At 45.9% G+C, this 72,089-nt stretch overlaps 1 protein-coding gene across 4 annotated transcripts; it reads left to right on the top strand.

Moving 5' to 3' along the window:
- The first annotated feature begins 21,314 nt into the window (after positions 1–21,314).
- LOC115093112 (zinc finger protein OZF-like) lies at positions 21,315–71,236 on the top strand. Of its 4 annotated transcripts, none has more exons than XM_029604830.1 (6): positions 21,315–21,558; positions 22,584–22,658; positions 46,192–46,533; positions 46,617–46,733; positions 70,509–70,599; positions 70,692–71,236. In XM_029604830.1, the coding sequence occupies exons 2-5, from the start codon at positions 22,643–22,645 to the stop codon at positions 70,565–70,567; spliced, it is 534 nt and encodes a 177-aa protein (XP_029460690.1). In that variant the 5' UTR covers positions 21,315–21,558; positions 22,584–22,642; the 3' UTR covers positions 70,568–70,599; positions 70,692–71,236. The 4 variants fall into 4 exon arrangements, with proteins under 4 accessions (XP_029460690.1, XP_029460680.1, XP_029460706.1 ...); XM_029604820.1 differs by having other exon boundaries at positions 22,554–22,658; positions 70,692–71,235; XM_029604846.1 differs by lacking the exons at positions 70,509–70,599; positions 70,692–71,236 and adding an exon at positions 65,102–65,274 and having other exon boundaries at positions 22,554–22,658.
- Positions 71,237–72,089: the final 853 nt, after the last annotated feature.

Raw genomic sequence — 72,089 nt, 5'->3', positions numbered from 1 at the left:
ACAGGGACGGACAGTAGTTGAAGGAGGAAGGCATCAAACGAAGACGAGACTTGAAGACTGGAGATGTGAGGGCGACACGAAGAAGACGAAGACTCAGGTTAATTGAGGAGACTGAATCGATACTGCCACATCTTGTGCCCTACACAGCCAAGGCAGGGCTGGTTGCGGACCACGCTACTGGTTCCCCACTGAGGTTAGTTGAAGAAGACGAGACGAGACTCAGGCTGGTTGAAGGTGAGACGAGACTCAGGTTGGTTGGAGGAAAAAGGTGGTCTGAGACGGGACTCAGATGGGTTGAAGGAAGAAGGTGGTCTGAGACGGGACTCAGATGGATTGATTGAAGAAGGTGATCTGAGACGGGACTTAGGTTGAAGAAGGTGGTCTGAGATGGGACTCAGACAGGTAAAAAGGAGGACTCCGGAAGATTGAAGAGAAGGTCTGAGAAGACTCAGAATTGGTTGAAAATAGGAGGACTCCAAAAGAGCCACAGTGTCCACAATACTGTGTAGATACTGCCACACCACGCGTCCTACACAGCCAAGCCTGACTGTGTTGCGGACTACGCTGATGGTTCCCACTACAGACTGCTAGAAGATACAGGACGAAGACTCCGGTGAGGCCTACTCCGAGGTGCGCCCTCCACAGCCAATCAAGGCCAGGCGCGGACCAAGCCAACAGAACAGGTTTTAAAGCAGAGTTCATTTGTGAAAACAGAGGCAGGCACAATAGACTCCGAAGATCCAGAGACGGACTCGGAGCCAGAATCACAGAGGCAGGACTCTGTGAAGAAACACTGAGGCGAGACTCGGTGCAAGGAGGATTAAAAGCCGGGAGCTTCAGGAGGTTGTGTTGCCGAGGACATGGAGATCAGGATACATGAAGACAGGATACGTGAAGACCTCTGGAGACCTCTGGAGAAGAAGATTAGGTAAGAAGGCATCAGGAAATAAAGGTCAGGTTATGTGAAGACACCTGGCAATGAAGATCAGGATGTGAAGTCATGAAGAGGTCGGAACATCTGGAACACAGAAGCTTGACAAGACGAGAGACCAAGGAACCAGGAACATTAGATAAAGACAACGGGATCCCACATAGAACGGAAGCCTTGAGAGCTGGAAGACGAGAGTCCTAAGGAGGACTGGCTCCTTGTGAAGGCAAGGTTGAAGTGAAGACTGAAGCTTTTTATACTGCTAGAGAGGCGGCTCCCAGGATGATGTCAGAAATGCACCACTCCCTTGCTGGCCCTTTAAGAAGGGAGAGGAGGTGCGGCCCTCACCCCTTAGGAAGAAGGGGCAGGACCATGGAAAGCGGTGTCCCTGCCACTGAAGGTGAAGCAGGAGCTGGGCCGCGAACCAGGCCCTGATGTCGGAGGCGCTCTCCTGCCTCAGAGGGTGGACCGGAGGCAGCTTCAAGGCACAGGCAAGCCCGGGGATGACAGGCCCTGCCCACGGAGGGCACAAGTTAACTATGGCGGCCTCTGGGCCGCGTGAGAAGCGCGTTGGTGGCCTTCTGGCTGCAAGGGATGTGGCAGCGCGGCACCAGCCGCGTGAGGAGCAGGTCGGCGGCCTCCGGGCCGCGGGAAAAGAAGAAAAAAGGAGATGAGAGGCGGCTCATGGCCCCAGCCACGGGCCGGATCGCCACAGTTTTGTTCTCCATTCCTTTTCAAATAATTCCTAACATTCTGATGCCCTTGCAGAGCCTGGTGGAGTAGAAAAGGGGAGTTGCTGCCATCCCCACCATCGTCAGCGGTAGCATCTTCTGCTGGGCAGCTGGGGCCCACTACATCTGCTGGCAAGTGCATGGTGCGGGCATGCCAGGACTACTCGTGGGCGCTGGCCAGTAACAAATGCCATACCCAGGAAGTAACTGCAATCCCAGTCACTGCTAGTAAAACAAAAAAGAGGGTTGGGAAGGTTCCGTTTGCATAGCAAGAACCAAAACTGGAGAATGCCACCAGGTCAAAGTTTAGCGAGAAAGCTCATGAAACTGTTGAGGGGGATTTTGGAAGGGATCACAATCCGCGATGGCACAGTAATGATTTTGGGAGGGGTGGTGCAGTGAAGTTGTGATAACAAAACTAGATTGCAGTAACTTTAAAATGAACGCGCAGGTGCACATACACGCAGATACGCTAGAATTTTAAATTATATGCACATTTACACGCATATGATTTAAAATACGTACGTATGTGTGCTCCTAATTTTACTTGAGCAAACGTATTTCACATTGCTTCCTTAGGGCTTTGTCAGCTTTAATGCGCACAGGTAAACAGATTTAAAACTTGCTTGTGTGAAGGCCATTCTCAGTTTTACTAATTAGTTTACCAGTTTATCCAGTCAATCTTGAGGTCATCCAGACCCCTCTGGTTCTTCAGCCTGCAGTCCGCCCAGTTGACTCAGACCCCTCACCCGGTCCTTTTAGGCCTAAACAGAGATTTATGAAGACTTGCACCTCATCAGGAACAGAAGTATACATGCGTGACTAACAGCTCATTGAGTGCTATGGCTGCCAGTTTTAAAATATGGATTTATTAGCCGTTAAGCCCGTAACAACGGGCTACATTAACATTTTTTTTTCAGTCCATTTTCTTACCCCTCATTCTTCCCTCCCCTCCCCTCATTCTCCCCCCCCTCCCCCCATTCTCCTCCCTCCCCCCTCCCCCCTCATTCTCCCTCACCCTCTAGTCTCCCTCCCACCTCCCCCTCCCCTCACTCTCTCCATCCCTCTCCCCTCACTCTCTCCTCCCTCCCCCTCCCTCTCTCCTCCCTCCCCCCTCCCCTCAGTCACTCCCTCCTCCCTCAATCCCCTCCCCTCTCAGCTCATTCACATCTCTTTGGATGGCGCAGACCGGAAGATATCTGGGGGAGGTCCCCTCCCTCCCTCGCGCGCGCCACCGCTGCTACTTGCTTCTGCTCCTCGCCGCCGCTACTGCTCCTGCTCCTGCTCCTGCCTCGCCACGCCATTTTTGTTATAGGCAAGCTCTGACCGACGTGCTGTCCGCGCATGCGCTGTAGAGTTGCTCTCTACTGCGCATTTGCGGCACGTCGGTCAAGCTTCATTTATCTAGTAGATATGTATAACTCTTAGCCCCGCCCTGGATTGCCCATGCCAGACCCTAACTTCACCCTTTTATTTTTGCTTGGGTATGCTCATATACACACGTGATTTGTGTCTTTTAAAATATGCATGGCCCAGTTACTTGCATATATGGACCTTTTGTTCTGGAGACTGTCTCCAAAGGGACAGAGACAGGATGGAGGCAGTCCAGAAAAAGGCGACCAAAAAGCTGGAGGGTCTACATAAAATTACTTATAAGGAGAGATTGAAGAACCTAAATATGTACACCCTGGAGGAGAGGAGGAGCAGGAGTGATATGATACAGATTTCAGATACTTGAAAGGTTTAATGATCCATGGTTAACAACAAACCTTTCTGTTGGAAAAAAATCAGTAGAACTAGGGGTCACGATTTGAAACTCCAGGGAGGAATACTTAGAACCAATGTCAGGAAGGGTATTTTCTTCACAGAGAGGGTGTGGATTCCTGGAATGTCCTTCCGGAGGAAGTGGTGAAGACTAAAACTGTGAAGGAATTCAAAAGGGGCATGGGATAAACACTGTGGATCCATAAAGGCTAGAGGATGGGAATGAAGAAGAAGAGCCAAGGGGGGTGGCTTGCTGGAATGGTGATGGCTATTACCTGGTGATTACTACCCTTACTCAATAAGCCTTCACAGACGGTTAATGCAGCTCCAACATTGCTCTCTGCTTCAACGGCAAGGGGAAATGTGGAAAAGAGGATTTGCATTCAGAACAACACCAAGGACTGAACTACATAGTCTGCGTAAACAATAAGTGTGGGGGTAGCTTGCTTATTGCGGCGGTTACTACCCTAAACCAGTTAAGCCTGATACTTCACTTTGAATACATATTAGTATTTCTCTCTGCTTCAACGGCAGGGGGAAATGTGGAAAAGAGGATTTACATTCAGACAACATCCATCAAGGCATTGATCTGTGTCAGTCTGTGTTAACAAGCATCAGGATAACTTGCTTGATGCGGCAGGTTACTACCCTTACCATTAGACCTTATGATTCACCTTTGATGCAGCTCCAACATTACTCTCTGTATCAACGGCAGGGGCTGGCAGGAAATTCGAACAAACAGTTACCAACAAGAGCCCTCAACTTGGTGATCAGTGAAACAGATAAGTATGGGAAATAAGTGTGGGAGCTTGCTGGGCAGACTGGATGGGCCGTTTGGTCTTTTTCTGTTGTCATTTCTATATTTCTATGTTTAGTGTGATCAACGCTTTTAAAATTCACCCCTTAATTGGGGTATAAAAATTACTAAAATTTACTGAAAATATGAAGTGCCTGCCATTAGCAAAAGCTCTTTGGTTTTACTTGTATTCTGACCCTTATTGAGAAGATGATAGACCTAGCCTAGATCACATTATTTACACCATGGACTTTAGTCTTCACCCACCACTGAACTCCAGGAACATACTTGTAATCTACCTCCTATCTCTCTGTCTCCATTACTTAAGTACTCAGTACTGGCTTAAGTACTCCATTACTTAAGTACTCAGTATTAAAGTACTTAGGCCTTTATTTAGGAAATGGTGGAATATCAAGTTCTTATAAAAAAAATAAATTATTAAATAGTTGACTTTTTTAACCACTGCTGCTCACTGAGTTGAGGATTTGAACTTATTGTCCAAGATCCTTTTCCTGTGTGGTGACTCCTAACAGGGAACCTAGCAATGTGTACCTGTAGTTTGGATTATTTTTCTTTATGTGCTGGATGCATCACTTTAGGGATGTGCAGCCAGAAAAAAAAAATTTTCTTTTTTGGTTCTTTTTTTTTTTTTTTTATTCAGTTTGATATTTATTTTTTTGTTTTTGGTTTTACCTGCTAATTTTTGTTCCTGTAATATCACAGATCATTCCAGACTCCTGGTGTTATGCTCGTTGGTCGCAGAAGGGTGCGACCACTAATGCTCACCTCTTTTTATGCAGCCCTGACATCATTGGGGAAAGTGGCGGCCTCCGCCAGCTACCGCCGACTTCCCTGGTGTTCTCGGGACAGCGTGGGCTGCCGCCGCCATCTTGCTCATGGGGTCCACTTAGGCGCGCGCACAGGCCAGTATTAAGCACGTCATGGCGGGAACCTCGGGGGCGTCCTCTCCAGATGACGTCTACACTCTGCTGTGCTTAAGCTGCCTGGTCCTGCCTATCAACGAGTTAGCAAGGAGTTCCCTCACTGCTGATCTGCTTCTCATGTACGGACTTCATGTTCCAGTTCCTGCACTTCGGCATGAGACGCTCTGGTTCCCGCTCCTCGGGGGCCCTTCCTCGTCTCTGGCTATCCGCTCCTCGGAGGGCCTTCTGCCTTGGACTGCAGTCTGTTCCCGTACCCCAGGACCTGTTCTGGAACTATCTCTCTGTGAGTACCTTGACTCCACGGACTACTTCTGAGAAAGCTTTATTGTGAGACCCTCTCCGGTGTACCCCGTACCTCGGGCCACTACCGTGCCAGCACTTGTGAGGAGCCACCTTGGTGTACCCTGCGCTGCAGGTCATTGCCACATCATTGCTACAGGTTCCTCGCTGGTGTACCCGTACCCGGGCCACTACTACATCTTCTCTGAGTGAGGAATCCTTCGGTGTACCCTGCGCTGCAGGCCACTACCGCATCACCACTTCAGAGAGACTACTTCGGTGTACCCCGCTCTGTGGACCATTACCGGATATTCACGTCTGAGGCATTCCCTCTCGGTATACCCCTTTTTCTGCACCTTATCTCCTCCTTCTGCACCCCTCGCTACTTTTATAATAAAGACTCTATTCCACAGCTGTGTCTGACGTCCACTGAGACTGCGCCTCCCGATGGTGAGGCTCACAGTGCTTCTCCCTGTGGGCGGTACCATCTCTCACCTTGGCCCAGGGCCCACACATCTACAAGTCATAACACCTGGGTTTTGCATCCCTGCCAGCAGATGGAGATAGAGAAAGTTGCACTGACACTGTATATAACCTAATGTACCATCTGCCACCCTCGTATTTCCTTCTGTCTCCAGCAGATGGTAGATGGTGTAAAACCTGTAGTCTGGAGAGTTTAAAAAAAAGTATTAGATGGAAAGATGGAAGATTTCCATCCAGAGGATTGTGAGGTCCGGTGGGGGGGCCATCCTCCCTGGTTTTGAGGTGGACAAGCAGGGGATTTATGACCTGTTTTGCTGGCTCACTCCTAAAGTCAGTGGGGTGGACATCTGGTGATCCAGATCCCTCAATCCCCACATGGTAGCCTTGGGACCCGCTAGCAGCTCAACACTGTTAGCCTGGAGGAGCAGGGAAGTATCCCTTTTTTCTTTCATATCTCCAGGGCTAAGTTGCTGTGGTTTGTGTAAAGTTGTTTAAAAAAAAAAAAAAAAAAAAAGAATAAGGCTTTTTCCTACTCAGCGGCTGGGTTCATGGTGATAGTAGCAGCAACTTTCCTGTTTGAGTTTGCATGTGAGGACATGGCTGTTCTCCAGGTTCCCTTGGGTGAGTCAGTGCAACGAGTAGCAACATACATCCCCAGCTACATGGTAATGACACGCAGCAAGGCTTGCCATGCCTGTGGCGGGTCATGTTTGCGCTTGAAAATCGTGTAGGCTTGTGCTCGGGGTGCGTAACAGGTGGAGAAGGCCACTTCAGGGGGGACTTTTTCCTCTGCTCCTACCACTGCTAAATCAGCAAGGGTCTCCTGGGGCTAGACTTGCTGGGCAGGTTCCAGTTAGCAGCACGGGAATAACAGCCATATTTTAGGTGCTCGGCAGAGCCATCTGTGTCAATGGGGGAGGACAGGGAATCACCACGTAGCTATCTCTCGTTGATTGTTCCTGGGAGGATCTGAATTTGAAGATGTTCCCTTGGATAGGGGAGGCTTGGATTTTGTGGATTTTCCCTTGGAGTTTTATTTTGCTCATGCATAAGTCTTATTTAGCAGAAAGAGCAGCTGAGAGGATGCTAGGTTCCAGGTCTTGATCTAGGGGTGACACCCGGTCCGTAAAGAACTCTGTGCAAGTTAAAAGAAAGCATTCGCAGAGTGTTCGCCATGTGCAGGGTCTTCCCTCTCAGGCAGGTGGAATGGAGGTGGATACTGAGGACTCAGATGATCCAGAAGCTTCTATGGTGGATTCCCCAGGTACAGACCAGATGCTGGATGTGGCAGACCCAGCCAAGGAAACAGAGGAGGTTCTGGTTGCTGAGGAGGATAATCTCAAGGTGGTATGCCTTTTCCAAAGAGAGGAACTTTGGCCTTTGATTCTGCCTGTGCTTAAGGAACTGGGGATCAAAGGTCACAGGAGGAGTCTGACCTGGAGAGATCAGATCCTGTGTTTGGATGGTTTGCGGTTCAAAAGTGAAGAATTTGGTAGTTTGGGACTGGGACACTCCACCTGTCCAGCTTAAGGGTTGGCAGAGCGATGTCAAAGCTGTATCTGTTGCCAGAAAAGACAGGAGTTTTCTAAGGTTTCTTACTGACCATTTTGGCAGTCAGTAAGAAGACCACCATTCCGGTAGTGGGGTCAGCTGCTCTGTGGGATATACAGGATCACAAGTTGGAGCTTCATCTAAGAGGATTTTTGAGGTGTCAGCTCTGGGCAAATGAGCCGCGATATACAGCAGTTTCATGCAGAGGGCTTCTCTTGTTGGGTTCACAGCAGTTACAGGAAATGCAAGCTATTTTGGGTCTGGCAGCACAGCAGGCTGAATGCTTAGAGGCAGCAGTGGCATACATAGTGGATGCTCAGTAAGACCTGATCTGGACATCTTCCAGGATTATGATATCTGCAGTGAATGGCTAGGAGACTGTTGTGGTTATGGAATTGGATGGCGGATGTTTGGTCCAAATCTCAGCTGTGAGCTCTTCCTTTTAAGGGAAAACTCTTGTTCGGAGAGGACTTGGAACAGATAATAAAGCATCTGGGTAGTCCAAAAGTTCACAAGCCTAGAGGCAGATGATTTTTTTCCTGCTCAGGCATGTTTTTCGGGATAATAAAAGATTTTGCCAAACTGAAGGTTTCTTTGGGGGCTTTGGGGTGGTCAGAAGCTATCCTGATACAATCTTGGTACGGGAACAGGAGGTGCGAAGTCCTTACAATGAAGCGAGGATGGTCCAGTTCTGGCTGTTGGATGGTGCTTGATGCTCTTTTATGAGGAGTGGACCAACATTACCATGGACCAGTGGGTCCTAAGTGTGATAAAAGAGGGTTATGTGTTAGAATTTGATCATCTGGTTCAAGATGTCTTTATGGTTTCCCCTTGCACTTCTCATACCAAGCGGGAGGTTGTTCAAGGGACAGATGATCGCTTATAGCATCTAGGGGGCTGTACTCCCTGTCCCTTGGAAAGAGCAAAGGATAGGAAGGTATTCCATCTATTTCATAGTTCCTAAAAAGGAAGGGACGTTTCGGGGCGATCTTGGAGTTAAGAAAGTAAATGCAGCTCTCAAGGTTTGTTTCCACATGGAGACTGTGAGGTCAGTCATAATGGCAGTACGCAAAGGGAATTCTTGGTGTCTCTCGACTTGACAAAGGCATATTTGCATATAGCCATCAGGGATTTCTGAGGTTCATTATCCTAGGGGAACATTTTCAATTCGCGGGCCTTTCCCTTCGGATTGGCGGCAGTTCTGTGTACCTTCACCAAGTGATGGTGGTGGTGGCAGCCACTTTATGAAGAGAAGGTGTGTTGGTGCATCCATATCCAGATGACTGGCTCTTTCATGTGAAATCAGAGGACATCTGTTGGCAGTCGGAATGGAAGGTACTGATGCGCTTGAAGTCTCTAGAATGGGTGATGAATCTGCAAAGAGCTATCTAGTCCCCTCTCAGACTCTGGAGTATCTGGGGGCATGGTTCGACACACCTGGCGGGAAGAGTGTTTCTCACAGATGAGAGGGTTGCTGAAATTGCAGGAGCAGGTTTGACATCTGCTTAGGACTCCCGGTGCCAAGGTCTGGGACTATCTACAGGTCTTAGGCTCTAAGGTATCGACATTGGAGTTAATGTATTGGGCATTTGTACATATGAGGCATCTTTAGAGGGCTCTTCTCTCCTGTTGGAATCCATTATCGGAGGAGTTTCTTTTTCCCCTTCTGCTACAGGGGGAAATCAGGGACAGTCTTTCATGGTGGCTTATTTGCGCCAGTCTTGAGCATGGTTTTGGAATTGGAGGATCCGAATTGGGTGATAGTCACCACTGATGCCAGCCTTTCCAGTTGGGGGGTGGTGTGTCAAGATTAGTTGATGCAGGGCCAGTGATCAAAACAGGAAGCCACATGGTTTATCAGTCGGTAGAGACGAGAGCGGTGCATTTCACGTTACTTGCTTTTCTGCTACAGTTTTGTGACCATCCGTGCAAGTTCTATTGGACAATGCAACAACAGTGGCCTACATCAACTAACAGGGCAGAAGCAAGAGTTAGGCAGTAGCTTGAGAGGCCCAGGAGTTGATTCTCTGGGAGGAGCAGCACTTGGAGCGGCTGGCGTCATGTCACATTGCCAGGGTGGACAATGTTCAGGATGATTTTCTCAGTCAGAGAAAACCCTTCCCCAGGGAGTGGGAGCTGGTAGATGCAGCGATGTATCTCACTCACAGAAAATGGGGATATCCACATATGGACAATGGTGACCAGACAGAAGACCAAGGCATCTCAGTTTTAGAGCCACCGAAGAGAACACAGTGCAGAAGGAATCAATGCTCTGGTTCTGCCATGGTCTCAAGTAGTAACTGGGCAACATGATTCTGGTGGCACCAGAGTTTTACAACCGCGGGGCCTTTGAATCCTGTTGAGGACGCGGAGGCGCGGTCGCCTGCTCCTGGGAGATGGTGAGCCCTTGGGCCACAGGGCGGCTCAGGGAGGAGCCCCAAGACACACACCCTGGGGAGGTGAGTGTGTACAGGCATGGGCGGAGCAGGAGCAAGGCTGGACTGGAAACCAGGCAAGGAATGTCAGGAACTGGAACAAGGTAGGCTCAGCCCCTCCACTGGACCTACACGCACCAGTGTAGGTCCAGTGGAGGGCAACGAGGTGCTGGTCTCAGGAGTAGCCCTCCGGCCACTCGGTAGCCCTTCTGGACCCGCTGCTTGGGAACGACGAGTGCGTGAGGCCAGACAGAGGCTGAGCGCAGGAACAAGACAAAACATGGAACTTAGAACTGAAGACTCGGGATACTAGGAAGACTTGGACTGAGGAGTCAGACGAAGACTTAGAAGACTCAGAAGACTCAGGATACTTGGAAGACTCAGGATACTTGGAAGACACGGACACGGCTCAGGATACATGGAGGACTTGGTCTGAGGACTCAGACGAAGACTTGAAGAACTCAGGATACTTAGAGGACTCAGACGAGGACTTGGAAGACTCAGGATACTTGGAGGACTCAGACGAGGACAAGGATTCAGGAGCTTGGAAATCTCAGGCCACAGGATTCAGGAACTTGGAAGTCTTAGGCAAGGATTCAGGATTCAGGCATAGTACTGGGTGGGTGCTGCATTGCAGCGCGCCCTACACAGCCGTCCTTGGCTGGTCACGGACTACGCTGGAAGTGAAGCAGACTCCAGGCGAAGCAGTGGAACTTTAGACCGGGAACATGTCGAAGATTCAGGAGAGGCCTGCACTGAGGCGTGCCCTACACAGCCTCCTGTGGCTGGTCGCAGACCACACTGAAGCGGAGGTAGGATCTGGCAGAGTCTTGAGCATGGAATGGAAGCAGGCACAAGTTACTCCGAAGACCGGGACAGGATTCAAGGCACAGGATTCAAGACCCAGGAACTTGGCATTAAAAACAGGAGCCTTCCAGAGGCCTTGTGCTGCAGACATGAAGGTAGGCCTTGTACCATGAGGCGCCCTTGTACCATGGGCTGGTCACGGACCATGATGGTGGTACGCCCAAAAAGGTAGATAAGCAAGGAACCTGGAAGCAGGACAAAGAGCTGGAGGTGAGGACATCAGGACCAGGACTGGAACATGGAACAGTGGTTAGTGAAGTTAGTGTAGCTGGGTTCAAAAAGGTTTGGATAAGTTCTTGGAGGAGAAGTCCATTAATGGCTATTAATCAATTTTACTTAGGAAATAGCCACTGCTATTAATTGCATCAGTAGCATGGGATCTTCTTAGTGTTTGTGTAATTGCCAGGTTCTTGTGGCCTGGTTTTGGCCTCTGTTGGAAACAGGATGCTAGGCTTGATGGATCCTTGGTCTGACCCAGCATGGCAATTTCTTATGTTCGTAAGATCTTAAAAGCCAATACCACTTTTCATTCCAGCTGTCCTTCCTCAGCTAATAAATTGCTCAGAGTCCCTGTGGCTCCTTGGCAGGAGCACCTGAACTGGTACTGCTAGGGTCGCAGATTCAATACCTGCTGCCCTTGTTAGTTATCTGTTGATATATTGCTGGACCCTTGGTCTGACCCAGCATGGCAATTTCTTATGTTCTTATGTTCTTATCAGGGACGTATGGAACATGGAACAACAGGTTCTTCTGGACCAGGAACATCAGGACTTGGAACATCAGGATTTCTGGATGAGTAACATCAGGACGTCTGGACGAGGAACATCAGGACTTGGAACATCCGGACTTCTGGGCGAAGAATAGGCAACGAAGGAGCTTCGACGAGGGACGAGACCCGGAACATCAGACGGAAGAGACCAGGAACAAGAAGAACATGGAACACGAAGCCATGTGGACAGGAGCAGACCACAGAAGACCTTGACTGGAGAAGAGGAACATGGACGACCATGGAATCCAATTCGAAGGCCCCGAGGAAGTGAAGCTGAGCACTTTTATAGAGCTGGACTGAGGTGAAGACTGATGACATCGTTGGGGCCGCAGGCTTTTCCCACCGCTGGCCCTTTAAATATCCTGAAGAGGCCCAATAGAGGAGCCCGGAGGCTGGAGAGTTGGCAGTGGCACCAGGGCCGTAAAGCGTCTTCCAAGCAAGGTCCCAGCGGTGGCACACAGGCCATATAGGTGGAGGGAGCGGCAGCTTCCTGCCGCTTGGGAGGTCCCGGCGGCGGTGCTCAGGCCGTGAAGAGGAGGACCGATGGCACTAGGGCTGCGAAAATGCATTCCGGCAGCGGCTCCTGCCGCGAAGAGGAATGACAGTGGCCCTTCCTGCCACATTCGGCGGCATCGGGCCGCACGGGAGCAGCAGTGGCGAGCCAGGGCGGCATAGGCCGCAACAGGAGTCCTGCGGTGTCGGGCCGGTGGTCAGGCATCTGGCAGCAGAGACGGCGATGAGTGGAGGGCCTGCTCGTGGGATGGCCTCCACGAGCAGGATTATAACACAGAGTTGCCACGTTAGCCATGGTTTGCGGATCTAATCAACATGGTCATAGATGGGCCACTGAGGTCCAGCCATCTGTTGAATCTTCTCCACCAGGGCCCAATATTTTCGGAACAGGCAGTTCACTTTTGTCATGTTGCCTGGCTTTTGAGAGGAGACAACTGAGATGGAGGGGATATTCTGAAGCAGTTATTACCACCTTATTGCAGGACAGACAGTCTTGGTTTATGTGTGAATTTGGAGGGTCTTTGAGTCTTGATGTCTGTAAACGGAGTGCAGCCTGTTCAGGCTACAGTGATGCATATTTTGGCTTTTCTACAGGAGGGTCTGGTCAAGGGATTGGCCTTTAACTCTCTAAGACTCCAGGTGGCTGTCCTTGGGCTGTCTTCGGGGTAAGGTGCAGATGTATTCTCTGTCTGCATATCCAGATGTCAGTGCTATTCACATAACTTGATTTGGGAAACGAGTTTTCCATTTTGTGGCATCTTCGCTTTCTTCCTGCTCATGGGGGGGGGGGGGGGTGTTTGCATTTAAGTTTCTTAAGTGTTGCTATCATCTTGGGTACAGGTCAGTACTGAGGGACTGCAGGTGGCACATTGGGTTATGTACAGTGTCGATGAAACTTTCTCTGTCTTCATCTGCTGGCAGGGAGGCAAAACCCAGGAGTCTGGAACCCAGGATTCTCTTCAACATTTCCCCTAGAGACAGGAGTACCATAAGGATCCGTTCTTTCAGCAGCTCTGTTTAACATTTACCTTCTCCCACTTTGTCAGTTGCTCTCTACTTTAAGTGTCACCTACCAATTATATGCAAACAATATTTAATTCTTTTTCCCCACGCGTATCAACTGGAATTCTGCTGCACAATTTCTAACCCTTTGTCTTTCTTCAATCAGTGCATGGTTATCTCCTAACAAACTCAGCCTCAACCTTACAAAAACAGAAATGATACTAGGTCACCCACAATTTAGCGACACACCAAATAGTTTTTCCTATGAGAATATAAACATCCAATATCAAACAATATTTGTAATCTTGGTATTATATTAGATCTGAAACTAGACATGCAATCTCACGTTAAAACCATTGTAAAGTCCTCATTTTACAAACTGTGCTTACTAAGACACCTTGATCATATCTCTCCAACACTATTCAGTTTACATTGGCTTCCAATAAAGTGGCGGATAAAATATAAAATATAAAATTTTAACTATCGTACATAATGTTATTCACAACAATAACAATGACTGGCTATCAGCCAGTCTTCACATATATACACCTGCAAGAAACTTAAGATCTAAAAATCAATTATTATTAAATGCCCCTTCATTGAAACCTACAAGACCGGTTATGACAAAAGAAAGGGCTTTTCTCCATCTCAAGACCAATCGCCTGGAATTTAATTCCCTCCAATCTTCGAATTTTATCCGATGAAATAGATTTCAAAAAGGCACTAAAATATTATCTATTTAAACAAGCATTCCCAGAATTATGCAATAATACTTAGGTTTTTCGTACTCATTACTTCATGTCTTTTTTGTATATCTATGTATCTTATTTTATTTCATTTTAATCATTTTAGTTATGTCATTTTACATTCAAATTAGTATGTATGTTCTATTGTAACCCGCCCCAAACCATGAAGGGTTGCGGGATATACATTCCTTTAAATTAAATAAAATAAAATAAATAAATAAATAAATAAATAAATGTGTGATATTGCTGGAATAGAAATTATCAGGTAAGAACCAATTTTTTCTTTTTTTGTTGGTATTGCACACCATTTTGATTTAGTGCATACTGTATCGAAATAGTGCACACTCATTTTTTAGTGAGCACTAAATTAGTGTGCATGAAAAAATGAAAACGTATAAAAATGAATACACATCCCTACTTTGCACTTGTCTGCATTAGGTGCCCAGTTCTCGAGTCTGACAAGGTCCTTTTGAGGTTTCTCATGGTCTACTTGTATTTTAATTACTTTGAATATTTTTGTGTCATCTGTAGACTTGATCAACTCACTCATTGTTCATGTGAGGGAGCCTTCGACGCCGCGCGCCCCTTTGTCTCGCCCCTTCGTATAGCCCCGAGGAAGCCCCGACCCATACCCACGTAAGTGACTTCAGCCATAACAACACTATAGTAACAGACAGTAAAAGTGCTGAAGCCCTACGGAGTTTACTGCCTGCATTACAGCCAAGACCTGTTATAGCCACCGCAGCATCCAGTCCAGCCACTCCAGCTTCCAGCATCCAGTCCAGCATCCAGTCCAGCCACCCTAGCTTCCAGCATCCAGTCCAGCCACCCCAGCTTCCAGCACCCAGTCCAGCATCCAGTCCAGCCACTCCAGCTTCCAGCATCCAGTCCAGCCACCCCAGCACCCAGTCCAGCCACCCTAGCTTCCAGCATCCAGTCCAGCCACCCCAGCTTCCAGCACCCAGTCCAGCATCCAGTCCAGCCACTCCAGCTTCCAGCATCCAGTCCAGCCACCCCAGCTTCCAGCACCCAGTCCAGCCACTCCAGCTTCCAGCATCCAGTCCAGCCACCCTAGCTTCCAGCATCCAGTCCAGCCACCCCAGCTTCCAGCACCCAGTCCAGCATCCAGTCCAGCCACTCCAGCTTCCAGCATCCAGTCCAGCCACCCCAGCACCCAGTCCAGCCACCCTAGCTTCCAGCATCCAGTCCAGCCACCCCAGCTTCCAGCACCCAGTCCAGCATCCAGTCCAGCCACTCCAGCTTCCAGCATCCAGTCCAGCCACCCCAGCTTCCAGCACCCAGTCCAGCCACTCCAGCTTCCAGCATCCAGTCCAGCCACCCTAGCTTCCAGCATCCAGTCCAGCCACCCCAGCTTCCAGCACCCAGTCCAGCATCCAGTCCAGCCACTCCAGCTTCCAGCATCCAGTCCAGCCACCCCAGCACCCAGTCCAGCCACCCTAGCTTCCAGCATCCAGTCCAGCCACCCCAGCTTCCAGCACCCAGTCCAGCATCCAGTCCAGCCACTCCAGCTTCCAGCATCCAGTCCAGCCACCCCAGCTTCCAGCACCCAGTCCAGCCACTCCAGCTTCCAGCATCCAGTCCAGCCACCCCAGCTTCCAGCACCCAGTCCAGCATCCAGTCCAGCCACTCCAGCTTCCAGCATCCAGTCCAGCATCCAGTCCAGCCACCCTAGCTTCCAGCATCCAGTCCAGCCACTCCAGCTTCCAGCATCCAGTCCAGCCACCCTAGCTTCCAGCATCCAGTCCAGCCACTCCAGCATCCAGTCCAGCCACCCCAGCTTCCAGCACCCAGTCCAGCCACCCCAGCTTCCAGCACCCAGTCCAGCATCCAGTCCAGCCACTCCAGCTTCCAGCATCCAGTCCAGCATCCAGTCCAGCCACCCTAGCTTCCAGCATCCAGTCCAGTCACTCCAGCATCCAGTCCAGCCACTCCAGCTTCCACTCCAACAATCTGAGAAGAATGTCTCCATCCTTTCCAATCCCAATCCTCCCACACTTTCCACCTTCCAAAGGACATTCAACTCGACACGCCAATCACCACAACCTTAAATCCCTCTCTCCAATCGTGATCACTCCCATTACCCAACTGCTAGGCCTCTCACTATTTACATTAACACTATTCAATGCACAATTCCTAACTAAGAAATCAGTAATACTAAACGACTATCTCATCAATGTGAAACCGGATATATGCGCAATTACTGAGACATGGCTCAAACCTTCAGACACTGCAATAATTAACCAATTACCCACAGAGACATACAACTTCTTCCCCATCCCACGTCAGGGAAAAGAAAAAGGAGGAGGAATCCTCCTAGCTACAAAAAAGGACCTCAGATTCACTCAACACTCCTCCTACACTGACTCGAAACTCGAATTTGGCTTCTTCTCGTCAGACAAACTCCAAATTTTACTTCTCTACGCTCCTCCAGGCTTACTGGAAACAGACGCCTCTCCTCTGGTCGAATTAACTACTTCCCTTATCAATCTAGATGCCCCAGCTATAATCTTAGGTGACTTCAACCTGCACGTCGACAACTCCATATTATCACCTAACTGCGAAGCCTTACTCACAGCATACTCCGCTTTAGGTTTCACTCAACTAGTTAACGAACCCACACACAAAGCCGGACACACATTAGACCTTATCTTCGTCAATACAGCAATCAAACTGGTCCAGCACCCCACCTGCACGAAGGTACCATGGTCAGATCACTCCCTCATAACTTACTCATTCTCAATAAAAGATACCAGTCCATCTCACATACCCTCACATTGCTTCACTTACAGGAAAACATGCACCACAGAAGAACTTAGCAATCACTTATCATCACATCTCACCCAAGTAGACTTCACCAATCCGAACTCAGTGCTTCGATCTTGGAACAACATCACGGAATCGATAGCCAACAAGCTATGCCCTCTAACAACAAAAAAACCTCACCCCAACTCCTCCAAAAGGCAGCCATGGTTTACCCTAGAGCTAAGAAAGCTTAAACTACTGCTAAGACATAATGAGGCTAAATGGCGCAAAAACCCATGCACCATCACTCTATCTACCTATAAATTAACTCTTCACCAATACAAATCCAATACATTAAGATCCAAGAGGAACTACTACGCATCCAAGATCCACCACCTAATCTTCGACGCTAAAGCCCTCTTTAGCTACGTCTCTAACCTCACTCAAATAAACCCATCAGAAATCGCTCTCAACCAAGCCAAATCTAAAGCGGAAGAACTAGCGCTATTTTTCAACAACAAAATCAGCAAACTTCTAACTCAACTGCCCCCTAACACCGCATCTATTTCAACACCACCTCAGACCGCCTTCAAAAATACCCGCTTAGAAGAACTGGAACTCACTTCTTCCATTGAGATCCAAGGTATACTACGGAAAATGAAACCATCTTCTCACCCTTCGGACCACATCCCCTCGAAATTGCTTCTATCAATTCCTGACTCCATCTCCAAATCCCTGTCAGACATCATAAATTGCTCAATAACACAAGGATCTTACCCAGATGACTTAAAATTGGCCTCTCAAACCACTACTCAAGAAACCTAATCTAGATCCTAATGACCCAAACAACTACCGTCCGATCGCCAACCTCCCCTTCATAGCCAAGATTATGGAGAAATTGGTGAACACCCGACTCTCAAACTACATTGAAGAAAACAACCTCCTATTCCCATCACAATACGGTTTCCGCAAAACACTAAGCACGGAGTCCCTCCTCATTTCCTTAACAGATCACCTCATCCTGGGCCTCGATAAAGGTCAAGCCTTCTTACTGATCCTACTGGACCTTTCTTCAGCCTTTGACACCGTCAATCATTCATTACTCATTAACCAGTTAGCCTCCATAGGTATCTCAGGCACAGCTCTATCTTGGTTCATATCATTTCTCAGCAATAGAAGATACAAGGTCAAGATACAGAACAAAGAATCTTCTCAACACCCGTCGTCAGTAGGAGTCCCACAGGGGTCCTCCCTGTCTCCTACTTTATTTAACATTTACCTTATACCGTTATGCCAACTTCTCACCGACCTCAACCTCAAACACTTCCTTTATGCGGACGATATCCAGGTCCTGATATCCATTAAGGATTCCTTCGCAAAAACTCTGGCTTACTGGGATACATGCCTTCAAAAAATTAAACTCCTCCTCACCAGCCTAAACCTGGTATTAAACCCCGGCAAAACTGAACTCCTGCTCATCGCCTCAGAAAACAACACCATCACCTCTGCACAACAAGCCACGCCAACAATCACACAAGTGAGAGACCTAGGAGTCTTAATTGATAATCGCCTGAATTTCAAAGCCACTATTAACAAAACCACCAAAGACTGTTTCTACCAACTACAAGTGCTGAAAAGAATTAGACCACTTTTCCATGCCCAAGATTTCAGAACCATTCTACAAGCAATCATTTTTTCAAAATTAGACTATTGTAACACCATCCTACTTGGCCTTCCCGCTTCATACACCAAACCGCTTCAGATGGTGCAAAATACAGCTGCACGAATTCTGACAAATACCAGGAGAAGGGACCACATAGCCCCCATTCTAAAGAGCCTCCATTGGCTACCTATATACTTTAGAATAATATACAAGGCCATTCTTACCACATACAAAAACATCCACCAATTGGCTCCCATTGACCTACAGATCCCTCTCTGACTACACAATTCGTCAAGACCGACAAGAGATGCATATAGGGGATCGCTACAGGTACCACCGTCCAAATCCACCAGACACTGCACACTTAGAGACCGGGCTTTCTCTATAGCCATTCCACCGTTATGGAACTCCATCCCCTCAAATCTCAGAACAGAACCATGCATCTCAACTTTCAAAAAAAGACTAAAGACCTGGATATTCACACAAGCTTTCCCGGACGCCAATTGATCGAACACCTCCAAGCCACCCCTAATCTCCAACTATACCATGGTTAACTAATCTCCAACATGGTTAACTAATCTCCAACTACACCATGGTCATCCTTATCTTCTATCGTTGTACCTGTGTGAATTTAATAACCTTTCCTTTCTCTTCCTTCTCAGCCAAGTTCTTATCACCCTGTTATATGTAACTGCCTTTTCAACACCATTGTTATAGTTATGTTTACTATGCACCCCTGTTTTATGTGAACCAGCACGATGTGACTGCTGTCTCGAATGCCGGTATATAAAAATCTGAAATAAAATAAATAAATAAATATAGAAAACTCCCTAAGACTACCTTAAAGGACCAAGCACAACTGTCTCACCTGGTCCTCCTTAAAATCCAGACCTACAGGGAATCCTTGGTGAAGGAAGGAGCTCCTCACCAGAGTTTAAGAACTCAGGGCCTGGAAGGGTTAAACAGGCTCCGGGGAGCAGGCAGAGACCTACACTATGCTAAGACCTGCAGAGTTTTGGGTTTTTTTCTCTCTTTTTCTTGGGGCCTCCCAGTTCACCCAGCCAGCATTCACATAACAGGCCAAGGGGGCTCCGCCTATGTAGTCAGGGGTCAAGCAGTGAGTAAGGGCAGAAAGGCCAACAGTTTATTTTCCCCTCTCCTTTCCCTGGAGAGATACTTAGTTTAGAGGCAGCTCGATAAGCCAGAAAGCTGGAGCAAGTGACCCAGGTCCTTGCTACAGGGCAGCAACAATTACAGAATGCCCTGGAAATGCAAATTGTTCAGCAGTGGGCATTGTGAGAGCAGGTGGTGCAGCAGCATACAGTGCTAACCCAGATAGCACAAGCTGTAAAATTTGCTGCAACCAGTCCACCCTCCGTGTCACTGACACCACTTAAAATGACTCCAGGAGAAGAGCCTGATGGTTTCCTGAAAAACTATGAATACGCAGCATGATTGGCAGGCTGGCCAGAGGACAGGTGAGCTACTATCTGGGGAATCTACTCACTGGGGGGGCAGATTTTCAAAGCCCTACGCGCGTAGGGGGGTTATGTGCGCCCGGCCTATTTTCAAAAGGCCTGGCGGCGCGTGTAAAGCCCCGGGACGTGTGTAAGTCCCGGGGCCTGAAAAGGGATGGGGCATGGGCGCGCGCATGTTATAAAATCGGGCATACATTTATGGAGACGGTACACACTAACCGGCGGCATAAAAGTATGAGGCACCATTCAGTGCATGGAGCCAACAAAAGTGTATGAACTACTTGTTCTTCATCAAGGTATGTCAGTGCCGCGGTTCATGTTCAAGAACCAATAGGATTAATTTCCAATTTGCTGCGAATAATTTCCAATTTGCTACGAATTTGACAGTTATTTGCAAGCCCCTGAGGCAGCCACTCAGATGTGGTGAAACTTGGCCTGAGTCGGGCGGTTTTATTGTTTTCATACGTCTCCATCCAATAAAGATATTAAAAAAGACATTCTTCGGCATCTATTCTCTGAATCGTCCAGCAACTGCTCCGCTGTTAAGTGAGGGGCATGAAATTCTTCCTCCTGCGGGTCTGGAACAGGACTCACAATGGACCTCCTCCTATAGCACTCCAAATGACATCATCACTCAGCGTTCCAACCGCTTCCAGCGGGTTCCCTCTCACATTGAGCCAGAGGGGAAACGACTGTCGAGCCGACTCAGAGATTCCTCGGAGCTCCGATGCAGCTCTGTCGTCGAAGTGGGAATTACCTGTTATCTATGGTAAGCTGTCTCATGGCGGAGGGGGGCTCGAAAGGGTAAACCCGAACTTCATCTTTCTGCTTGAGAGCCTTAGGAAAAGTAGATAAAAGGAAATGATAGAGCAGCAAGTGTGTGTGTGAGTCAACTCATGCAGCCATCTTATCTGCTAATTTTCAAAGTGGACTTACACATGTAAGCCTGCTTTGGAAAGTATGGCTGAATTCTGAGTGTACAAAGTACTTCGGCCCTATTGGGCTCCAGCTACCTATTCAGCCCTGGTTTCATTTGAGCTGGAAGTACAAAGGAGCAGAAGGGAACTGCCAGGTGAAAAAATGGCATTGGTAAACCTTTGGTATGGCAGAAATCTGAGGATCAAGCTCCGAAAGTATTCCAAGGCTCTCAACAGAGATGAGGGTAGAATCAAAAGTGATGGAAAAGGGGAATGAGTACCAGCTGAGAATGAAGCGAAGAGGATTTCATCCTTTGAATTATTTAAGTGTTTAAAAAAAAAACCAACATCCAGTTTGAAATTGTAGAAAAGCCAGTGGAAATTTGACTAAAAATAGATGAAGGAAGTGCAGGAAAGGCTAAATAAAGTTGTATGTTGTCTTCATGCATAGAATAATTAAGACCAAGGTAAGGAAATCCCACAGCAGGCCGGTGGTCCGGGAAGTCTTTTCCCTGCATACCATGTAGGTGCAAAGCGGCAGGGATTTCAAAATCAGATTCCCACATGTATGTGTACAGAGCCCATCTGAATCCTCCCCCAGTGCCTCCCCTTTTTCCTGTATAGAGGAGAAGCAATTTTCAAAAGGGATATTTTTTCTGCGGGTAAACACCTGCTCACCCTTGGAAATCCCTTTGAAAATGTTCTCAAATGTCTGTCACACTCTAAACTCACTTGAACTGATACCGGAGGCTCTGCAATAGCTTTATGAACCATCTTGTAACTATCTTTTCCTGTAACAGGATCCTCCAAGGGAAAGCCTGACATTATAATCCGGTTTCAGCAAAAGAAATTCAAAACCGAGCCCCAGGGATGTGAGGAAGGAGGAAACCTGCCCATCCCAGGCACATGTGAGGAACTGCAGGAAGCAGGTGATGCAATTTGCATTAAAGCTTTTGATGGGCTGAGGATATAAACATTTCTTACAAAAATGTCACCTCCTCTACCTGGCAGGGAGAGAATGAGGCCTTCCAGTCAGGGACCCTGACTTCTACTCTTTGTTGCATGGATAATTTGTTCTATTTCTATTATTTCTGCTTTTTTTTCTTTTTCTTTTTAGGTCTCTCTGTTTGTTTTTACCATTTGTTCCTGTCCCTCTCCCATCCTCCCCTATGATTTAACTAGGACCCTTTGTCTTCCCAAAAGCACCTCCTCTTCTCTTGTCTCCTCCCTTCCATAGTCCTCCTCTCCTGTTTTCTCCCTTCCTTCCTATATCTCTCTGCCCTTTCACTTAATCTTTTCATCACATCCTGTCTCTCATCCACTCTGAATTTTCTCATTCTTCCTTTTATTCTTCACTATTAGCCTCTCGCTGCTGTTCCAGGATGCCAGTCCTTCCTCCCTCCTAGCAGCACATGGTTTGTGTTTTCTCTGGCAGCTGGAAGGAGGGAGGCAGGATGGCCCCCACTGCAGAGAGGCAGGATAACCTCTACTGGCAGCAGCAGAAGGAAGGGAAGCAGGTTAACCCTGTGACAGCAGCAGTAGTTGGGATATCCCTCGCTGGTAGCACAAGTTGGAGGGAAGTGGGATTCCACAGCAAAAGGCACAAACCAATACAGGTACAAACTTAGACTGTGAGCCCTCTGGGGACAGGGAATTACCTACAGTGCCTGAATGTAATCTGCTTTGGTGTGCCTGAAAGGCAGAATATAAATAACTAAATCAAATCATGGCCATGGTATTGTGGGAGGCCTGCTATGGTTCCTGTTTGCAGCACTGCTACATGGGTTTAACTTCTTCCACCAGGTTACTTAAACTGTCAGAGCTCACAGAATGCCCATCATCTCACTTTTAGCAAAATGTTATTTTTGTTGTCAATGTCCAAAACTGTTTAAAAGATGAAGATCCTTTTCCATTCTTCAAACAGGCAGTCACAATTATGTTCCTGACCTTACAGAAATCCTGAAAATAGAAGTGCCTAATCTCGACGACCAGTTCGAGGGAGAACAGGAGAGTATGGATATCAAGAATGGTGAGTGAAAAATTCCTTTATAATGAAATACTTGTGTGCTGGCTGTGGAGTATTTCAAATTTCATACATAGAGGGTGAATCTTATTACTGACTTTAAGTCATTAGAATTCATTTGTTTTAAACTGGCAGATCTGCAGTTCAGGGACCTGGATTGAGTATTGAAATACTTTGGTTGCTTTTGTGGATGACTTCAGAAGAGATTTAGGGGGTCATTTTCAAAGCGATCGCAGGCGAAAAGTCCCTTTTCGCCTGCGATCACTAAATGGGGGCAGAGTCGGCCCCGGAAGAGGAGGAGTCGGGGTGGCATTGGGGCTGACTCTCCAGAGGCATCGCTGGCGGCGAAAGGTAAGGACCCTTATCGCCATCAGTTTCGCACCAAATAACTACACCTTTTATGGTGTAGTTATTTGGTGCGAAAGCCGGCAGCCAGCACACCGCAGTGGTGTGCTAGCTGCGGGCTTTCACAGGCCCGCACCCCGCCTCGCCTCCCCCCTCCCGCCTGCCCCCTATTACTGCCGGATTTTCTAAGGTCTGCGACCTTAGAAAATCAAGGCCTTAGATTGCTTTTTTTCTGGGAAAAAAGATGTTAGTACTCACATGCAGGATCATCCTTGGGGAGTGAGAGGGAGCAACTGCTTAGGCCCCCACTCCCTAAGGGCCTGATTCACAAAGGAGTTTCTCCCATTCTGTGTCTATGGGAAAAATGTTTAATGATCAGGCCCTAAGATAGGCCTGGCCCCGGAGCCTATGAAATGACAACATTGCAGTTGCTACACCGATACCTAGAACATCAACTCATCTCTTATTGGGAAAAATAGAAAAAGCCAATCATGTCACAGAAACAATACACTAGCAGAATTCCTCACCTTGATCACACAGAACATGGACAGATCCTCACCAAATACAGAATAACTAACCACAAATTATAAACCAAAATAAGCAAAAACTGAACTGTAAATCCCAAGAAGCCACACTTTGTATACAATGCAACACTGAAGAAATAAAAACAAGTATGTTTTCTCCTGCACAGACGCTGCACATTCTCATTCCCAAAGCCAACATATTCGAGCCACAAACCAAAAGGGAAATGTAGTTCTGTCTCTGCTACGCATTTCCTATGCACAACTTAAACAGATAATTTAACTTTTATTTGCAGACAGCAGCTTCAAACTTTATTAACAGGCAAAACAAATAAAGTCTTACTGTGCATAAACTGGAGAGAACAGTGACCCGAGCAGTGTGGGTCACAGAAATAAAGACGGGTAAAATGAGGATTATTTTGCAGGGCTGGCCAGCAAACTGACTGAACACAATGAGGAAAACACCCAAGATCCTCTGCTTCCAAATCAGAGGTTAACCTTTTAGAACCGTTGCACTGAATTCAGCAGAAGCAGTGAACGTGCAGGCTGACCATTAGTTGGCAGTATAACTGAAACTAGGCAGAAAAAAGCATGAACAGTAGCATTAGCAACAGAACCAGGCTGCTGTGGAAGCAGGACAACAGTGAATAAATAGAAAACACCATTTTTGTCCTACCTTTGTTGTCTGGGCATTTTGGACTCAACCCCCTCTCACAAAAACAACAAAAGGGGTCGGCCCAAACATAAGACTTCCCCCTTTCTCCCCCATCTTGCTGGGGCCCACTCTGTCTCTCACCTTCTCAGCAGGCAGGCTAAATCCCCTGTTTCCTAGGGTCCCAGCATCAGTCCTCTTCTCTACCCTACTTCCCTGCCCAAGCAGCAGTCTTTCTTCCCCTAGTCCCTTTCTCTTACTTCAGTTCTCTGGCCACTCCAGGAGAGAGGGGATGCCAGCATGGCCATTTGGCTAGGGCCTACAGTGTTCAAGGGGCCTACTTTTGTTGGGCAAAATTAAAAAAAGCTAAATATATCTGTTTCTAACATGTATAATAAAAATTTCAATTGTAATTGAAGAATTTGCTTACAAAAAAGCTTGTAAAGCCTTCTTAAATAAATACAAATTATTTGGGAAATTTAGAAAACGATTTCTCTCAAGTATCACAGCAGAACCTTACATAGGGGCCTACATTTCTTAGCTGGCACGGGCCTAATTCCTGCTCTCTCCCGCCCTGTCTCTGGTACAGAGTTATCACTTTTCCTTGGGAGCAGCACTCCATCTCTTCTAGATAACTATAAAGGCTCTTCAAGCCAATGAGAAGAGACTGCACTCATGACGCTGGGGACACTGTGCAGTTACAGCTCCGCTTTGGTGTCTCCTGCATTCTTCAGGGGTCGGTGATTGGCTGATGCAGCTTGTGCCTCCCGTACTCTCCTGCAGGCCTGAAGGGATTGGCTGGTGACGCCAGCAGTCTCCTGTGAACCCACACAGCAGAAAGGACACGAGGAGAGGGAGGGGAGATGATGCTGGACACATGGATGTTTTTGGAGGGGAACTGCAGGGCAGTTCAAGCAGGTGGTAGAAAAAATGCTAGTGCTCCATATATATCACCTGGAAAAAAGTTCTGGAATGTACAGCAGCCATAAATGTAAAGCCTACAAGAGCCTACAGAGAGTGTGTGTGTGGGGGGGGGGGGGGGGGGGGGGGAGTCTAGGTGAACTTATGGAAGTGTGGTTAAAACTGTTGATTAAAAGTACATTCATAAGTATTTTCATAAGTGATGTATGTGTATATTTTATTTATTTATTTATTTGTTTGTTTGTTTATTTTATATATTTGTTACCTGCCCTTCCATTGCTCAGGGCGGGGTATAATAAAACTCACAATATGTAAAAACAAACAATTACATTATTAAGTACTTTATGAATTTTTTAGCCTTCATGCATAAATTGTGGTAGTTCTCTGCAGATGTTACAATTATTTTGCTTGTAAAATATGTGTGTGTGTAAAATAGGTATAGAATGTTATGGTTTGTGGGTTGGTGGACCCTTGGCTCGTGGTATGAGTTGATACAACCTGTGGGGAGGAGCTCCACAGGTCCACACCAACGGGAGGCGAGGTCCACAGACATACCCAGGGCAGGGAGCTCTGGGTATGACTGTGGAGAAGTCCTGAGGAGCCAGGAGAGATTCCCCAGTAGACAAGCGGCTGCCGATAATACCTTGACTGAGAACACGGAGGGGAAGGCGCCAGGCAGGCCATAGAGTGGGAGGCTTGAGACTGGTGTGCAGGAGGAGTGGCGGAGACACTTTCCCTAGGGGAGGAGCTGCAGAGCGAGGGAGGTGCGGCTGCAGTGACGCAGGCTCACTCATGGAGCAGGGAAGCCCGAGTCAGGTCTCCGATGAATGCATAGGTAGAACCCGAAGAGCGGGGAGCACAGGCAGTCTCTGTATGATAGAGAAGCACACGCAGTCTCTGTATGATAGAGAAGCACAGCCCTGAGAAGCGGGGAAGTGCTGGTAGTCTCATAGCACTTAGACACGAACCGAGGAGCAGGGAGGCGTGGGCTGTCACGGTAAAGCACAAGGACACTGTCCCAAGGAGTGGGACGGTGATGAGAGTCTCTTGAGAAGTAGGGAGATGCAGCCCCGAGGAGTGGGGAAGCGCCGACAGTCCAGACAGTACGTAGGCAGAACCCCGATGAGTGGGGAAGCGCTAGAGTAACTCCCTAGTGGTAAGGGTGTTCCAAGAGGCAACCCCAAGGAGCGGGGAGCCTTGCAGAGTAGGACTTCAGGAAGTGTGGGGCCAGCCCGAGGAGTGGGGAAGGCCAGGAGACAAGGTCCCCAATAGAGTGCTACTGGCCCCCGAGGAGCGGGTTCCAGATAGAGTCCAAGGTCCAACGGAGTCCAACAGCGTAGCCACCGGAACACGGAACAGGAGTTAGTAGAGACGTACGGAACTTGTTGCCAAGTTGGCTAGCTGAGGGTGAAGGTGGAGCTTAAGTACCTTGATCCAATGACATCATCAAGCAGGGACGCCCCCGAGGTTCCCGCCGAAGAAGCTTCAAAGGAGGGCCTGATGACACGCACACATGCCTAGGAAGGCCCAGAGACCACGTAGCTGGCGGTGGCGCCTCAGCAGCCATGAGGAGCCATGAGGAATGCGGCGGTGGAGAATGGCCTGTGCCGCGAGCAGACCCGAGGAGGGCAGGAGAACGGTGCAGTATGTAAGTAAGTGAGGTCGCAGCCATCTGCGACCGATGGGCATAACATAGAATGTAGGTGGTTCCCTGCATTAAAATATAAGCATGTATGTGCATGCTTTTGGGGCAGAGTTGTAGCATTTTATAAACTGTGCAGCTCCGACCACACAATTTATAAATTTAGCCTTTTCAGAGGCTCCAATTTATGCGCCTTTGGGCATACTGTTGAAAATTGCCTTCTAAATGGTTTAATTTTGTTTTTAATGTTTGTATTGTTAGGATTCTTTTGGACTTTACAAAACTATTTACATGCTTAAAACCCAGTTTTAGATGTGTACATGGCTGTACTAAAATAGTCCAGGGCTAAGTTATAAAAGCACACATGTAACTTGGTTACTTGCCTGCCTTTAAGCAAACTGCAGAGATGGCATTGTCGGGGGTGGCAGGGGTGCTGTTAGAACTTAGGCACATACTTTTTTGATTTAAAAAAATATGGGCCGGATTTTAAAAGCCCTGGATTTACGCGTGTAGGGGGGGTTACGCGCGCCGGGCCTATTTTAAAAAGGCCTGGCGACGCGCGTAAAGCCCTGGGTCGCTGGAAGTCCCAGGGCTTGCAAAAAGGGGTGGTCTGGGGGCGGGGCCATTGCTGCTGTGTCGAAGGATCGGGTGCCGGCAAGCTGCCGGTGCGTGCTACTTGCACCTGCCCAGAGGAGGCGCAAAAGGTATAACACCTTTGGGGGGTTTAGAGTAGGGCTAGGGGGGAAAGGTTAGGGGAAAGGGTGGGAAGGTCAAGCTAGGGGGAAGGAAATGGGGGAAGGCAGCGCGGCTCGACGTGCGCAAGGTGCACAATTGTGCACCCCCTTGCGTGCGCCGACCCCTGATGTTATAGCCTGCGCGCGCAAGATATAAAATCAGGTGTACATGTGCGCGTGCCGGCTAGCGTGCACACATGTTCGCCCCCATGCACCCTTTTAAAATCTACCCCTGTGTGCATACTTTACCCCACATAAGTTACACCCTGTTTGGAGCAAGTGTAACTTTGTGCAAGGTATAATTTGTGCGTCTATTTGGCCAATTACCCGAGTATTTTCAAATCAAACCTATGCACGCAAGTTCCCTTTGAAAATTCTCAGTAAAGTCTGCATGTAGATTTTATAACTCCCCTATACAGGGAGCTATAAAATTACCCTCTGTATGTTCATTTTAGAAAGGTATTTCTAAATCAAAAATAATAAGATCCAGAATAAATCCTAGATCTCTAGCAGGGCATTCCAGAGTTTTGGTCAGTGACTAATCAAAGCGAAGGGATATATTGCAGAGACTAGAGATGAGGATTAGAGCCACAGAATCTGCTGGATGAGATCAGACATAATCTGTTTCCCTCTGTTCATGTGCTGTTGCCCACTTATACCTGTCTGCAAGCAACACCAAGTCCTGTTATTTATTTATTTTATTTATTTAAGACTTTTATATACCGACTTTCTTGATACAAATCAAATCAACTCGGTTTACATCGAACTAAGCAGTTAACCATAACCAATTAACAAAAGACAAAATTTGATGAAGCATAAAGTTACATTATAACAAGGGAGCAAAAACTGGGGATAGGAAAAAAAGGGGGGAGAACAGAGATAGTTTACTATATACAGGTGGAGTTGTGGGAGGGAGGCAAGGAGCCAATATCGTTATGATGTATTAGCGAGTCTTAGTGCTAGTTTAATTACGGTGGAGATGGGAACAGTTCTGAGTCATGCTGGGAACAGTACTGAGTCATACTATTGGACTAGGAACAGGGAAAGGCTCGACCGAAAAGCCATGTCTTGAGTTTCTTTTTAAAAGTTAGGAGACAGGTTTCCTGCCTGAGGTCCGGGGGCATGGAGTTCCAAATGGAGGGACCTATTGTTGAAAATGCCCGGTCTCTGATGTTTGAGTGGTGCACCACTTTGATAGGGGGAACGTGTAAGGATCCTTTGTAGGCTTCCCTTAAGGGTCTGGCTGTAGAGTGAAGTTTGAGAGGGTGTAGCAGGTCAAGAGGTGTCTGGTGGTGAATGTTTTTGTGAATAATTGTAAGTGATTTATGTAGAATCCTAAAGTTTACTGGGAGCCAATGGAGATCTTTTAATATGGGCGAGATGTGCTCTCTCCGATTAGTATTTGTCAGGATTCTCGCCGCCACATTTTGAAGCAGCTGGAGGGGTTTTATTGTAGTAGCAGGAAGACCTTGCAAGATGGAGTTGCACTAATCGACCTTAGAGAACAGGATGGCTTGGAGGACCGATCTTAAATCATGATGGAAGAGAAGCGGCTTGAGTTTTTTGAGTACCTGTAGCTCGTAGAAGCACTCCTTCGTGGTGTGGTTTATAAATTTCTTTAGGCTCAGGTGACTATCTATTATGACTCCAAGGTCTCTTGCGTGGGAAATTTGTGTGTTGGTGTGTAGCTTTTGATGGAAGGGACTACCTTCTGGGGTGATGAGCAGGAGTTCAGTCTTGTTAGTGTTAAGCACCAGGTTGAGGCTTGAGAGGTAGAGGTTGATCGTTTGCAAGTGAGAATCCCATATTTTGAGGGCTGAATCCAGTGAACTAGATATGGGGATTAAAATTTGAACGTCGTCTGCATATATGTAGAACTTCAGATTTAATTTTGAGAGTAAATGGCAGAGAGGGAGTAGGTAGATATTGAACAGAGTGGGCGATAATGAGGAGCCTTGGGGGACTCCGAATGGGGAGTTAGTGCGAGGAGATTCTTTGTTATTGATTTTTACCTTGTAGCCTCTGTTGCTAAGGAAAGAGTCGAACCATTTATCACAAGCAGATTGTGATAAATTGCAGGAAGACCTTGTGAGACTGGAAAATTGGGCATCCAAATGGCAGATGAAATTTAATGTGGATAAGTGCAAGGTGATGCATATAGGGAAAAATAACCCATGCTATAATTACACGATGTTGGGTTCCATATTAGGTGCTACAACCCAAGAAAGAGATCTAGGTGTCATAGTGGATAACACATTGAAATCGTCGGTTCAGTGTGCTGCGGCAGTCAAAAAAGCAAACAGAATGTTGGGAATTATTAGAAAAGGAATGATGAATAAAACGGAAAATGTCATAATGCCTCTGTATCGCTCCATGGTGAGACCGCACCTTGAATACTGTGTACAATTCTGGTCGCCGCATCTCAAAAAAGATATAATTGCGATGGAGAAGGTACAGAGAAGGGCTACCAAAATGATAAGGGGAATGGAACAACTCCCCTATGAGGAAAGACTAAAGAGGTTAGGACTTTTCAGCTTGGAGAAGAGACGACTGAGGGGGGATATGATAGAGGTGTTTAAAATCATGAGAGGTCTAGAACGGGTAGATGTGAATCGGTTATTTACTCTTTCGGATAGTAGAAGGACTAGGGGACACTCCATGAAGTTAGCATGGGGCACATTTAATACTAATCGGAGAAAGTTCTTTTTTACTCAACGCACAATTAAACTCTGGAATTTGTTGCCAGAGAATGTGGTTCGTGCAGTTAGTATAGCTGTGTTTAAAAAAGGATTGGATAAGTTCTTGGAGGAGAAGTCCATTACCTGCTATTAAGTTCACTTAGAGAATAGCCACTGCCATTAGCAATGGTTACATGGAATAGACTTAGTTTTTGGGTACTTGCCAGGTTCTTATGGCCTGGATTGGCCACTGTTGGAAACAGGATGCTGGGCTTGATGGACCCTTGGTCTGACCCAGTATGGCATTTTCTTATGTTCTTATGTTCATCTGAGGGCGGGTCCTGTGACTCCTATGTCTGATAACCGGTTTATAAGGGTAGTATGATTTACGGTGTCGAAAGCCGCTGAGATATCCAGAAGAGCTAAGAGGAAGGACTGTCCTTTGTCAATGCCAGTGTATAGCTGACCTAGGAGCGAGATGAGGAGAGTTTCAGTGTTGTGTTCTTTTCGGAATCCATATTGTGAAGGGTGTAGAATATTATGTTCCTCCAGGTAATTTGAGAATTGGTTATTTACAATTTTCTCCATGATCTTGGCTACAAACGGCAGATTTGATATGGGACGATAGTTGTTGGGATCATTCGGGTCCAGGTTTGGTTTTTTGAGAATAGGTTTCAGGGTGGCCAGTTTGAGAGCATCCAGGAAGTTCCTTGTGAGAAGGAGCAGTTGATAATATCTGCTAGATGTTTAGAGAAAGATTCTGGTATGAGAATCAAGAGTTTGGATGGGATTTGGTCTAGAGAGTGAGAAGAGTGTTTCATTCTTTTTATCAGGGTTTCCACCTCTATAGCGTAGGTGGGATCAAAGGATTCCAAACCAACCTCTAGGTTCGGGGGAAGGGGGGATCTGGAGGCAGCATGTTAAGGTTAGTAGGTAATCTAGCCAGAGTATTGGAGATTTTGTTCTGGAAGAATAAGGCCAGATCATGGGCTTTTGATTGGGCTAGGTCATCGGGGATTCTAGGGGGGGCAGTCTTGGTGAGTTCCGAAATGTACGAGAAGAGAGCCTTCGCATCGAAGATCATATCATGGATACGGTGGGCGTAGAAATCCCTTTTTGTTTGTAGCGTTGCTGTTCTGTATTGGTGGAGAGCGGCTTTGTATGAGGTTAGGGAGTGAGAGTTGGGGTTCTTCCTCCATTCCTTTTCTTTCCGTCTCAGGCCTTGCTTTTGGGCGCGGAGCTCCTTTGAGAACCATGGCTGCTTGTTATTTTGAGAGGGGTTAAAATTTTTTGTCGACAGTGGGCATAAGTTGTTGGCAATAGTTTCTGTGATGTTTTGCCAAGAGAGGAAGGCTGCATTGGGGTTTGATAGATCCAGGTTAGTAAGTTCTTTGATCAGCGAGTTGCTGATGCTTCTGATGGGCAGGGTTTCCTATAGTGGAGGGTGGAGAGCTGAGGGGGTGCAGACAGTCTTGTCATTGATATGAGGGTGGAGGAGATCAAGAAATGGTCTGACCATGGGACCGGGAGGCAAAGAGGGGGGGAGAGAGGGGTGAGGCTGGTGATTGTGAAGATAAGGTCGAGAGTGTGACCTGCTTTATGTGTGGGTTGGTTGACAAGTTGTTTGAAGCCCATGTCCGAAAGGGAGGATAAAAAGGCTTCACAGTTGGAAGATTGAGGCTTGGCGTCTATGTGTAGATTAAAGTCCCCAAGGATAATGGCTGGTGAATCCAAGTTTAAGTATTTTGCAATGATTTCCACTATAGGGGAGGCATCTAGGTCTAGTAATCCAGGGGGGGCATATGTGAGGAGGATTTGGAGAGATTTGGATTTGAATAGGCCCACCTCTAGTTTTGGTATTGTGTTGATAGGTTGTAGGGTGAGATTAATCCCTTTTTTGACAGCCAGAAGACCTCCCCCTTTTTTCATTTGTCTAGGGATGGAGAAGACATCATACATCTGGGTAGGAAGTTGATTTGTCAGGACAGTGTCTGTAGGCTTCAGCCAAGTCTCTGTGATGGCACAGATGTCTGGTTTGGCGTCAAGCAGGTGGTCGTGTAGAATGTGGGTTTTTTGGTGATTGATTGGGCATTGCATAGTGATAGAGTGAATAGAGCAAGTCCAAGGAGTTGAGTAATAGGGGAGATCATGACTGGGGTGAGATTTCTGCGAGATATAGGATGGTATCGCAGCGGAGGCTTCATCTTGAGGGAAGTACTGTGATATAGTATGGGTATTGAGTATCCTAGCATCCTAATTGGATTATTGTAATTGCTTGGACCAGATTTGTCAGCAGTGGTTATCCTATGGCCTGAGGGGATATGATGAGTTGTGGATATGGTCTATGAGGGGGGTAAGATTGGTGAAGCGTAGCGGTGATGTTCCGTAGTTGGACGAATGCTGGGGTGGTTGGACGATTGCTGGAGTGGCTGAGCGGATGCTGGATGGATGATGGAGTGGCTGGATGACTGCTGGATGGAAGATGGAGAGGATGGGTGGTTGTTGGAGAGGCTGGGCGAATGTTGGGGGGAGAGCTGATGTAGGAGTGCTTGAGGTCGGTGTGTGTAGAAATTCCGGTTGATGTAGAATGTGTAGTTGCAGCTTCTATGGTCTGGTGCGCACGAAGGGGCGCACAAAGGGGCAGGCCCCTTTGTCGCGAGCCTTTGTCGCGCGGCGCCTGGAGGGAATGCTGGGGTTTAAAGCCCCTGAAGAAGCCTCCCTATTGGTCCTCGGCTTCCTTCTCGCTGATTGGGTGATCCTTGGGGTGGAGGCGGAGCGTGAGGTCCGCGAAGGACGTTGGGTCGGCGCGGTGCGGCGAGCCTCGTGGCCAGTGGGGGAGACAGAGGAGGCAAGTGATGTTTTGCAGGCCTTACCCCGACGGGCTCTCGCACCGGCTGCGCAGGCCCAGGCTCCCACCCCAGTCCGGTCGTCCGCTTCGGGTTCCGGGTCCGGGCATGTGGGAAAAGGGCGCTTGGAGGGAGTGCTGGGGTTTAAAGCCCCTGAAGAAGCCTCCCTATTGGTCCTCGGGCTTCCTTCTCGCTGATTGGGTGATCCTCGGGGTGGAGGCGGAGCGAGAGGGCCGCGAAGGACGTCGGGTCGGCGCGGTGCGGCAAGCCTCGTGGCCGGTTATGTGTCATATGGAGCTTTACCCAAGAAAATGTCTTTAAATAATCATATAGGAATATTCCCTGTATATGTTCTCTTTCACATAATCATCCTGGGTGATTTTAGTATTCCAATAGACTTAGAGCCCAATGGATCGGCAGCTAATTTTATCTCATTTATGCTAGCTGAAAAAGTAAGGAATCTGGGAGTAATAATGGACCCAGAAATCAACCTGAAGCAACACATATCTATAAAAGTAAGAGAAGGCTACGCAAAACTTATGGTCCTCAGATGATTGAAACCATTACTCACACCCGCCCACTTCAGAACAGTATTGCAAACACTTATCTTTTCCAGCACTGACTACTGCAATACACTCTTACTAGGACTCCCAAACACATCGATAAGACCACTCCAGATACTTCCAAATACTGCAGCCAGAATACTGATGGGAAAAAAGAGGAGGGACCATATAACTGAAACTCTAGCAGACTTACATTGGTTACCCATCGAATACAGGATAAAATACAAGGCCTTATGTACCATACACAAACTAATATATGATAAAGAAGCAGACTGGCTAAACACAGCCTTACGAGTACACGTTCCACAAAGAAACCTCCGCTCAGCAAACAAAGCACTACTAACAATCCCTTCAGTAAAATCAGCAAAATTAACCCAAGAGAGAGAAAGGGCTTTATCATTGGCTGGGCCCATACTATGGAACACGATGCCCCCTGAACTCAGATTACAGAATAATCTCAAAACCTTTAAGAAAAATTTAAAAATATGGCTCTTTAAAAAAGCCTTCACTAAAGAGTGTGGAGGGTAGAGATTGAAAGTACAGAGTAATGCAGATGAGAATGAATTTACTCAATCCTACATTTAAGAAGTAATATCTCAAAGAGATAGTAACTCATTAATATACTGGACTTGACCAACATTACTCAAATAATGATTTTATTTATGAAATTGTAACCGAACTTTATTGGCACCTGTTAGAATATACGATATCCTAGATTTACTAACCTTAGTCTATGTGCCTATTTGTAAACCGTTGCGATGGTATATATCTTAGCGATGGTATAGAAACGTTTTTAAATAAATAAATAAAAATAAAATAAATAAAATAAGATTTTACCCCAAAATAAAGCTTTACTGTCAAACTTTCAATAATACAGTTTATTAATTATCAGTTAAGTCAAAAATATGTAACTTAAAAATGTCTTATAAGTTTAAGTATAATGCCTTTCAAACCTAGATCATTAAATAGAACCAAAAAATAGTACTGACAAAAATCAAAGAAATCACAATCACATTAACACTGTTGGGAAACCAAACCAACACATATACATATACACATATAAGACAAACAACATACTACAAAAACTACCCAAAAAAAGACAAAAGGGGCAAAAAACCAGAAGAAAATCCCAAAATATCAAGAGGCAAAATAAACCTCAGAAAAGGAAGAAGGGGAGGAGAAAATCACAAAAACTGTTAAAAGGTATCAATGAATGGACTGTAAAGTTAAGGTTTCAAAATCCAGTTTGCCTGGATTGCAAACTGGTTGACGGACAGACGACAATGTGTGATGGTAAATGGAACTTACTGTTAAGAGAGAGCAGTGTTGAGTGGAGTGCCGCAAGGATCGGTGTTGGGACCGGTCCTGTTCAATATCTATGTGAACGACATAGCTGATGAGATAGAAGGTAAGGTTTGTCTGTTTGCGGATGACACTAAGATCTGCAACAGAGTGGACACGCCAGAAGGAGTGGAGAAAATGAAACGGGATTTAAGGAAGCTGGAAGAGTGGTTGAAGATATGGCAGCTGAGATTCAGTGCCAAGAAGTGCAAAGTCATGCATATGTGGTGTGGAAATCCGAAAGAACTGTATTCGATTGGGGGGGGGGGGGGTGAAGGGCTGATGTCTACGGAGCAAGAGAGAGACCTAGGGGTGATAGTGTCTAATGATCTGAAGTCGGGGAAACAATGTGACAAGGCGATAACTAAAGCCAGAAGAATGCTGGGCTGCATAGAGAGGAATATCGAGTAAGATAAGGGAAGTGATTATCCCCTTGTACAGGTCCTTGGTGAGGCCTCACCTGGAGTACCGTGCTCAGTTCTGGAAACCGTATCTACGAAGGGATAGAGACAGGATGGAGGCGGTCCAGAGAAGGGCGACCAAAAAGATGGAGGGTCTTCATCAAATGTCTTGAGGAGAGATTGAAGAATCTAAATATGTACACCATGGAGGAAAGGAGGAGCAGAGGTGATATGATACAGACTTTCAGATACTTGAAAGGTTTTAATGATCCAAAAATAATGACAAACCTTATCCGTCGGAAAAAAATCAGCAGAACCAGGGGTCACGATTTAAAACTTCAGGGAGGAAGATTCAGAACTAATATCAGGAAGTATTTCTTCATGGAGAGGGTGATGGATGCCTGGAATGCCCTTCCGGAGGAAGTGGTGAAGACCAGAACTGTGAAGGAATTCAAAGGGGCATGGGGTAAACACTGTGGATCCATAAAGTCTAGAGGATGTGTATGAAGAGTGGGTGGCTCGCGGGAATGACGGCTACTACCGGAGATAATACCCTTATTCAATAAACATACACAGTTATGCGACTCCAACATTGCTCTAAGCTTCAACGGCAAGAGGTAATGTGGGGGAAAAAAAAGGATTTCCATTCACAAAAAAGCAGGGAGTAGCTTGCTTGTTACAGCGGATACTACTCCAAACCAAATAAGCCTGATACTTCACTTTCAATGCATATCCAGCATAGCTCTCTGCTTCAACGGCAAGGGAGAAAGACTGATACTTCACTTTCAATGCATATTACTCTCTGGTTCAACGGCAAGGGAGAAAGTCTGATACTTCACTTTCAATGCATATCCAGCATGGCTCTCTGCGTCAATGGCAGGGGGAATGAAGAAAAGTGGATCTATATACAGACAACAACCAAAAAGGACTGAATTACATAGTCGGGGTAAACAAGCATGGGTGTAGCTTGCGTATTGTGGCGGTTACTATCCCTAACTAATTAAGCTAGATATTTCACTTAGATGCAGTTCCAACACTGCTCTCTACATTAATGGAGGGGGGAAGGGAAACAGAACCAAAAGGTTACTAAGGGCCAAGAGTAACAGATAAGTATGAGAGAAAAAAAGTGCGAAAGCTTGCTGGGCAGACTGGATGGGCTGTTGATCTTCTTCTGCCATGATTTCTATGTTTCTATGTTTCAAAACATAATCCAAATGTATTGCAAACAATTCAATCAGTGGTAGTCGCTGGTAAATTAATCCATTCTTCTTCAAAGAAACCAAACATGTTTTGCCGAATCAGGCTTCTTCAGGAGTACCCATATAGTTGTTCCACAAATCATACAGTAAGTTTGAAGAGCATATTAATGTACCCCAGCAGCATCCTCACTAAAAAGAAAAAGAAAAATATTAAAGTACATAAGACCTCCAGAAAGTTTATAAAAAGGGCCTTCCCTGTACGTACCCGGATCAGTCCAGACTCCTGGGTTTTGCCTCCCCTCCAGCAGATGGAGACAGAGAAGTTTTGACAGACTTGGCTATATATACCCAGATGCCACCCACAGTCTGTCTGTATTTCTCTGTCTCCAGCAGATGGTGGAGGTGCAAAACTCACAGTCTGTACTGGTTATTTGGTAAAAAAAAAAAAAATATATATATATATATGGTGCCGGCCCGAGGGTGTGGTCGAGGCCTCCAGACCAGCCCCCGGGTCGAGTGATGCGTGCCAGCAGCCCGCAGGCGCGCGCAGATTTACGCCTGCTTTCAGCAGGCGTAAATCTGCCAACAAAGGTAGGGGGGGGTTTAGATAGGGCCGGGGGGGTGGGTTAGGTAGGGAAAGGGAGGGGAAGGTGTGGGGGGGGGGGGGGTGGGGTGGAAAGAAAGTTCCTTCCGAGGCCGCTCTGATTTCGGAGCGGCCTCGGAGGGAACAGGCAGCGCACTTTGTCAAACGCCTTCTGAAAATCCAAGTATACTATATCTACCGGTTCACCTTTATCCACATGTTTATTAACTCCTTCAAAAAGTGAAGCAGATTTGTGAGGCAAGACTTGCCCTGGGTAAAGCCATGCTGACTTTGTTCCAATAAACCATGTCTTTCTATATGTTCTGTGATTTTGATGTTTAGAACTCTTTCCACTATTTTTCCTGGCACTGAAGTCAGGCTAACCGGTCTGTAGTTTCCCGGATCACCCCTGGAGCCCTTTTTAAATATTGGGGTTACATTTGCTATTCTCCAGTCTTCAGGTACAATGGATGATTTTAATGATAATTTAATTTAAAAACTTTTCTATACCGTTGCTAAGTTAAATACCATCGCAATGGTTTACATGTAGGCACATATTTAATGAGGGTAAAAGCATACTATAGTACATTCTAACAGGTGCCGTTAAAGGTTCGGTTACAATATATCATTAGACATAGACATTTAGTGAAGTAGTTCATGACCAGTTGTACCAAGGTACTTACACGGGTAGTTTTATCACACATAGTATTATAGTTATGTTTGTTGTGGTGTAGAGTTCATAAACTAATCTATTGTAAAATTCTATGTACTGTGTGTCTGTGCCTTTCTGTCTTTTCCTGAATAATTTCTCTCTATTCTTTTGTCTCTTTGTAAAATGCTTGTTTAAAAAGCCATGTTTTTAAACTTTTCTTGAATGTCTTTAGATCACGTTGTAGTCTGATCTCTGGAGGCATTGTGTTCCAGATTATGGGTCCTGCTAGTGATAGGGCTCTTTCTCTCACTTGGGTCAGTCTTGCTGTTTTAACTGATGGAATGGTTAGGAGTGCTTTATTTGCTGATCGGAGATTCCTGTGTGGCGTGTGTACCCATAATGCTGTGTTTAGCCAATCTGATTTCTCATCATAAATTAGTTTGTGAATGATACATAGGGTTTTGTATTTAATTCTGTGTTCAATTGGTAGCCAATGTAACTATGCTAGGGTTTCAGTTATATGGTCCCGCCTTCTTTTTCCGGTTAGTATTCTAGCTGCTGTGTTCTGTAGTATTTGCAGTGGTCTTAATGTCGTATTTGGTAGTCCTAGCATAAGGGCATTGCAGTAGTCTGTGCTGGAGAAAATTAGTGCCTGTAGTATTGTTCGGAAGTCATTTTGAGTTAGTAGTGGTTTAAGTTTTCTGAGTACCATAAGCTTTGCATAACCTTCCTTTACTTTTAGTGATATGTGTTGTTTCAGATTGATTTCAGGGTCTATAATTATTCCCAGGTTACGTACTTTTCCAGTTAGTTCAATTTTCTGGTTGTCTTTGAGAATTATTGAGGTTTGACTGATTTCAGAATTTTTTCTTTCTAAGTGTCGAAATTCTGTTTTATCAATATTAATTACAAGTTCCATTTCTGTCAGTAGTTGTTTTATAATGCTTAGATACATGTTGGCTAGGTTTAATGTTTCCTCTAAAGTGTCGTCTATGGGTAGAATTAGTTGGATGTCGTCGGCATAAATGTAGTGGATAATTCCTAGTCCTGCAAGTAGGTGGCATAATGGCAGCATGTATATGTTAAAAAGGGTCGCAGATAGTGCTGATCCCTGTGGAACTCCTGTTTTGAGATTAATTTTTTCTGATACTGTTTTGTTGATCTGAACTTGGAAAAACCTGTTTTTTAGATATGAACTGAACCATTTTAATGTTTGGCCGTGTAATCCGATTTCTTCCAGTCTATTTAGTAGTATTTTATGGTTTACTGTGTCAAAGGCTGCCGATAGGTCAAGCATTAGTAGAATATAGTGTTTACCACTATCAAAGCCTCTCAGAATGTTATCTGTTAGAGAGAGGAGAAGAGTCTCAGTGCTGTAGTGTTTTCGAAAACCGTGTTGAGATGGGTACAGTATGTTATTGTTATCCAGGTGTTCAGCTAGCTGTTTCTGTACTGTTTTTTCGATTAGTTTAGCTATTAAAGGAAGATTTGATACTGGTCTGTAGTTGTTTAGGATAAGGGGATCACTGTTTTTTTTCTTAATTATTGGTTTTATTATTGCTCCTTTCAGTATATCTGGCATTGTTCCTTCTTCTAGGGTTAGGTTTATGATTTTAGTCAGTGTATGGGCGACTATGTTAGCTGATTTCTTCAGTTCAATTGTAGGTATTGTGTCAATTTTGTGTGGGGCGGGGTTTACATTTTTTAGCATCTGTTCCACTTCCATTTCAGATATCTCAGTGACAGATGTCCATGGGTTGATATCCCTTTTTTGCATTTTAATTTCTTGGTTGGCAGTATTTGGAAGTTTGTCTCTTAATTTAGTGATTTTGTCACTGAAAAATTTGGCAATTTCATTACATTTTGTTTCTGGTAGGTTTTGTGTTGATTCCTGTTTGTCACTGGTTAGGTTTGAAACTATTGAGAATAGTGTTCTTGGATTATTTGCAAATTTTTCTATTTTATTGCTGAAATATTCTCTCTTAACATTGAGTATTAGCTGTTTGTAGAAAGCTAGATGCTTTCTGTATTTAGTTAGGTTCTCGGATGTTTTATATTTTCTCCATTTTCATTCCAATGCTCTTAGAGTCCTTTTTGTATCTTTTAGGTACAAATTTTTACTAATAGGTCTGAAATTTCATTTTTTAGTTCCTTCAGAACCCTGGGGTGTATACCATCCGGTCCAGGTGATTTACTACTCTTCAGTTTGTCAATCAGGCCTACCACATCTTCTAGGTTCACCGTGATTTGATTCAGTCCATCTGAATCCATGAAAACCTTCTCCATTACGGGTACCATAAAAAGAATATGGCTGTGAAAATAGAGAATATGGAGAACCAAATGAAGAATCGGAATTTGAGATTTATAAACTTTCCACAAGTGCCGTTGAGTTCCCCTAGAGAGATCTTCAAGAAATATCTTCGGGAGGTTTTGAAAATCGATGAGTCAGCTATGCCATCTCTTTCAAAGATTTTCTATTTGCCACGAGTGAGAAACCCAACGGAGCAGAGAGAGGACCCTGATGCGGAGATCCAGAGAAGGGAACCTCCTTTGGATATCTCGGCAATATTAGAGACATCAGATACTGAACAAGCATTACCTGCAACTCTAATAGTGACATTGGCGTTAGAGCCAGACAAGGAGTGGTTGTTTAGGATGTGTTTAAGAAATGTTGTATTTCTCGGCTGTAGGGTAAGAGTATTCCCCGATGTCTCTAAAGATACTCAAAAAAAGCTTTCCTCCTTATGTTGTCAGGTGGGAGAGCTTTCTTTCTTAAATTCCCATGCACATGCATAATTAAATATGCGAGTAATACATATATATTTTTTGAACCCCCCAACTGACTCAATTTCTTATTGGGAAAACGTATGAAACCTATAGTGACAGTACCTGTGCTATTAGTACATTTACTTCCCCATCCATGTCCAAGATAGTAAACCCATAGAGAGGAAATCAATAAATGTGCTGCAGGGTTTTTTTTTATCAATGATTTCTAACCATCCCCTCATTGTAAAAGATAGGGAGTTGGATTTCTTTTATATCAGAAGTATTGCAACTATTAATAGGAGAAATAATATTTTTTAAATGGAAAACATGAGTTTGATTAATAAAACATATGTGTAGGTGTAGTATTGTTACAAAAACAGTCTGAGCAATTCCAGGTCTTTGGCATAGTCCTGGTACCATTGGAATATACCTTAATAGTAGTATTCTTACACTTAAGTCCAGTGGAGGATACATTTGTTTGTGTCTTAATCTATCGAGCACATAAACTTGCAGTAGAGTCAGATGACTGCATTGGGAAATATTGACAATCGGTGGCAGTAGTAATAGAGGTGGCAGTCTTATTCATTGAATCAAGAAGTGGGATGAAATGACCCACAACTTTTTGCCTAGACTGCATGCAGATCCAACAGTTAGTTAAGCTAAAAGAATTGGCCCTGGTCATAGTTGGAGCAATATAGGTGTTTGTAAGGTGTGGACAGGCCAATGGTACACCACTGAACAGAAAACAAATTATAGAAATGCCATGGTGTGATCTTGAATCACAATCGGCTCGATCCAGTAAGGCCGCGGTAAAAACAGTGAGGTAGTGTCAGGCGCACCCTTCCTCCCCGCACGCACAGTTCTCTTCACTAACTCCCCGATACTCTCCTCTAATCGCATGCAAATGCATGCCGCGGCTGTGAAGCGTTAGGGAAGGGTTATGCCCGCGCAACCCATTTTACTGTATAGGCGCTGTAACAGCGCCTATACAGTAACCTGGGTGCGCTGGTACCTGTCATTTCAAATGACATTTGAAATGACAGGCACCAGGAAGTGTAAAAAAGTTTAAAAAGTGTAAAAAACAAAAAACCTGTGTGTTATATAAAAAAATAAAACAATTTTAAATACCTGTCGGAGGGCCGTGGGTCCAGGTGGCCGGTGGGCGGCGGGCAGCCATCAGCGGCATCCGGTAGTCCCTTCTCCCTTCCTCCCTCCCTCCCCTGCCTGGATGAGCGCCAAAATCGCACGGGCGGGTCGGCAGCGGGGGGGGGGGGGGGGGGGGCGGCAGCAGGATCCGGGAGCGGCGGGTAGGCAGCAGCGGGGTCCGGGGGGGCAGGGGCAGCGGCAGCGGGGGGGGGGGGGGGGCAGCAGCAGGGGGGCGGCAGCAGGATCCGGGAGCGGCGGGTAGGCAGCAGCGGGGTCCGGGGGTGGCAGCGAGATCCGGGGAGCCAGCAGCGGCAGCATGTTCGATCGCGCAGGCAGGTAGGTGGCAAAGTAAAGATGGCCGCCAGCACGGGAAAATCGTGCAATTGGCCGCTGAAGACGTGACGTCACACCCCGTGACGCCAAACGTCGTGACGTCACGTCTTCAGCGGCCAATTGCACGATTTTCCCGTGCAGGCGGCCATCTTTACTTTGCCACCTACCTGCCTGCGCGATCGAACATGCTGCCGCTGCTGGCTCCCCGGATCTCGCTGCCACCCCCGGACCCCCGCTGCTGCCTACCCGCCGCTCCCGGATCCTGCTGTCGCCCCCCCCCCCCCCCCCCCGCTGCCGACCCGCCCGTGCGATTTTGGCGCTCATCCAGGCAGGGGAGGGAGGGAGGAAGGGAGAAGGGACTACCGGATGCCGCTGATGGCTGCCCGCCGCCCCACCGGCCGCCTGGACCCACGGCCCTCCGACAGGTATTTAAAATTGTTTTATTTTTTTATATAACACACAGGTTTTTTGTTTTTTACACTTTTTACACTTACCATAGCAGGCCCGAGCCTTGCTACTTTTTCGTTTGTTTTTTTTTGCCCTGGTCCCGTCCGGTCTCCTGCAGCCCCGTCCGGTCCGGACGGGGCTGCAGGAGACCGGACGGGACCAGGGCGGGTAAGCAATGTTTTTACCCTACACTACACTACACTAACTCCTACTAGGGGGAGGCGGTAAACTAGCAGGTTAAGGCCGCGGCAGAACAGCGGGTTACGGAGGAGATAATATCAGCGCCCGTTACAGTATCGCAGGGGAATAGCTAATTCCTTCATTATACAGCTTTTTCGTTCATTTACATGCCGGGTGCGGAAAGGGTTATGCGTCTGTTTTCAGAAGCGATACGGACGCGTGAAACTGGACACTGTATCGCCGAACTGCCTTGTGCGCCCGAATTGTGCGCTACGAGCACGTTACAGACGGGCAATCCTCGAGCGGACGATACTGGATCGAGCTGAATATAAGGTAATAGGCAAAGGAGGAGGGATTATTATACCCACCCTCCTTGTTTTAAGGATTCATCTTCTTATTGGTCTGTGCTTGTCTTTTACTCCTGGTCGATGTCATCTGTTTCCATTCTCGGTCTGTTTCTCTTCCTGGCATTGGCTTGCAAGCTTTGATGTGGGAGGCATGGATCCAGGCTTTTTTCCCTTTGACTTTTACAGTTGTTGATGTGGTGAGTAGAACCTGATAAGGCCCCTTCTCAGCGAGTCTCAAAAGCTGTTCCCCAGAGGAAGTTTCAAATGAGAACAGTATCACCAGGCTGTATTCCATGTGCAGTATCCACTCCGGATTTTGGCAGTGTCTCTTTTACCTGTAGAGATGCCCTAGAAATAACTTCAGTTAGTATTTTGCAGTATGAGACCACTGAAGCAGTTAATCGAGACAAATCATATTCAATTAGATTCATTCCTGGAGTAGGGGGTACTGGCATAGGGAATCTATAGACTGCCTACCTGCGATTGAGTTCCCATATGTCAAACTGCTGGACTTGCTGTTTTATATTTTCTCAGGTTTGCTGTTTGCCTTACTGTTTCTGCTTGTTGCCGGTGATAGCCCTGCCCCTTGGATGACATTATGTTGACTCATGCCCTACCTGTGCACAGCATAAAACTCTGGACCCACTTGTCCACGGATTTCATCGTGGACCTCCCCTCTCAGATGGCTCCACCATGATCTGGGTGGTCATCGATTGTTTCTCAAAAATAGCTCACGTTGTGGCACTTCTGGGCCTTCCTTCTGTCCCAGAGTTAGCACAACTTCATGCTCAATGTATTTCGCCTCCATGGCTTGCCCAAGCACATCCTGTCAGATTGAGGAGTGCAATTAACCACTAAATACTGGTACTCATTGTAGAAAATTTGGCATCATGCTGGATTTCACTACAGCTTACCATCCTCAAGGAACTGGAGAGGCCAAACACATAAACCATACACTCTGAACCTTTCTCTCTGCCTATGACAACGAGCACCAGGACAGTTGGACCACTCTCCTACTTTGGGCCGAGTTCTCACACAACACCTATGTGAATGCCACAACTGGGACTTTCATTATCTCCTCTGCCTCTCCCAGTGATGGTATCTTCACCTGCAGCCCAATTGTCTGCCCAGGAGCTACAAGAGCTTTGGACACAGACCAACACCCTTATTTAGAAGAGCGCAGACAGGGCCAAGAGAACCATTGATGCCCACAGAAGACCGCCCCCTCAGTTCTGAGGGGGCAAGAGAGTGTGGCCGAGCACATGACACATACGTTTGAGAGTGCCTTTCATGCGTCTGGCTCTCTGTTACATTGGTCCCTTTCTAATACCTCACCAAGTGGGAAGAGGAAAATTCTTGGGAGCCAGTCTCCAACATCTTGGATCTTAGCCTACTAAAGGACTTCCACTCATGCCATTCCAAGAAACAAGAGCCTCAGGGAGGGGGGCATAAGAGAAGGGGTACCATTGCATTCAGCGGTCTGTGGAGGGGACCCACAAACCGCTGTACTTACCCCTCGGGCTGACCCTCTGCTGCTGTTCAACAATGCTACTGGGTTGCCTCTTCTTCTCATGTGGCAGGAAGCTACATCATAATGTGGTAGAGTCCTGGTGCCACTTGGCCCCGCTCCTTCTAAAGCATGTGTGCGACCAACCTCCATAATTTAAAGAGCCAGTAGCGGGAAAAGACCGGAGGAGCTGTTTGATGACATCACTCATCTGGCCTTATAAAAGGCCCCTGCAGACGTCCTCCAGTGCCTTAGCAATGTCTGTTTTGGACATTCTTGAACACCGCCTGCCCTCACTCTGACCTGCCTTGCATTCTGGCCCACGGATCTTCAATTTCTTCAGAGAGGTCCCCACCTAAGACCTACTGGCCCCCGCACCTGAGGGCTCAACCTAAGGGGAACTTGGGTTGGTATAGGTGAAGCTACCGCTGGGCCTCTGCCTCACCCGACTCCGCCAGTTGACAGTGGTGAACTGTAGGGCTCCTTCCTGCAGGAGAACGAAGGTAAGGAAAAAAACAATGTCTCCTTTCCCTTAAACAGGGCAGCTAAGCAGGCAACTCCTACTCACCCACATTAGTTGGTGAGTTGCCAACTGATGTGAATCAAATAAATGCTTAGAGCCAACAGCTGTGGAGAAAAAAAATCATTTTTTATTAAATGCAACATTAGTATAATAAGTCATACTTTATGGAGAGAGAATGAGAGACTGTCATGCAGGACACCAGTAGGAAGCTCTCAGATAATTTTACTGATAATAAGGCATTATGTAGGGTGTACTCTTTGTACATTTCCAACCCCTAAACCAGTAACTGGGTTACACAGTTGTCAAAATATTTCTATGACTGGCCATTTATTATAAACAATCCGAATGGCTGTATGTAAATTCTCTTCCGCTCTGTATGTAAATGCTATCTATGAGTCTGCAACTAAACTAAAGTGGCAAACAACTTTGGTGAGTTCTAAACATAACTCTGTAATACTGTGGCCTAATAAATTTTTAGCTTGCACGGCAATTTTATCTAGCATTTTCCCTTCTGTGGCATCTGTCTGTCTAGCAAAAGCAAAGCACAAAACTGAAGCTTGAATGCTGAGCAATTTATAAAGCTACTTATACTTAAAAAATAAGAATAATGACTTCTTGTGTGACATGTCAAAAAGTCACCTCCGGACATCTTCTTTCACTGCCTTTTCACTACTCTCCATCATAGTTTATAATTGTAATAGGGCCCTTAGCACCCACATCAGAAGGAGGCGAGTAGCAGCCCAACAGCATAGTTACAACCTACCAAGTGTGGTGTATGGGAGAAATGATTGCTTCTTTTGTTGCTCTGTCACAAAGTCCTCAGAGGAATTGTTCTATTCTATGCCAAGGTATTGTAATTGTATTTGGGAGAATGCAAGAAATAAGAAAGGAAATAGAAAGGAAGGTGGATGAGGATAAAGTGAACAAGTCTGTATAAGAAGACCTGGACCCTGGGATGGTTGGACAAAAGGCAGGATGGGAGGGACTTAAAGTCACATTTGAAAATGGTTTAGCACAAACCCTGGGCTTTTACAGCCCCTTTTCCTCTCACCCAGAATGTACAGTAATTGTTTTATGTTTGCATGGTATATTTATTGCTTTACAGTATTGTATTATATGTTTTTGGTGTTATCCTTCCCTGAGAATCTGATAGATTGGGCAGTTTATAAAGATAAACAAATTAATGAGCATACTCTCATTTTTATCCAACAGATGATGGATTCAACACACAGCTTACAAGTCATGAGACATTTCACAATGGACAGAATCTATTTAAATATTTAGATTATGATAAAAGCTTTAGTGAAAAACCAGACATAAGAAAACATGAACAAATATACAGCGAAGAGAAATATTCTGGATGTGACGAAAGCTTAATTCACAAATCTGAGCTGAGAAGATATGAAAGATTCTACAAGGGCGAGAAAAGTTCAGAATGTGATAAAAGTTTTTCACAGAAAGGCCACCTGCAACTATATGAAACCACTCACATACTACCACTGAAAGAGGAACCATTCAAATGTTCAGAATGCAAAAAAAGTTTCAAATGCCAATGTGAGTTGAGACAACATGAAATGTTTCACAACGGAGAGAAATCATTTAAATGTTCTGAATGTGATAATGTTTCTATCAAATAGGCAACCTGCGTCGCCATGAAATCTCACACACAGGAGAGAAACGATTCAAATGTTCAGAATGCGAAAGAAGATTCTATCACCATTCTGAAATGAGAAGACATGCAAGGATCCACACAGGTGAGAAACCATTTAAGTGTTCTAAATGTGATAAATGTTTCCATCAGAAAGCCAGCTTACATCGCCATGAAAAGAGCCACATTGAAGAGAAAGGATTGAAATGTTCAGAATGCGAAAGAAGATTCCGTTATGAATATGATATGAGACAACATGAAATGATTCACAAAAGTGAGAAACCATTTAAATGTTCTGAATGTGATAAATGTTTCCGACAGATTGGAAACTTGCATCGCCATGAAATGACCCACACAGGAGAGAAAAGATTTAAATGTTCAGAATGCGAAAGAAGATTCTATCATCTATCTGAGATGAAAAGACATGCAACAGTCCACACTGGAGAAAAACCATTTCAATGTTCGGAATGTGATAAATGTTTCCGTGTTAAAGTTGCTCTGCGCTCGCATGAAATGACCCACACTGGAGAAAAACCATTTAAATGTTCTGAATGTGATAAATGTTTTATTTGAAACAGAGCCTGCGGTTACATAAAATGACCCACATAAAAGAGACACCATTTAAATGTTCTGAATGTGATAAATCTTTTTGTCTGATGTACCAGCTGAGACATCACGAAATGACCCACATGGGAGACTGTGAAGGCATGCACAAAACAAACCCATTTGGAGACATTGCCCCTGGGAGGAAGTTCTGAATGGGAGAGAATTGAACTGAGTAAATTTCTCTTACTGAATCTTGCTGAGTAACTTCATGTGGTGATCTCACTGAACAATATCAACACCAACTCTCAGCAAGGCATCCACCACTATTGAAGTATAAAAGGATTAAAAAAGAAAAATTCATATTGGCTGCACATTACCTGGGAACTAAAAGTGCCCACCCTTATTCTAAGCACTAGGCTTATGATGGTGATAGAGTAGGAATGAGTGCACAAAATATTTTCATTTCCTTTTTAGGGGATTCACTGTGTTTGATATTTATTTTGGTTCAATTCATTTGTCAACCGAAATAAAAAAAACACAAACCCACAATTCCTCCCCCTCCCCCCACAGCCCTCTCCCCCTTGGACATGCTTACCATTTCTGCCAGAATATTCTAGATAGAAAGGGGCAGAAGGTAACCCCAGTTGCTTCTGCCCCCACTGGGTTCAGTAGTACAGTGACACCGGCTGCTTTATAACTGGGGTCATATTTTATGGCTGAATAATTTTCATATTTTATGGAATAAGTCCATTTTTGGTTTGTTCAATTCAGAATAAAAATGCACTTATTCATCGTGTTTTACCCTAGTGAGAGTGTCAAATTTTAGGTGAAAACAACACCCCTGGTGCAATGATAAGCACATGTCTATGGTCCCACTGCAGCAGGAAAGAGATCACAGAAACTAATTAAAAAAATATTAAGATGACTAACTACAGTTGGATAGATCCAAAAGATACAAAGGAGATAATGCGCTGCTATTTTGATGCCTGTATATAAATCTACAAGGTATGCATGAAAGCCTGCCAAAAACTGGAATAAAGAGTAATGTTATGAAAGGAAAAAATATTTTTAAAAAATCCTAAAACAGAAGTACATAAGTGATGACTCAGAAAGAGAATTAGCAAGAGAGAGAAGGACCAGAAGGAGATGCTGAAAAAGTCAGAGCAATTGGAGGCAGCCACGGGTAAGATATTAGTGAATGATGAGGCAGCAACACAGTAGGAAGAGAGATGCCAGAATGTCCAAGAAAGGAAAATAACAGCTGATAGCTGAGCACCTAGACTGGGTGCAGGTAGAGATGTATGCTTGGATCTAGGAAGGACAAAGACTACCTAAGTTAAATCTGACAGCCAAAGTAACATGCATGATCAGTAACATCAATAAGGGGTAGGTTTTAGTACGTGCGCGCTCGCGTCCATGTGCGCACGCTTCCCGATGCACATGCATGGACATGCCGATTTAAATCGTTGGGCCGCATGCACATGAGCGCCAGATTTTGTAATTTGTGTGCGCATGTGTGCACCGCACGCAAGGGAGGGTAGATTTGTGCAAGTTTCACGCAGCAACACATTTGGGCCTTCCCCAGTTCCCTACTGCCTCCGTAACCTCCCTTCCGCTTCCCCTCTCCTCCCCACCTCCTAAACCCTATCTCCTACTTTTTTTTTTTCTTATTTCATTGCTTACTGCTCCAATGGAGCAGTAGCAATTTTTTGCGCACCAGGATTTCCTTCCCCGGTACAGCTGCAAATGGCCGCTGTACCTGCCGCCTCCAGCCCCAGACCACTCCTTTTCTTTGGCCCGGCACTTCTGCGCGTAACACGAACGAGGCCGGGCCCCTTCTAAAATGTGCGCAGCACGCGCTAGGTCCTGCCACGCGCATAACCCCTGTTTTTTACGCATGCCGGCCATTTAAATTAGCCTGTAAGGCTATAACCTGCACAAAGGAATAAACTGTTGTCACCACAGAAATAAACAGGTGAATTTTAAATCGCCCGCACGCATAAAATATGGGGGTTACGTGCGCATTTTCGAAGGGTCCCGGCTGCACGCTTAACCCTCGTTACGTGCACAAGAGCCGAGCTGAAGAAAAGGGGCGGGAAGGGCGCGGGGCAGAGCTGGAGGCGGCCGGTACAGCAGCCATTTCCTGCTGTGCCAGGGGATTGCGCCCTGGCAGCCTGCCAGCGCGTACGACTTATGCTAGTTCAGGAGCTGGTATAAGTTCTAAAACAAAGAAAAAAAAATGGTAGGGCCTTTTAAGGGGTCGGTGAGGACAGGGGAAGAGGGAGGGAGTATGGGCAGGAGGGTAGAGATGTTCCCTCCAGACTGGGAGGGAACTGGAGAAGGCTGCGATGCGTTGCCACGCAAAAATTGCATTATTCAACCCCCCCTTGCACGCGGCGTCCCGGATTTTATAACATGCGCATGCCAGCGCACGCATGTTATAAAATTGCGTGTCCATGTGCGCGTGCCAGTTAGCGCGCGCGTGTGTTTAAAAATCTACCCCAAATTGTATAAAATCTTTTGCAGCAAAATTCATTACTAATGGCATCATATCCATTTTCTTTTGTGTGCATCCATGAGATCTGAAGAGATCTCATGGATCTATAAGATTACAGACTCTCCAGTATAATTCTCAATTACCTGCTGGCTGAAACAGATGTGGCAAGTTTTCATACTTTTGCTGATTGATTTCTGTGTATGAAATACATACCAGAAAGTTTTGAATAAGTGGGAGCCATTTCTGAAGTTTACAAAGAGAAGGTACAGTCAATTCTTTTCCTTTTTGGGAGACTCCCAAACAACTCGAATCTAATATTGCTTAGAGCAAGGTTATCTGCCTAAATATATTTATACAAATCTTGATGATAGAGAACTTCTAGGTATAAATAGCAGGTAGCTTTAACCCCAACCTTATGGGTTTTGCTGTTTTAGGATTGTTTGTTGGTTGAACAGAAGCATGATGTAAAATCTTAATTTTTGCATTGTACTATCTTTGTTGTGTGTAATGTCAGGTCATGCAATTTTCTAATAAAGATCATTTTAATCATAAATAAAAGAAAGGGGAATTAGTTACTGATTGTCACTGAACGTTTTCCTTCCCTAATACCTGGTAGTAAAAATAGCCAGAGGATGCAGCCAGACGTATGCATTAAATAGGGATCCCTGAGCACTGGTACTAAAACTGTGTAATGAAACTCATCTTACTGTTTCTTAACATATTCACTAAAAAAAAAAAGTAACTCCTAATGCAATAAACTAATGTATGCTAATACATATTTCCTTGGTGATTTTAATCTTCACATCAATGATCATACTTTGACACATGCCACCACAACCTTTTTAAATCTGATAGTTGCCGGTGGTTGGCAACAGATTATCTCTACACCCATACATAACAATGGACAATCTTTGGACCTGGTTTTTGTTAATAAAACCTTTTTCTCAATTGATGATGCAACTATGTCTGCTAATGCTTTCCCTTGGAGTGATCATTACCTCATCTGTTTTCACTTGAATTTAATGTAAGTATTCATACATTATGCATGGATCATGGTACGATTACCAAAAGAGGCTTCACTGGTCCTAAAGACTTATCACTGGAAATGTTACCACTATTAGAGCTGGGTGGTGAAGCGGGGGGGGCGGACCTGTGAAAGCAGGCAGCGATCGCACCTCCGTGGTGCGATCGCTGCCGGCTTTCGCACCGAATAACTACACCATAAAAGGTGTTATTCTGCGCGAAACTGGCAGCGATAAGGAATCTTACCTTTCGCTGTCGGCGAAGTCGTCACGGAGTCCACCCAGAGGCCGCCCCGACTCCACCCTGATTTAGCTATCGCGTGCGAAAGTTTTCGAAAATGACCCCCTTAGAGAGGAGTTGTGATGACACCCCCCCATGAGTTTCTAAACCGCTGGGATACCTCACTCATATTAATTCGCTAGATAAATTGACTCCAGTCAAAACATTTAAAAGGAAGAGAATCAAGATAGCCCCTTGGTATAATATCTCATTACACAGTAAAAAAAAAAAATGAATTAAGACGGAAAGAAAATGATGATGCTATCCAATCAATTCTCATTTGATCAGATATAAATCTAGTCTTAAAGACTACCAAGAAGCCATTAGTAAAGCAAAGAAGTCATATATATTCCAAATTAATCTTGCCATTCAATAACCCTAAAGAACTGTTCCATTTGGTTAGACAGTTCACTGAGCATACTTTGCGCCCCAGCTTTTACCCAGCCAGAGTTCTAGGGGGTAAGCATAGCAGACACTTGTGCTGCATACTTTAACCAAAAGGTAATTGATGTCAGAAATACTTTTCAGCCTACTGTTGATAATGGCATGGATGCTTTTTTTTTCAGTGATGGAATGAAATGGGAAGAATTTGATATTCTTACGGAGTCAGACATCAATTATACCATTTCTAAAATGAATTCCACCTCTAGTCCTCTTAACCAGTGTTCAACCTCACTGTTAAAACTCATAAAGAATGAAACCTCTTGATTTAACACCAAATTGGTTAACTCTTCTCTTAGCTATGGTACCCTCCTGGACACATTAAAACAAGCCTCTATATATCCAATTCTTAAAAAAAAAACCCTCTACTGACGTGGCTCCATGCCTTGTACCTTTTTGCTACTAAAATGATCTGTTTATTTTGTTTTTCCTTTTTCATACATCTCTTACTTATCCAGTTTTGATCGCGCTGTGATGTTAACAGATAGTTTCAATTTGCTATACAGGAAGTGTGACGCAGTGAGCAGCATGGGGATCATTGGCATTCGCTCCAATTGAACCAAGAGATAGCTGACTTGCTACTCGATCTATATTTTTTTTTCTGTGCTAGTTTGTGTCAGCATTTCTTATATTGATATGCATAATGGCAAACTGGTACGATATAATAACACATTTGTTTGCATGACCATTCTTACCCAACATGCATCTGATTGCTGACACTCTTGTAGGGCCAGGGGTGTGTCCTAGCTCCGCGGTGTGCCCTGATTGAACGTACTAAATAAGTAAGTTCCTGCCTGCATTTCCTTGCCTTGGCAATCGGGTAGGCACTGTATGTGTACTAGTTTGCCTCCGCGTTCAAAGACTTGTTCCAGTCTTGTTCCAGCGTCCTACTGTTTCAGCCTTGTTCCAGCGTCCTACTGTTCCAGCCTTGTCCAGCGCCCTCCTGTTCCAGTGTCCTTCTGTTCCAGCGTCTGTCTGTCCTGTCTCCCCAGGTAGTACCTTCGGACTGACTCGCTGGTACTGATCTCTGCCTGGTCCATTGGTCATTCTGCTCGCTGCCTGGATCTTGACCTCTGCCTGCCTTCGTGACCTTGTCTGACCTCTGGAACCTGACCCCTGCTTTGTTGACTACTCTCAGACTGATTCCTGTAATCTGACCCCTGCTTTGGCTGACACTCCTCGGACTGACCCTCGGAATCTGACCCCGGCTGCCTTTGACTACATCTCTTGATTCTGGCTTTGTCCCTTGCCTTGTCATTGCCTACTCTGTACTGGCCTTCCCTGATTCTCCAGGCCTATAGCCTAGTGACCGACCGCGCTCCCTTGCTGCTCATGGGCACGCCTCTCTACTACCCCTCCGGGAGACTCTGCGAGCCCCACCTAAGTCCAAGAGGTCCAGGTCCCTACGGGCTCCACCCGGGGGGGACCGCGGGCTTCCAGTGGTGAAGCTCTTCCTAGCCTCTGTCTCCTCCTGTGCTCCACCCCCTGGGGGGCAGGTGCTTCCTGGTCCCTACCAAGGAGTCATTCTACACTGCTCCAGGACAAGGGTCCACCTCCAGCGCATCAGGTTGCCAAGCCATGGACTTGGCGGAGTCTCCCGCCTCCAGGGCCCTACCGGGTTTCACCGCAACAGTCCAAGAACATCACAGAGCTTTGGAATTGTTAGCCTCTTCGGTGGAAGAACTCCGTTCCCAGCTGCGAGATACAGCTCTGGCCAATCCTGTGGGCCTATCGGCATCTATGCTACCCAAAGCATCATTGGCGCTCCCTGCACCTCCACGATACAATGGGGACCCACGCTTTTGTCATGGCTTCCTCAACCAGTGCTTCATGCAATTTGCACTGCAACCCTCCTTGTTCTTGAAGGAAACCACTAAAGTGAACTTCATCCTTTCCCACCTAGAGGGGAAGGCTCTTGCATGGACCTCTCCATTGTGGGAACGCTCCAATCCCCCGGCTTTCCAAGTTATCCAAGTTTGTTGCTGTCTTCAAGCAGACCTTCGGAGACCCAGGTCGCCAAGCTGTAGCCAGCCATAATCTAATCCACCTCCGTCAAGGGTCTCGGACCCTCTCAGAGTATACGGTGGAATTCAGGACCCTCGCTACTTAGCTCGGGTGGAAAGAAGATTGTTTACAAGCCGTCATCCTAGATGGCTTGTAGATTAACTCTCCGTCTGTAGATTATCTCTCCATCCGTGAGACTCCCATGTCTCTAGAGGACCTGATTTCCCTCACCGGGAAGATCAACCATCGACTCTGGCAATGGTACCTAGAAGTAAAGGACTCTCGCTCACCTATTCTATGCCTCATGCGTGTCTGGAGTCCTCCAGCCAAGACTCCATCACCACCACCTCTTCCCGTGGTGGAACTCATGGAGGTGAACCGTGGGCGATTGTCTCCGACTGAATGTCTTCGTCGGATGAAGGAAGGTGTTTTCCTTTACTGTGGCACCTCCAGACATCTTTGGCAGTCCTGTCCAGTCCGTCTGGAAAACTACAACGCCTGAGCCTGGTGGGGGTCCCGAGCTTGGGCGTTACTGTCACTGGCCCTCAACTCCTGCTTCCAGTTTCTGTGGGCATCGAGTCCCACTCCTTCGCCACCACTGCTCTTGTCGATACAGGGGCAAGTGGCAGCTTCATCATGGATGACATTGTCAAGCTTCTGAACATTCCTCTCCAGCCATTAGAGGTATAGGGGACTTCTGGTGTAGGTTTCCCAGCAAGTTAATGCTGTAGAGACAGACTGAGAGTTAGATTACTCACTAGATGGTAGCTGTAGGTAGGCGATTCCACCAGGCTGTAGTAGATGGTACTAGCACCGAGGCAGGGAGAGCAGGCCCTTGAGTAGCGAGTACCTGATCCCTGAAAGGCACCTGAAATAAAGCAGAGGGCCCCCAAGGAGTGGGTACCCAGGTTAGTCAATACCCCAAAGGGCAGAGAGAGAGCTTCCAGTGGCAGCACGGAAGCGGCAGAGTAGCTAAGACCTGCCGAAACCAATCCTTTGCTAACTCAACGAGCTAGCAACAAAGTTCACGCTAAATACCTGGATGGCATGATGTCACTTGAGGGGACACCCCCGAGGTTCGCGCCAATGCTGGAATAAAGATGTGGGTAGCGGGCGTGCACCCTAGTAGGGCCTTGGGAGGAGCATGGTGGGAGGCAGCACCATAGCCATTCCGGGGACGCCAGAGAGGGTGGCTTGTAGATGCGGCGGTAGCCATTTTCCCAAGTAAGCGGAAGGGAGCCGAGAACAAGGTGAGGCAAATGGTGCGAAGCCATCTAGGACCGACGGATGCAACAGTACCCCCCTTCAAAGGGCACCCTCCAGGCTTCCTATCTGGTCTTGGTTTCTGAGGATGCATTCTGTGGAATTGTTGAAGCATCTCTTTATCCATGATATTAGCCAAAGGCTCCCACGCATTTTCTTCAGGTCCATAACCCTCCCATGACAGGAGGTATTCCCATACTCTGCCTCTTTTTCTTATGTCAAGGATAGCGTCTACCTTGTATTTGATGTCTTCTTCTGCATCTATTGGTGTAGGTTCAGGTGTCTTCAGTGAAAACTCACTAAGGATTAATGGCTTCAATAGTGAGACGTGGAACGCATTATGAATCTTCAATGCTGGTGGTAACTTCAGACTATATGTGAGATTGCCAAGTCGTCGGAGAATGGGAAATGGTCCAACGAAGCGAGGAGCGACGCGAGCTGAAGGCAGCTTAAGTCCTAAGTGCTTAGTCGATAGCCAGACTTTGTCACCAGGCTGGAACTCTGGAGCCTTGCAGTGATGAGCATTGTATCCTTTCTTAGCTCATTGTCCTGCTTTAAGAAGCATCTCTTTGGTCTGAGTCCATAGTTGTTGAATATCTTTGGTAGTAGATTGAGCTGCCGGGGACAACACTGACAGTGGAAGTGGTAGTGGTGGTGCTGGTAGTCGTCCGTAGACCATTTCAAATGGTGTTGATCCAGTTGATGTTGCTGGATGAGAGTTGATGGCGAATTCAGCCCAGGGCAACAGTTCAGCCCAATCATTCTGGTGAGTGCCCACATATGCACGAATGAACTGCTTAAGTATCCTATTCATTCTCTCTGTTTGCCTGTTAGACTGTGGATGATATGCTGAGGTGAAGTCGAGAGAGATATCAAATTTCTTGCCCAATGCCTTCCAGAACTTAGCTGTGAATTGGGCTCCTCGATCAGCGACTATGTGCTTAGGCATGCCGTGTAGGTGAAAGATGTGCATGATGAAGAGCTTAGCAAGCTCCATGGCTGTGGGTAAGCCAGGGAGAGCCACAAAGTGAGCCATCTTTGAGAACCGATCTACAGTTACCCAGATCGTGTTGTTTCCTCCTGAGAGAGGTAAGTCTACCACAAAGTCTGTAACAATATGTGTCCATGGCTCGTCTGGCACAGGCAAGGGTTGAAGTAGGCCCCAAGAATGACTGGGTGGCAGTTTCTGTCTGGCACAATTAGCGCAGGAAGCAACGTAGGAGAATGTGTCTTCCTTCATGGTTGCCACCAGTAATAGTTCTGAAATTTAGACAGTTCTGCGTTGACGAGGGTGTCCAGCCAGTTTGGAGTCGTGAGCCCATGCTAGCAGCTTTTTTCTTAGGTTCTTGGGTACAAAGGTTTTACCTGCAGGAGTGAGTGAGTAGCTACCAAGATAAGTCTTTTCGGGTCGATGATATGTTGCAGTTAATCTGGAACATCCTCAGAGAGGAATGAGCGAGATATTCAGGGCGGTATTTCAGCACAAAGTCAAATCTGTTGAAAAACAGAGACCATCTCGCTTGCCTATGGTTTAGGCGCTGTGCGTGGCGGAGGTACTCCAGATTTTTATGGTCTGTAAAGACTGTGATCTGATGTTGTGCTCCTTCAAGCCAAGGGCGCCACTCCTCGAATGCCATCTTTATAGCCAGGAGCTCTTTATCTCCTATTCCGTAGTTCTCTGCTGGTGAGAAGCGATGGGAGAAAAATGAGCATGGGTGTAAGGCCTTGGAATCACCGGCCTGGCTTAGAACGGCCCCTATGCTGATGTCTGAGGCATCGACCTCAACGATGTAGGGCTTAGTTAGATCCGGATGTCGGAGGCACGGCTTGCTCAAGAAGGCGTCTTTCAGTTTCTGGAATGCTGTTACTGCCTCCATAGACCGATTGGCAACATTGGCACCTTTCTTTGTCATAGCTGTAAGCAGAACTGTTAGTGAGGAGTAGTACTTAATTCATGTTCTGTAATAGTTGATGAAACCTAGGAATCGTCTGAGAGCCTCCAGCTTCTGTGGATCCATTTGGAAACCTTGGTTGGAAACAATATACCTCAAGAAAGGCACTGATTCTTTGTGAAACTCAGACAACTTGGCATATAGATGATTCTCACGGAGTCTTTGCAGCACTCTTGACATCTTCAATATGAGTGGTCATGTCTTGGGAGAATATCAAGATGTCATCTAAGTATACGACGACACATTTGTAGACATTTGTCGTTCATTAAATTTTGGAAGACAACTGGGCCGTTGCACAAGCCAAACGGCATCACTAGATATTCAAAGTGACAGTCCTTGGTGTTGAAGGCTATCTTCCATTCATCGCCAGAGCAGATGCAGACTAAGTTGTAGGCTCCCTTGAGATCAAGCTTGGAGAAGATCTTGCCTCCCGGTAGTCTGTCAAATAGCTCTGAGATGAGTGGTAGGGGCTAGCGACTTTTCACTGTTATCTCGTTAAGACCCCTGTAATCTATACATGGATGCAACATTCCATCCTTCTTCCCCACAAAGAAGAAGCCTGCGCCAATGGGAGACTTGGAGGGTCATATGAAGCCTTTTTGAAGATTCTCCTGAATATATTCGGACATGGCTTTATTCTCTACCACGGAGAGAGTGTAGACCTGTCCTTTGGGTGGTTCAGTGTTAGGCTTCAAATTGATGGTGCAGTCATAGGGTCTGTGTGGCGGTAGTACGTCTGCAGATTCTTTAGAAAAAACATCTTGAAATGATGCGTATTGAGGCAGCAACCCAGGCATCAATGGGGTAGTTGGCATGCAGGGTATAGGAGCGACCTCCATCAGACATTTACCATGGCAATCTGGACCCCAACATGAAAGCTCCAGAGTGGCCCAATTGAATTGAGACATATGCCGCTGCAGCCACGGTAGCCCCAGAACTATAGAGTACAAATGAAGGCTTCCACAAACTTTCCATCTTCAAACACCTCAAACCCTTACTCAACCACTCCGACTTCAGAACCATTCTCCAAGCCCTGATATTCTCTGGCATCGACTACTGCAACTCCCTCTTGTTAGGGCTGCCAAAATCAACCATACACCCACTGCAAATTCTACAAAACTCCACTGCACGAATTCTCACCGGCCTCAAAAGAACCGATCATATCACACCTGTACTGAAGGACCTACATTGGCTCCCATTGAAAAAAGGATAGAGTACAAAACCCTGACAATCATTCACAACGCTATCCACCACAACAACTCTGACTGCTTCGAATCCCTAATCCAAACTTACCAATCTCAACGATGCACTAGATCAACCAACAAATCTCAACTCGAAATCCCACCAGTCAGTGCAGCCAAATTAACCACCACCAGGAATAGAGCATTCTCTATAGCCGGACCCCACCTCTGGAACTCCCTCCCTTCCAACCTTCGGACACAAAACAACACATCTATGTTCAAAAAATTACTCAAAACATGGCTCTTCAAACGAGCATACAAAGATGGGATTGGATAAATCACAGCACTTCCCCTACCTCCTCCACCCCCCCTGCCCTCTCCTCCATTCCCACACCTTGCCCCCCCTGCCACTTCTTGTATATCCTCACTCTTCTCCTCTTGTTCCCTTCCAGCCCACCCAACCCCCCTGCTGATCCTCCGATCACAATGTATTTTTCAACTAAGACCTCTTCATATTAAAATGACTATACTCGTCTAACTCCTCTCGCATATGCTACCTGTAAATACCCCCCGTTCAATATTATATGTTAAAGTTATCATCTGATTGTTTTGTTAAAGTTATATGTTAAAGTTATCATTTGATTGTTTTTTGTATCTCGTTGTTTAAAATGTAAACCGGAGTGAAGGCCTCCACCAATACTTCGGTATATAAAAACCTATAAATAAATTAATAAAATAAATAAAATACATGGCCTTCTCTAAAACAAAGAAGGAGATGGTTTCCAAATGGAGAGCACCGGTCCGTAGACATACTGGTTTGGTGAGTTGGGTTACTTCGCCCGGAAAGGGTTCTCCATGAATTGAAGATAGGAGTAGTGGAGACATCATGGTGGTAGTGGGGATCCACAAGTGTTCCACTAGTCATTGTAAAATGAAATTACCTTCTGCCCCTGAGTCCACTAGGGCAAGAGTCTGATACTCTAAGGGTCCGCAGATCAAGGATACAGGAAGAGAGAGCAGAGGAGAGGGTGCAGTAAGACTTAAGAAGAGTCCTCCCCCAGGACTTAGGTCTGCTAGTTTCCTGGACATATAGGGCATGTTTGAACAGCATGGCCAGCTTGTCCACAGCACATGCACAACCCCAATTTCTTCTGAGTTCTTCTCTCTTTTGATGTCAGGTGGCTGCGGCCTAATTGCATTGGTTCTTCTTTGCCAGCAACTGGACCCGAGGGAACAGGCCTGGGTGTGGACTTAACTCGAGCTTCACCCTGACAGGGTCTTCTGGGAGTCTTGGTCTCTTGAACCTTGTCATGAACTCGGCGATCAATCCTAGTTGCCAACTTCACCAGTTCATCCAAGGTCTCAGGCATCTCATGAGCTGCGAGCTCGTCTTTCAAACGAGAGTTCAGTCCTTCAAAGAAGAGGGTCCTCAGGCATTTAGGGTCCCAATGTAATTCAGACGCCAGTGTCTTGAATTTGATAGCGAAGTCATCTAAAGGTTTGGTACCTTGTTTCAGGTGAACCAACGAAGATCCTGCAACGGTAAGCCGGGCAGGGTCATAAAAATCTGATTTGAACAGCTCAAGGAATCTGGCAAGATCATGTAGAACAGGATCATTGTGCTCCCACAGTGAAGAGGCCCAAGCCAACGCTCTTCCATCCAGATAAGACAGGATATAGGTGATCTTGGCATAAGCTGTAGGAAAATGGCTAGGTTGCAGGGAAAAGTGCATGCAACACTGGTTAATAAAACCTCTACATTTCCAAACTTCCCCGAGAAGCATGTTGGAGCAGATAGAGATACAGTAGTCTTGACCGTCACTTCTGGCGGTGTAACTTCTTTACCTGTGGTGGTGGGTAAGTTCATCTGTGTGTGCAGCTGGTTGAATGCAGCAGTCAAATTCTCCAGTGCATTCTGCTGTTCGGAGATTCACTGGGCCAGGCCTGGAATGGCCTGCAATGCGTTGAACTGAGACGAATCTATGAAGTTAGCAATCTGTTAGGGTTTAGTGATGTTTGCGTGGATTCTTAGGTACTGTGACAGATGACCACGCCTACGGGGAGGAGCCCTGCGGGGAGCTACAGTACTGGGCTAGACTCAAGACGCGCAAACACAGAATTAGTTCTTTTATTATACAGCTTGATGGATACCACCAGAGGTGGCAGTAGCGAGGTAGTCTGGATGTAGCAGTGTCGGGACCCTCAGTAGAGGGGACCCTTCTCACCCCGATGGTATAGGGGATGTCCGGTGTAGGTTTCCCAGCAAGGCAATGCTAGAGATGAGACAGACAGAGAGATTACTCACCAGATGGTAGCTGTAGGTAGGGGATTCCACCAGGCTGTAGTAGATGGTACTGGCACCGAGGCAGGGAGAGCAGGCCCTCGAAGAGCAAGTACCTGATATCTGAAAGGCACCTGAAATAAAGCAGAAGGCCCCTGAGGAGCGGGTACCCAGGTTAGTCAATACCCCGAAGGGCAGAGAGAGAGCTTCCAGCAGCAGCACGGAAGCGGCAGAGTAGCTAAGACCTGCCGAAACCAATCCTTTGCTAACTCAACAAGCTAACAACAAAGTTCAGGCTAAATACCCGGATGGTGTGACGTCACTTATTTATTTATTTAACTATTTATTTATTTGTTTATTTATTTAAGGCTTTTATATACCGACTTTCTTGATACAAATCAAATCAACTCGGTTTACATCGAACTAAGCAGTTAACCATATCCAAATAACAAGAGACAAAATTTGATGAAGCATAAAGTTACATTGTAACAAGGGCGCATTAACTGGGGATAGGAAATAAAGAGGGGCTGAACAATGATAGTGAACTATATACAGATGAGGGTGTGGGAGGGAGGCAAAGGAGCCAACCTCATTATGACGTATTTGTGTGTCTTAGTGATTCTTTATATACAGAAGTGATAGGAACAATTTTGAGTCAAGCTGTTGGACCAGGAACAGGGAAAGGCTCGACCGAAGAGCCATGTCTTGAGTTTCTTTTTAAAAGTTAGGAGACAGGTTTCCTGCCTGAGGTCCAGGGGCATGGTGTTCCAGATGGATGGGCCTATTGTTGAGAATGCCCGGTCTCTGATGTTTGAGTGGTGCACCACTTTGATAGGAGGAACGTGTAAGGATCCCTTGTAAGCTTCCCTTAAGGGTCTGGCCATAGAGTGTAGTTTGAGCGGATGTAGCAGGTCAAGGGGGGGTCTGATGGTGAATGCTTTTGTGAATAATTGTAAGTGATTTATGGAGAATCCTAAAGTTTACTGGGAGCCAGTGAAGATCTTTTAATATAGGAGAGATGTGCTCTCTCTGATTAGTATTCATCAGAATTCTCGCCACCGCATTTTGGAGCAACTGGAGGGGTTTTATTGTAGTAGCAGGAAGACCTTGCAGGATGGAATTGCAGTAAACGACCTTGGAGAACAGAATGGCTTGGAGAACAGATCTGAAATCATGGAATAGAAGAGGCTTGAGTTTTTTTGAGTACGTGTAGCTTGTAGAAGCACTCCTTCGTAGTGTGGTTTATAAATTTCTTTAGGCTCAGGTGACTATTATGACTCCAAGGTCTCTTGCATGGGAGATTTGTATGTTAGCATGCAGCTGTTGATGGAAGGAACTGCCTTCTGGGGTGATGAGCAGGAGTTCTGTCTTGGCAGTGTTAAGCACCAAGTTGAGGCTTGAAAGGTGATGGTTGATCGTTTGCAAGTGAGAATCCCATAGTTTGACTGCTGAATCCAGTGAGTTAGATATGGGGATTAAAATTTGAACGTCGTCTGCGTTTATGTAGAACTTCAGTTTTAGTTTTGAGAGTAAATGGCAGAGAGGGAGTAGGTAAATATTGAACAGGGTGGGTGATAAAAAGGAGCCCTGGGGGACTCCAAATGGGGAGTTAGTGCGAGATCCCTTGTTATCGAGTTTAACCTTGTAGCCTCTGTTGCTAAGGAATGAGTCGAACCATCTGAGAGCGGATCCTGCGATTCCTGTGTCTGATAACCGGTTTAGAAGGGTAGTATGATTTACGGTGTCGAAAGCTGCAGAGATATCGAGAAGTGCTAGGAGGAAGGACTATCCTTTGTCAATGCCAATATATACCTGATCTAAGAGTGAGATGAGGAGGGTTTCGGTGTTGTGTTCTTTTCGGAATCCATATTGTGACGGATGTAGAATATTATGTTCCTCCAAGTAATTTGAAAGTTGATTATTTACGATTTTCTCCATGATTTTGGCTACAAAACGGCAAATTTGATATAGGGCGGTAGTTATTGGGGTCGTCCGGGTCCAGGTTCGGTTTTTTGAGTATAGGTTTAAGGGTGGACAATTTGAGAGCGTCCGGGAAGATTCCTTGTGAGAGGGTGCAGTTGATAATATCTGCTAGATGTTTAGAGATGGATTCCGGTATGAGAATCAGAAGTTTGGATGGGATTTGGTCTAGAGGGTGAGTGGAGGGTTTCATTCTTTTTATCAGGTTTTCCACCTCTATAGTGTAAGTGGGATCGAAAGATTCCAACCCTGCATCTGAGTTCGGGGGGTGGGGGTGATCCAGAGACAGCGTGTTAGGGCTGGTAGGTAATCTAGCCAGGGTATTGGAGATTTTGTTCTGGAAGAATAAGGCCAGATCATTGGCTTTCGATTGGGCTAGGTCGTCAGGGATTGATGGGGGAGCAGTTTTGGTGAGTTCCAAGACGTACGAGAAGAGAGCCTTCGCATCGAAAATCATATCATGGATACGGTGGGCGTAGAAATCTCTTTTAGTTCGTAGCGTTGCAGTTCTGTAGTGGTGGAGAGCGGCTTTGTATATGGTTAGAGAGTGAGGGTTGGGGTTCTTCCTCCATTCCTTTTCTTTCCGTCTCAGGCTTTGTTTTAGCGAGCGGAGCTCCTTTGAGAACCATGGCTGCTTGTTTTTTTGAGAAGGGTTTATATTTTTTGTCGACAGTGGGCATAAGTTGTTGGCTATAATTTCTGTGATATTTTGCCAAGAAAGAATAGCTGCATTGGGGTTTGATAGATCCAGGTTAGAAAGTTCTTTGATCAGAGAGTTGCCGAGAGTTTCTGATGGGCAGGGTTTCCTATAGTGCAGTGTGGTGAGCTGAGGGGGTGTAGAAGATCTTGTCATCGATCTGAGGGTGGAGGTGATCATGAAATGGTCTGACCATGGAACCGGGAGGCATAGAGGGGGTGAGAGTGGTGTAAGGCTGGCGTTTGTGAAGATAAGGTCAAGAGTATGACCTGCTTTATGTGTGGGTTGGTTGATGAGTTGTTTGAAGCCCTTGTCCGAGAGGGCGGATAAGAGGGCTTCGCAGTTAGATGATTGAGGATTGGCGTCAATGTGTAGATTAAAGTCCCCAAGGATAATGGCTGGTGAGTCCAGGTTTAAGTATTTTGCTATGATTTCCACTATAGGAGAGGCATCCAAGTCTAGTAATCCAGGGGGGGCATATGTGAGGAGGATTTGGAGTGATTTGGATTTGAACAGGCCTACCTCTAGTTTAGGTATTGTATTGATAGGTTGTAGGATGAGATTAAGATCTTTTTTGGCAGCCAGGAGGAGACTCCCCCTTTTTTCTTTTGTCTAGGGATGGAGAAGACATCGTATATCTGGGTAGGAAGTTGATTTGTTAAGACTGTGTCTGTGGGTTTCAGCCAGGTCTCTGTGATGGCACAGATGTCTGGTTTGGCGTCAAGCAAGTAGTCGTATAGAATGTGGGTTTTTTTGGTGATTGATTGGGCATTGAATAGTGTTAGAGTGAACAGGGCAAGCCCAAGGAGTTGGGTAAGAGGGGAGATCATCACCGGAGTGAGATTTCTATGGAATTTGAGATGGTACCGCATCGGTGGCTTCATCTTGAAGGAGGTACTGTGATATAATATGGGTATTGAGTATCCTAGCATCCTTAGAGGATTATAGTGTTTGCGTGTACAAGATTTGTCAGCAGTGGTTATCCTATGGCCTGAGAGGATGTTATGGATTGTGGATATGGTCTTTGAGGGGATAGGATTGATGTAGCGTATCAGTGCTGTTCCGTGGTTCGGGTTCTTGGCTGTTTGGTGCCCGGTGGGGCCTAGTTTGAGGGCGACAGTCACTAGCGGAAGGGGACAGCTTTTTACGACCGCCGCTCCTGTATGGTATGCTGAGAAGCAGGGGACCAGAATGAGCTTGCGTGGCCGGCCTCCGGACAAGTCCTTTGGTCAAATTAATCTGTAGGGCTACACTTAGGGGCTGCACAAAGGGTCGCACAAAGGGGCCTGCCCTTTTGTCGCGCAGCGCTGGGCTGGTTTCAATTTTAAAGGCCTCCGGAGCCTCTCTGGATTGGCTGATGGGAGCGGCTGCTCCTATTGGCTGGTCCTAGGAGGGCTGCTTCGTGGGCGGGCCTCGATGATGGCAGGACAGCGCTGGATGGCTCGCGATCAGCGTTGGAACCGCCGAGGGTAAGAGTGAATTTAAAGGGCCTTACCTCGGCGGGTCTGTGGCGCCGATTGCACAGGCCCTCCCTCGCAGCGTCCGACGAAAGAAGGAAGATCTGCCGGGCTGGTTTCAATTTTAAAGGCCTCTGGAGCCTCTCTGGATTGGCTGATGGGAGCGGCTGCTCTTATTGGCTGGTCCTAGGAGGGCTGCTTCATGGGCGGGCCTCGAGGACGGCAGGATGGCGCTGGATGGCTCGCGATCGGCGTTGGAGCCGTCGAGGGTAAGAGTGAATTTAAAGGGCCTTGAGGGGGACGCCCCCGAGGTTCACGCCAATGCTGGAATAAAGACGTGGGTAGCGTGCACGTGTGCACCCTAGTAGGGCCTTGGGAGGAACATGGCGGGAGGCAGCACCATAGCCGTTCCAGGGACGCCGGAGAGGGCGGCTTGTAGATGCGGCGGTAGCCATTTCCCAAGGTAAGCGGGAGGAGGCGAGAACAAGGTGAGGCAAACAGGGCAAAGCTGTCTAGGGCCAACGGACGTAACACCTTTGCAGCAATAATATGACCGAATCCCAAACCCTACACTAACCCCCCATGCTATGGGAAAACCTTTCCGCTTCTACTCTAATTAACATCTACCTCTTTTTTCCACACCTTGAACCCCTGTCTAATTGCTCATCAATAATAGTTATTTACCTGTAATACCTACTTCTATGATTGTCTGTTCAACAGCTTATCTGTTATAGATATCCAGTTCGCTGTATACCAACAAGACACGTTATATACATACCACTGTTTATTGTTTAACCGTTTACCAGTTATAGACGTTCCTTTGTAATATATATCTATTCCTTTGTTATTTACTAAACCGTTTTGCTGTTATAGATGTTCTTTGTAACTGACAAGAGGAACCGCTCAGTGTCCTGCACCACTCAGTTCTCTGTAAACCGATGTGATATGTAAAATCGAACACCGGTATATAAAAAAAAATAAGTAAGTAAATGAATAAATAATGCAATGCCTTATCTCCATCACATATGCAGAGCATTGACAGACCCTCACCAAATATAGAATAAGGGATCACAAATTACAGACAGAAATGTGCTAACAAAATCTGAACTGGAAACTCGAAGTAGTATGCCTCGTTACCCTGAAACCTGTGTGAATTATTGGGTGGGGATAGGGGTGCATGTGAACTTTCTCTCTTTTATACCCCTTTGTCCTGTAGACTCCCATATTCCTACTAACTCTATCCCCTCCTCCCCTAGGTCTGATCTAGCTCCCCCCATGATCCTGAAGTCCCCTCAACCTCGTCAAGTTCTGTCCCTGGTTGTCCTTGAATGCCTAAGTCACAATCTCTCAATCACTAGTGGTCCCCAAGTTCCAGAGAGGTCACCAATTGCCCTCTTCCTACAATAGAGAGGAAAATGCCATCTTTACTTATCATTTCCAATAACTCTCCTCCTTGTTTCCTTCCCTGACTGGTCGCACACACCAGCTTTTCAGGTTTGTTTTTATTAGGGGATCTTCTCCTGAGAGCTAAACTTTGCCCACTCTCCTCAGACTTGGGGGACGGGAGAGTGACCTGCACCCACGCTCTCCTCAGTAAACTGGGGGGAAAGGAGCCCCAAAATGGAGCACAACACCCAGTCTATGTCCTGAAGGGGATGGGGAAGAGGAGTAGAAAAAATATTTTTAAAAACAACTAAAAAAAATAAGTTAAAAAACCCCCAGCAAAACAAAGAAAAAGGCAAGCAAAAGAACGAATAAAATAGCAATACACAATAAATTTTCTTCCCACTCAAATTCCTAACTGACCACAAAGGTGATCTATCAGAGGTCGGATGGTCTTATATGTCATGCAGCCAACCCACAGTCATAATGCTCCTCTGTGATGTCACTTCTTATTACTCTGCTGTGGTGTGAAGGTTCCACGCACAGGAAAATTCCTCGCTCACAATGCCCCCGAGTGTGGGAGAAAATTTCACAGGAAAATCAAAGCACATGGACTTTAAAATTCAATCTGTGCACATTATTTCCCCCCCCACTTAAATATGCCTCTGTAAATGCCTTCCTTAAATGCAGCCTATAAAGTGTGAGCTTTGAAAATGTGGGTAAGGCTTTAAGAATTGTGCTTCCCATGTACTCCAGTCTTCTACACACACAGAATAAAAAACTAATGGTGTTCTAAAGTGTTGTTGTCCAGTACAATTAATTGCCGCACATCATTCTGCTGTTGTTTATCTAAATGTGTGTGCCCTTTTCTCCGCTTTCCCTGTGTGCTTTCACCCTATAAAATAGCATGTACATGATTACAAGCTACTCAAGTGTACATTTGCTAATTTTACATGCGTTAACTCCTTTGAAAATTCATTTTTTATGCATAATATATTGCAGTTTAAAACATTTGCTTTTAATATAATTATACATGTTCCATGAATAGTCGACTCATGATTTCATTGCAGATGCCACATTTATGTTCTGAAAAAAGGAATATTTCATTCAACCTTATCATTTTGCAGATGCACTGATATTTCGAATTCTGGAAAAGAAGTTTCTGATCCACATGTGGTGTGGTGGCTTGGATGTATATCTGAGGGAATGTGAACGTTTTGGGATTCATAATATGAACATTATGAAATCATGTGGTTTAAACATGATTTTAAATGCATTTCTTTGAGTTTGTGGGCTGCTACACTTCTGTAGCATATCATGTGTTAGCACTGTAACTGAAGTATATTGCAGATGATTAAAACTGAAGAACATGATTTACAAATGGGTACTGTTACAAAGAATTGTTTTAATCTATAACTTCATCGCCTGTAAGGTGGAGTGAGCTAAAATACTGCTCTCAGGTTACATCTTAGAGCTTATAGAAGTAAAATCCCGGTATGTTTATTGTTGGGCATGAATACAGATTTTGTGAATGATTATACTATGTGTTGTAATATAACTGTAATTAAGTTGGTTAGATTTTTAGGTCGGCACATTACTAATTGCCACCAGTGTTTTCAGGGGGTCCCAATGCATTTATGGCTAAGTAGTCTAAACCATTGAGACAGACTTAGCTGTATTCTGAAATAGACCAAATGATCAATTCTTTTTCTTTTTGTATTGTCAATTTAATTTTATGATGGAAGTGAATTTTATAAATGATCAGAAAAAGATTTTGAAGGCTATTATGGTGAAAATTATTTTATAGATACATTGGCTCTTTTGACACATGCTGACATTTTTTTCTTTCTCTTTAATGGTTCATGACAGGGTGGTGGTATTTTGCTGATGTATCATAGATTAAGTTACTCTTCAGCTTTTGTCCTTCCCATCTTAAATGAGAGCTAGGGGTGTGCATTTGAAAAAAAATGGTTTGGTTTGTTATTTCAGTTCAGTTTCCATTTTTATTTGTTTGTTCATTCTGGATACCAAGTTCATTCATTCTATCATTATATTTGTGTCCATTAAAGTCAATGGGGAAAGCAATGCATCCTCATTTAGTCTCTAACATTGGGGTTTTCTATCCAAGTCTAATGAAACTTGCAAGCAGGCACCAGCAGCAGGAAGAACAGCATTCTAAAACACCAAGAGTGGGGAAAAGTGGTACTAACAGTCCAAGGCAGCATGACCAAGGCAAAGCATCACAGTAGGAGAACACTTCAAGATACCATGAAAGGAGCAAAGGCACCAAAAACAGTGTCAGGAAGATACCAAAACATCAAAGGAAAGGCAAAGGGCACTAACAACAGTGGTATGAAGACTCCAAGTCACCAGAGAAGGCAAAAATGTGGCACATGAACACCCTAAGGCACCAAGAGATGGGCAAAGGGTACCAACATTTGCATGAAGACCCCAAGGCACCCAAAGAGGGGAAAATGGCACAAGGAGTGGCATCAACGACCCAAGGCATAGAGAGCAGAGTGAGACCGCAAGAGGAGTAGCTGCATTGTGTGTTGTGCGCCACAGAAAAGAGAGCCAATCAGTATAGCTGTAGAAGAGAATTTAAATTAAGGGAGCAGCAACTCAAATAGAAAAGACTGGGCATACTGTATAACTACTGACATCTTGTAGCTAGAAGATAGAATGGCAGGCTTTTATTGCTACTGCTGTTGCTGGTGATTCACCTGCAGCAGAGAGGTGTGTATACTGCTTCTGCTATATATTATTTTTGTTACTATTATGTTTTATATATTATTTTTAATGATTTCATTTATACATTTTAATATGTAACTCCTGGGCTAGGGTCTCCCCTGAGGTCCCCAAGGGCCACACCTCAAATTCAGTGCTAGATATTATGTTACCATTTGTTCCTGCTGTCATTTTAATCTGCATGCCCATGATTTCCTGATAGGGGGGGAGATCGTTTCCTAGGCCCTTAGTGTTGGATAGATATTATTCATCCATTAAAGTCTGTCTCTGTAAACGGCAGTAATAATCAGGCTGGAAGCAAAGAGTGGTTTCCGACCTAATTTTACTGATAAATAATGGAATCTGGAAAATCTTTGTTACAGCTATTAATATTCACAAAGTCCAAATTCACATTTTATGATTTTAATAAATTTACAACTCTTCTTCTCTAAATTACTTGGATGGATGGATAGAACCAATTGCTCATTCACTGAATTTATTCCAATTCTATATATGAAATAGTGGTTAAGCTTCTTTCCCATCTAAGGATAACAGTACTTATGTTCCAAATTAATGTTAGTGTCCAGTCCAAATTTCATACCTCTCAGTCCTATTGCTCCACATTCTCCTCTTTTCCACTCCCAATACTTGAACTCTCTAGAGTCTGCTTCTCTTCACCTGTTGATTTCCTAGAGATAATTATGATTCCCTGATTGAGGTCACCAGTCACAAATTTACTCCACAATGATACAAAAAATACATTAAACACATGCAGGTAAATTTTGAAAGGTTTGTGCGTGCACGAAGAAACATGAAGAAACGTGTGTTTGTGGGCATGCATGGCAGTGTTTTGAATTATTCTTCCACATGCGCATGAATGCTGTAAAATAAGCATATGTTTTTGCCTCCAAGAACGCACTAATATGTGCGTAAATCTCCACGTGTTATACACAGATGTGGGTTATTGTTCGCATTCTCACAAATGCAAGAGTGGGACTTCCTGTTCCTGGGTGCACTTTCAGAAAATGCCAGGACTAGCTAGGCAGCCCAATTTCACCATCAGGGAAGTCGCCCATTTGATGTCCCTAGTGGTAATAGTTGAGGGTCACCTGTTCCTGATTCCTGACCAGAGGAGGCATCTCTGACGAATGCGCAGGGCCTGGAGGGAACTGCAGCTCACCTTCCACCAGCAGGCCTCTTACCATTGGGGGGTAAGATGACTGCTCTTACAGTGATAATCTTAGCTGTTGCATAAGAGGGGGGGGGGGGGGTGGTGGCGAGATAGGCTAAATCCTGGGTGGGAGTGCCAATGGGGATGGCGGCGGAGCAGAGAGGTTTGTATGCCTACCAAAGGAGGGTGCTCAGGATGCTGGAAGTGAACCTATGAGCCTTACAGCTGCTGGAGGCAGCTGTAAGGCTCCTAGCTAGCAGGATGCCATCGTCCTGAGCACCCTCCTCCCTAACTCCCTGGGATATATTAAAACGATACTTATATTGATTGTACTGATTTAACCTGACATTAATAGCATGGACGTTCATTGCTTAACTATATCATAGTAGATAAAAGACATATAGTAGGGCAGATTTACATGGAATGATTGAAGCCTTAGAGACACAAGTATAATAATGCTATAAGAAAGATATGGTACCAACTTTCTCAGGTATTAGAGAATTGTTTAATGCTGATATGTCAAGCAATAGCTTGCAAGATAGTCCTCAGGGGACACCTAGGCAATCAGGCTCTCACGGTAGTCACGATGACTATGCATGAGCCATTCTGACATGCTCAGCTGCCATTCTCCTTTACTCATTATGATGCATGCTTCTAGAGGAAATCCAGAAAACCTACATGCCTAGGTGTGCCCCAGTGAGTGACTTTATAGGATAGCAAACCATTAAGAATGCCTTTAGAAGGCATAGATGAGGGCCACTTGCACAGTCCTTGGAACTGCTCAAGGATATTCCCACTAGTTGCACTGCACAGCTACATGACCTCCTTCATGGAGGTTAAATATTTAGGAATGGTGCAGCTGCAGCATCCATAAATGGATTCCCAAGACCAGCTTCTCAAATCATATAGTAGTAGCATACATTGTCACACACCAGTATGGAGGAACTAATACCAGCTATAGAGCACACTCAATTTTCTCTTCCTATTTCTTTGCATTAGATCGAGGACCTAAAGAAGAAGGCCTGGTGGCTGAACCTCCGGAAGAGATGGTGGCTTGATTGGCTACGTGCTCAGCAAGATGGGGCTGGTGGTAAATAAATCTTCCAGCCTACTGGGCACAATAAATTAAATTCATCACAAAGTTTCACTGGACATCATTCTCACACATGCTTTTGTTTTAAGGTGCTGCTGAAGAGGTCGAAATACAGGAAGAAGTGGAGGAGGAAGCACCAGCCCCCGCACCTGCAGCAGCCTCTGCTGGGGAGGAGCAGGATACTCTCCCCCCTCATCTATCACCACCAAGGGTGGAAGTGGCAAGGATGGAACCACCCCTTGTGCAAAAAGTGCACCTACAGCTGGACCACACTCCATTCCCGCAGGGCCTCCTCCCAGTTTTGCCCAGAGAGAGATGCAGAGACCTAGACCGGCCAGCATTTGCTGGCCAAGGTAGGCATGGATGGCCTTCTGCTTCCTCTGGTACCCCTCTAGCTCAGCAACCAAGAGGTTCATCATCGGGAGCAAATGCTCCCGATGATGAGACTCTCACAAGGCAGGAGTTTCATGCTTTCCTGAGGGGGATGGCGGCGGAGCAGAGAGCTTTGTATGCCTACCAAAGGAGGGTGCTCAGGATGCTGGAAGTGAACATATGAGCCTTACAGCTGCTGGAGGCAGCTGTAAGGCTCCTAGCTAGCAGGATGCCATCGTCCTGAGCACCCTCCTCCCTAACTCCCTGGGATATTTTATTTTTATACTTTTGTATACTATTTTGTACCTAGATGTCCCCCTTCCCCGATTGCTTTATTATTTCTTTCATTTAATTGTAAATAGTTTTTTACAATTTTGCAAAAAAATTGTTTACTCCTCATTCACCTGTCTGTTTATTGAGTATGTAGTGAGAGGAGGAAGGGAGGAGTGGGGGGAAGGGAGCAAGGGGTTTTGGGAGAGGGAATACATAGTGTGAATAATAAAAGAAGAACAGACGATAAATGAAAGAACTCCAGATAGGTATATGTTCAGGTAGTTTACTTCATCTTCAAGAAATCTGCCGGCGGTCAAGGAGGGAGAGCCATCTGCCAAGAGATGAGGCATGCAGGCATCTGAAGCATCTGCACTGGAAGGAACTTCAGGAGCACAATCACTATCTCCACCTACAGCAGAGAAGAGCAACGACATTGACATGCAGCTGACAATATAACACATTAAACACATTTGCATTGCGACCTTCATTAACACATTTCTGCATACCCTGGGGACCCAGAAAGCATCCCACCACTTAAAATGTGAAATGCAGCTACTCATGTATAGAGAAGCGATGAATGAAGTGGGACAGGAAATGGGGGAATTCCGGAGGGATGGAAAGGCTTCTGCCAAGAGACCAAGTGTGCATATGTTCCTTTTATTAGTGGCAACTATGGCCTATTTAGTGAGCAAAGGGCTAGTTATGCTGTTCCTCAACCTCTTAGCATGCTTACAAAGCCAATCTACAGGGCAGTTCTTCTCTAGGCTCACTATTCTTCATTCCTCTTCCCCCTTGCTATCACCCAGTATTGCTGGTAGAAGACCTGGAAGGGGTCACTGAGA

This window comes from Rhinatrema bivittatum, chromosome 1 (genome assembly GCF_901001135.1).
Source record: "Rhinatrema bivittatum chromosome 1, aRhiBiv1.1, whole genome shotgun sequence".
In the NCBI taxonomy this organism is placed as follows: Eukaryota; Metazoa; Chordata; class Amphibia; order Gymnophiona; family Rhinatrematidae; genus Rhinatrema; species Rhinatrema bivittatum.
Note: the sequence above shows the minus strand (reverse complement) of the source record. Positions and strands in the feature narration are given on the sequence as shown.

What these genes read in the sequence shown, in the direction of transcription:
- LOC115093112 (XM_029604830.1), top strand. An exon ending in AAAAAGTTTCAAATGCCAAT is followed by an intron (nt 46,534 to 46,616) that starts GTGAGTTGAGAC and finishes TCTATCAAATAG; the next exon opens with GCAACCTGCGTCGCCATGAA. An exon ending in ACATGCAAGGATCCACACAG is followed by an intron (nt 46,734 to 70,508) that starts GTGAGAAACCAT and finishes TCTTTGCATTAG; the next exon opens with ATCGAGGACCTAAAGAAGAA.